This window comes from Sorex fumeus, unplaced genomic scaffold, assembly GCF_029834395.1.
Source record: "Sorex fumeus unplaced genomic scaffold, SorFum_2.1 ptg000051l, whole genome shotgun sequence".
Taxonomy (NCBI): Eukaryota; Metazoa; Chordata; class Mammalia; order Eulipotyphla; family Soricidae; genus Sorex; species Sorex fumeus.
The window spans coordinates 18714788-18786876 of NW_026606108.1; the positions used below are offsets into that span (position 1 = coordinate 18714788).

General features: G+C 40.7%; 1 pseudogene; it reads right to left on the reverse strand.

The window, feature by feature from the left end:
• Positions 1–15695: 15695 nt before the first annotated feature.
• Positions 15696–15819, reverse strand: LOC130033231 (uncharacterized; annotated as a pseudogene).
• Positions 15820–72089: the final 56270 nt, after the last annotated feature.

Sequence of the window (72089 nt, forward strand, 5' to 3'; positions counted from 1 at the left end):
ATATGTGTATATATATATGGAGCGATAGCACAGCGGTAGGGCATTTGCCTTGCATGCAGCCAACATGGCCGACCCGAGTTCAATTCCTCCACCGCTCTCGGAGAGCCCGGCAAGCTACAGAGAGTATCTCGCCCGCACGGCAGAGCCTGGCAAGCTCCCCATGATGTATTCGATATGCCAAACACAGTAACAACAAAATCTCCAATGGAGACATTATTGGGCCCGCTCGAGCAAATCAATGAACAACGGGAGGACAGTGACAGTGACAGTGACATATTTGCTAAGCATCTTTACCATTTCAGTGATTTTATTCATCATCAAAGTCTAACTTCAAATCTCAGCATTTAAGTACATTTTGTTGATTCCTTGCATGCCATGCTAGTATTTAAAACCCAATCCTATTAGCACTGGGATATGATCTTCTTCATGCCTTGCACACTATTTCTCTTTATGTATCCTGAATCACAGTGAAAGTCACCATTGTCATATCCAAAGCCACCTACCACCCAATAAAGAACTATCAAACATTTGAAAATCATAAAAATATACTGCTAAAAGAAATTAAATAGGGCACATATCTTAAAAAATAAGGAAAGAAACTAAAAGCTAATTTCAAAACAAAAATTATAAAAGTTGTTGAGAAAGACTAGAATGTTATCTGTCCTTAAAAGTAAGGGATGATCTTTAAAGCGTGCAGCATAAGAGAAGGAACACATGGAGGGTGCGGGAACCACAGATCCCGGAGGGAAAAAAAAAAAAAAAGAAAAAACAGGTTCCAAAAAGAGCCGAGATCACCGGCAAGTTCCAGATGGAGTAGGTGCCGCATCCCGCCTCCCCCAGATGGAACCCCGGTGACCAGAAGCCTCTACAAACACAGCTCGAGTATGCGGGAACGAGGACTTTTTCTCAAATCTGCCGGACTACACCTCCCAGGTAACCTCTGATTCCGGAAGTCACGCCCACAGCCCGCCCCCACAGCGCCATCTTTGAAGCGTGCAGCATAAGAGAAGGAACACATGGAGGGTGCGGGAACCACAGATCCCGGAGGGAAAAAAAAAAAAAAGAAAAAACAGGTTCCAAAAAGAGCCAAGATCACCGGCAAGTTCCAGATGGAGTAGGTGCCTCATCCCGCCTCCCCCAGATGGAACCCCGGTGACCAGAAGCCTCTACAAACACAGCTCGAGTATGCGGGAACGAGGACTTTTTCTCAAATCTGCCGGACTACACCTCCCAGGTAACCTCTGATTCCAGAAGTCACGCCCACAGCCCGCCCCCCAGCGCCATCTTTGAAGCGTGCAGCATAAGAGAAGGAACACATGGAGGGTGCGGGAACCACAGATCCCGGAGGGGAAAAAAAAAAAAAAGAAAAAACAGGTTCCAAAAAGAGCCGAGATCACCGGCAAGTTCCAGATGGAGTAGGTGCCGCATCCCGCCTCCCCCAGATGGAACCCCGGTGACCAGAAGCCTCTACAAACACAGCTCGAGTATGCGGGAACGAGGACTTTTTCTCAAAACCCCGCGGCCGTGTAAGCGGCCGTGCGACATCTCTCTATATACAAAGTGATCAATGAGAAGTAAACCACCCAATCTTTCTCCCTGAAAATCAGAGTTAAGTTTGGAGCACGGCCACAGCCCCAGAAACACAAGGACTTAATGCAGAACCCAGCAGCTTAGAGCAGAAAAGTGAACGGACGATGAGTTAACCCAGGCCGTCATTTCTGCCCAGAGGGGAAAGGGTGTTGCCCCATTCGCCCTCTCTTCTCTGGAAAGAAGGATGGCGGCCGCATGGGAGCCTTGTGGACAGCAGGTATGAGCCGGGGCTGTGGGGGGCGACTAAAACCTCACGAGAAGGGGGGCGTTCCGGTCCGTCCTTCACGCCCTACCGAGGTCAACAGTTTCCCCCCACGAGCGGCTCCCCAGCACGGCCACAGTCCCAGAAGCACAAGGACTTAATGCAGAACCCGGCAGCTTGGAGCAGAAAAGTGAAAGGACTATGCGTTAATCCAGGCCATCAAGTCTGCCGGAGGGGAAAGGGTGTTGCCCCATTCACCCTCTCTTCTCTGGAAAGAAGGATGGCGGCCGCATGGGAGCCTTGTGGACAGCAGGTATGAGCCGAGGGTGTGGGGGCAACTAAAACTTCATGGGAAGGGGGGCGTTCCGGTCCGTCCTTCACGCCCTACCGAGGTCACCAGTTGCCCCCCACGAGCGGCTCTCCAGCACGGCCACAGCCCCAGAAGCACAAGGGCTTAATGCAGAACCCAGCAGCTTGGAGCAGAAAAGTGAAAGGACTATGCGTTAATCCAGGCAATCATTTCTGCCCAGAGGGGAAAGGGTGTTGCTCCCTTCCGCCCTCCTCCCTCTGGAAAGAAAGATGGCGGCCACATGGGAGCCTTGTGGACAGCAGGTATGAGCCGGGGATGTGGGGGCGACTAAAACCTCATGGGAAGGGGGGCGTTCTGGTCCGTCCTTCACGCCCTACCGAGGTCACCAGTTGCCCCCCACGAGCGGCTCTCCAGCACAGCCACGGCCCCAGAAGCACAAGGACTTAATGCAGAACCCAGCAGCTTGGAGCAGAAAAGTGAACGGACTATGCATTGATTCAGGCCATCAAGTCTGCCGGAGGGGAAAGGGTGTTGCCCCATTCACCCTCTCCTCTCTGGAAAGAAAGATGGCGGCCACATGGGAGCCTTGTGGATAGCAGGTATGAGCCAGGAATGTGGGGGCGACTAAAACCTCATGGGAAGGGGGGCGTTTCGGTCCGCCCTTCACGCCCTACCGAGGCCACCGCTTGCCCCCCGCGAGCGGCTCTCCAGCACGGCCACGACTCCAGAACACAGAAACCAATTTCTTAACTATCTGACTTTCAGTAGAAATACTTCCAGGGTCAATAGGTAAAATAGCAGAAATCCAAAACCAACATTTAATTCTTGAACCCAGCTGTAGAAAGCAAATCACTTCACAATGCTTTTTCAGCATGTCTGATTTGGGGGGGGGGGGGGGTAAACTCTAAATAATAGTGGTGAATCTTTTATTGGAACAATGAATCTAATCAAAGCAGATAGAGTGTTAACTAGAATTCATCTGCCTCACAGGGACGGGGAGGGGTGGGGGGTGGGGTTTTATTGGGGTTCTTCATGGTAAAAAATAAGTATTGGTAAAGGGAAATGTGTTTGATATTTGCATGACTGAGACATAAACCTGAAAGCTTTGTAACCTTTCCCACAGTGATTCAATAAATAAATAAAATAAAAAAAAATAAAAAAAAAGTAAGGGATGACTGTTTTATCGGATTTGCAGATACAGTATATTATGCTCCAGAGAGTCAGTCCACTAGGAATGTGTTGATTCCACTCTGAAGTCAACCAGGCTGCAACCTGGTCTTTCTAAGATTGTTCTCTCCTGTCTTTTGCTCGTATAAACTGCGAAAAAAATGATCAGGCAGGCAAAATGGTTGTCTAGAATATGAAACCACCATTTTACCTGATGCTTAATAAAGCTATTTTTTGAAATGTCTTCTCACCTTGCAACTGATTTTGGCCCCGTGAGTGGCAGTGGAACCCAAACTGCACAGTCCCAATTCTATGTTCATATTCTGGAAGACTTATATTGTTAAGAAACACAGACTGCCTGAAATGATCTACTGTGTGAATGCAATCCCCATAAAGAGGAGTGGTCATAAAGGTGAACCTGAGAGGCCACATAATTGGAGCAGATGAGAGGAAACCAGAGAGGAAAACATATGTTCAACTCAGCACAGAAGTCTCTGTGTTGCTCACCGCTCACCTTCAGATATCTGAGTTTGGGGAGGGTTGAAGTGTGAGAAGAGATGAATGTATTTGGTTGTCGCATCTACTTTCTTAACCCATCCTCATTTAAATCCAGCCCCTTCTGGGGCCGGAAAAATAGCACAGGAGGTAGAGCTTTGCACACAGCCAACCCAGGTTTGATCCTCAGCATCCCAAATAGTTCCCCAAGCATGGCCAGGAATAATCCCTGAACACAGAACCAACAGTCACCCAACATGGCCCAAATACAAACAGAAAATTCAACCTCTTTAGCCATGATTATTGGTCTTTTTGTTAAGAATGAAATTGATGTTGCTACCTGTCATCAGTTCTGTCCAACTGAAAATGCAGCAATCAATTTTGTTCATAATTACTTATAAATATATTTTTAAAATACCACTCTCTGAATTACTAGTTTTAACATACACTTCCATTTTCACTTTAAACTGATACCAATCCGTTATCAGTAATCAACAAATGAGCCATTTAATACCCGAGGCTGCACCTACTGCAAGTAACAGAGAGAATGCCACAAAATTTCTTGAGAAGAAGTGTTCACTAAATTTCTTTAAGATAGAAATAGGAGAGCTGGAGCGACAACACAACAGGTGGGGCATTTGCCTTACATGCGGTCGACCCGGGTTTGATTCCCAGCATCCCATATAGTCTCCCCAGCACTGCCAGGAGTAATTCCTGAGTGCATGAGCCAGGAGTATCCCCTGTGCATAGCCGAGTGTGACCCAAAAATTTAAAAAAATAGATAGAAATAGGTAATAATTCTCCCACTCCAGGAAAAGAAGACATATAAGACTATGCTGTACTTCTTGTGGACAGGTTAGTAAAACTATAAAAGTGATTCTGCATCTGCCAAACGAGAATTGCCCAAAGGGAGAGAGAGAGATAGTACAGAGGGTAAGGTGCTTGCCTTGAACACAGTGGACCCACACTCAATCCCCAAAACCCTATAGGATCCACTGAGCCCCACCAGGAGTGATCCCTAACCACAGAACCAGGAGCAAAACCTGAGCACAGCTGGATGTGACCCAAAAACCCATAAAAGTGAACAAATAAGAGAAGTTGCCCGAGAAATCAGCCTGCCCAAGAAGCAGCAACAAGAGACAAGAGACATTTGAATTACAGCTTCACATACTTTATTTCTTGTAAGTGACCTCAGTGACTTTGGCTTCATGAATGAGCATTCATCCCTTACAAGCAAATACAACTGTGAGGTGTTTTCCTCCGGCATATTTGGATAATGAATGCTTCCTGTTCCAAAGTGACCTCAAAAGCCTGAGACCTCATTTCATTTCAATTTGTGCCAATGAAACACTTGACAAATTGCCCTTTTTAGAGTCATGTATAACTTTTGGGTCTCACAACTAATCACTGTTGCTCTACTGACAAGAACAAATTAAGATAAAGTATTTTTGTCCTCATCCTTAGCATTATCAGACTATAGGACCAACTGGATAGGATCTGCATCTCACATTTACTTTGTGAGTCATTACAATATAATTACTACAAAATTACAAAGTATTACAAAGTGCAGGGGCTGGAGTGATAGCACAGCGAGTAGGGCGTTTGCCTTGCAAGCAGCCAACATGGCCAACCCGAGTTCGATTCCTCTAGCCCTCTCGGAGAGCCAGGCAAGCTACCAATAGTGTGTCCCCTGAACGGCAAAGCCTGGCAAGCTACCCATGACATATTCGATATGCCAAACACAGTAGCAATTGTCACAATGGAGATGTTACTGGGCCTGCTCGAGCAAATCCATGAACAATGGGAGGACAGTGACAGTGACAGTACAAAGTGCACAATGAGTTAAAAATCACCAAATGGCAAACAAGTGTACCTCTTTTTGCAATGCTGGGGATTGGCTCCAGTTCCTGAGTCAAGTGTGAAGTAAGTGCTCTACCACATCCCTGAGCCACGTCCCTGGTTCTCTACTTTTAAATGTGTCAGCATACAAAGACTCAAATACATGTTGAATACAGCTGTAAGATTGCTTTTGGAATCTCATCTATCTCTTACTCTAATACAAATAATTTTACATTTCTAATCTAAGCTCTTATTCTAAAGGAGACCTAAGCAGAACAATGTGCTCTTGGCAAATTGTAAACCATTCCTGCAGGAATTCTCTCATCTCTCTTTTCTTTTTTTCTGAGTGGAGGCGATAAACCAATGTTGATTTAAATCCAAGTCTTCAAGATAAGCATAATGAAATCACATTCAGATACATGCCTGTTCAAACACCACAGTGAACTACGTGGAGTAGCTGCCTTTGTTCATTTCTCTTAAGCCTGAAAGTATATGAGCTTCCCCTGTTCTCATCCTATGTTATCCAATAACTAGTTGCCTTTTGTACTATAGTTATTTCAAAAGTGCAATTGTACCAGCTGGCATGTGGATATGAGTGACATAAAATTAGTTGTCCCTTTTCCTCAATTCACTTGTTCTAACCACTGTTAATAAACTTCCCTAAGAAAAAATAGTTTGTCTTAAGTCCAGAAATGTACTAAAGGAGTAACCAAAAATTATTCATCTAGTAATCAAAAAATAGACATCTACATTTTCCTCAACTGGCTGTGAATTCCTCCTATATTGGTCTCTAAATAAAAAAAAAAATATTGCCTAGCCTGTTTTATAATTAAAAGATTAGTCTGTGAGGACTTTTTTCAGATTGAAAAAAAGTGCTTACAATTTTACAGAAAATTATTTAGTTGTGTTTATAATGTGTATCCCTTTGTACAGGTGGTGGAGGACAAACAATCCTCCACATGTGTATCATATGATCTAAGGCAGACATTTGATACTGAACTTGAACTTCCTCATCTTTAAACACAGGGAGTAAATGAATTGCATTTCCAATAGAAAATAGAAAACTGGACCATATTCTCCAAATGGCAATAAGCAAAAATACTCACTACAAATGCTTTATTTTTTTTTCATCTTGAAAACTTCATCAATGAGCTGGCAAATTACAGAGCAGAAATACAGAAGTGAAAACACTAGAACCTAGAAAGTTAAGCACAGTTCTGAGAAAAATTTTCATCCTCGGTCATCAGACTAACCCAGTGACCAGAGGTTCTGTTTAGAATTGAGAAAGGTGGTCATTCTAGAATTGCCTAGAATCTAAGAGTGGGTACCTGCATGAAGTTAGACCTCAAAGGTCTACATGAGTGAAACAGAAATAAATGTTCCTTTCATAAAGGGAAAGAAAAAACTAGCAGTTCTCAAACTGGTCTCTGAAATTTATGATCATACTAGTCACTGCATATTCATTACATGTGCCGCTTCTTTTGTGTGGGGGGGTGGGGGTGGGTAGGGGAGACACTCTAAGTAAATGCTCACGAGAGCAAGAGTGAGTCTCAGAGATACTCACCAACCACACATGTACTTTTTTTCCATACATGTACTTTTAATTTGAGTTTGAATTCAAACACCACATTTGTGATACAAAAATTCATTTACCTAATAATTCGCTTCTGTAGGTCCGTAGTGTCATCAAGCATCCATCAAAAATAAACACAATTCCTATTTGGAGAAATGCTTTTCTTAGACTATAAAAAAAATCCTATTAAATAAATTTTGAAAGAATGGAACTGTCCATTGACTAATATCATAAATATGAAAAGAAACAAGAACCACAGGAAACAACAGACTACATAATCAGACATAAAGATTTTTAAAAAATTTTTTGAATCACTGTGAGATGGAGCATTAAAAATTGTTCATGATTGTGTTTCAGATACTTATAAAGATTTTATATGTTGAAGTTATCAAGCTCATATATAAATAGCATATTTCTAAGTTAATATTTAATTGTAAAGAATTGAGAATATTTAAGATACATCAGTAACTTAAATATATGAAAATTTTTAATTATGCACTGTAGCACTGGGCACCAGTAACATTTCCATTGTGAGATTTGTTGTTACTGTTTTTGGCATATCGAACACACCATGGTAGCTTGCTAGACTCTGCCATGTGGGCAGGATACTCTCGGTAGCTTGCCGGGTTCTCCGAGAGAGATGGAGGATTTGAACCTGGGTTGTCTGTGTGCAAGGCAAACACCCTACCTGCTGTGCTATTGCTCCAGCCCCAAAAGTACATAAAGGTTAAAAGGACATGGAAAATAGACTACAAAAGTCTACTACATACCCATTAGGAAATAGAGTAAGAGAGGAATATATATAAACAGAAAATGGCTAATAATCTCCTAGAATTAGAATAAGACAATAAATATCAAGTTCAGGAAGCCCCGTGACCAAGAGATGATTTTTAAATCTTTATTAAGTCATATCATAGAGAAATTTGAATGCAACAGAGAGAAAAGAAATACTAAAATTAGTGACAAAAGCTACTGAGTGAATTAAACTTCAAACCAAGACTGTTTAAATAGTAAAGCTTCTTTCGAAATTTTTACTGAAACACAAAGTTTCAAATGAATTTCTAAGAAATGCACTGTAGACACAAGGAAAAAAAATATCAGTAGAGAGGTCTGATATCTAAAATGGGATAGTGAAAAATAACAAGGCCTACAGGTAGACAAATCTAAATAAATTATATTTTTAAAAGCAGAGATATTTACTACATTGAATGTTTTAAATAAAATTAAAGTTCAGCCCAACAATGGAGTATAATTTAAATGAGAAATAACCAAAAATTACAGAAGCCTCAGTTTATATATTATTTTGGGAAAGAATAAAGATATTCTTTTGACTTTTAATTTTTTTTTTTTTTGCTTTTTGGGTCACACCCGGCGATGCACAGGGGTTACTCCTGGCTCTGCACTCAGGAGTTACTCCTGGTGGTGCTCAGGGGACCATATGGGATGATGGGTATCGAACCCAGGGCGGCCACGTGCAAGGAAAACGCCCTACCCACTGTGCTATCGCTCCAGCCCCTTGACTTTTAATTTTTAAGGCCCTAGTATTGATGACACTAGGGATCAACCCAAAATTTCATGCACATGAGACATGCACTCTGCCACTGGACTAAGCCCTAGCCCAAAATACGACTTAGACTATATTAATCATGTATATTTTGTATTACTACTTTTTCAAAAAGTGTAATTTTACTACAATATTAAGGGGTAAAATGAATAAATTTTTATCCAGAAGAGGAGGGAAGAAGACAGAAAAATATTAATCCAGGTTCAGTCTAAGAGAAGGACCACATGGAGGGTGCGGGAACCACAGATCCCGGAGGGGGAAAAAAAAAAAAAAAAAAAACCAGGTTCCAAAAAGAGCCGAGATCACCGGCAAGTTCCAGATGGAGTAGGTGCCGCATCCTGCCTCCCCCAGATGGAACCCCGGTGACCAGAAGCCTCTACAAACACAGCTCGAGTATGCGGGAACAAGGACTTTTTCTCAAAACCTCGCGGCCGCTTATGCGGCCGCGCGACATCTCTCTACATACAAAGTGATCAATGAGAAGTAAACCACCCAATCTTTCTCCCTGAAAATCAGAGTTAAGTTTGGAGCACGGCCACAGCCCCAGAAACACAAGGACTTAATGCAAAACCCAGCAGATTAGAGCAGAAAAGTGAATGGACGATGCGTTAACCCAGGCCATCATTTCTGCCCAGAGGGGAAAGGGTGTTGCCCCATTCGCCCTCTCTTCTCTGGAAAGAAGGATGGCGGCCGCATGGGAGCCTTGTGGACAGCAGGTATGAGCCGGGGGTGAGGGGGCGACTAAAACCTCATGGGAAGGGGGGCGTTCCGGTCCGTCCTTCACGCCCTACCGAGGTCACCAGTTGCCCCCCCACAAGCGGCTCTCCAGCACGGCCACGGCCCCAGAAGCACAAGGACTTAATGCAGAACCCGGCAGCTTGGAGCAGAAAAGTGAAAGGACTATGCGTTAATCCAGGCAATCATTTCTGCCCAGAGGGGAAAGGGTGTTGCTCCCTTCCGCCCTCCTCCCTCTGGAAAGAAAGATGGCGGCCACATGGGAGCCTTGTGGACAGCAGGTATGAGCCGGGGGAGTGGGGGCGACTAAAACCTCATGGGTCGGGGGGCGTTCCGGTCCGTCCTTCACGCCCTACCGAGGTCACCAGTCGCCCCCCGCAAGCGGCTCTCCAGCACGGCCATGGCCCCAGAAGCACAAGGACTTAATGCAGAACCCAGCAGCTTGGAGCAGAAAAGTGAACGGACTATGCGTTGATCCAGGCCATCAAGTCTGCCGGAGGGGAAAGGGTGTTGCCCCATTCGCCCTCTCCTCTCTGGAAAGAAAGATGGCGGCCACATGGGAGCCTTGTGGACAGCAGGTATGAGCCGGGAGTGTGGGGGCGACTAAAACCTCATGGGAAGGGGGGGTGGTCCGGTCCGTCCTTCACGCCCTACCGAGGTCACCAGTCGCCCCCCACGAGCGGCTCTCCAGCACAGCCACGGCCCCAGAAGCACAAGGACTTAATGCAGAACCCAGCAGCTTGGAGCAGAAAAGTGAACAGACTATGCGTTAATCCAGGCAATCATTTCTGCCCAGAGGGGAAAGGGTGTTGCTCCCTTCCGCCCTCCTCCCTCTGGAAAGAAAGATGGCGGCCGCATGGGAGCCTTGTGGACAGCAGGTATGAGCTGGTGGTGTGGGGGCGACTAGAACCTCATGGAAAGGGGGGCGTTCCGGTCCGTCCTTCACACCCTACCAAGGTCACCAGTTGCCCCCCACGAGCGGCTCTCCAGCACAGCCACGGCCCCAGAAGCACAAGGACTTAATGCAGAACCCAGCAGCTTGGAGCAGAAAAGTGAACGGACTATGCGTTGATCCAGGCCATCAAGTCTGCCGGAGGGGAAAGGGTGTTGCCCCATTCGCCCTCTCCTCTCTGGAAAGAAAGATGGCGGCCACATGGGAGCCTTGTGGACAGCAGGTATGAGCCGGGAGTGTGGGGGCGACTAAAACCTCATGGGAAGGGGGGCGTTCCGGTCCGTCCTTCACGCCCTACCGAGGTCACCAGTTGCCCCCCCACAAGCGGCTCTCCAGCACGGCCACGGCCCCAGAAGCACAAGGACTTAATGCAGAACCCGGCAGCTTGGAGCAGAAAAGTGAAAGGACTATGCGTTAATCCAGGCAATCATTTCTGCCCAGAGGGGAAAGGGTGTTGCTCCCTTCCGCGCTCCTCCCTCTGGAAAGAAAGATGGCGGCCACATGGGAGCCTTGTGGACAGCAGGTATGAGCCGGGGGAGTGGGGGCGACTAAAACCTCATGGGTCGGGGGGCGTTCCGGTCCGTCCTTCACGCCCTACCGAGGTCACCAGTCGCCCCCCGCAAGCGGCTCTCCAGCACGGCCATGGCCCCAGAAGCACAAGGACTTAATGCAGAACCCAGCAGCTTGGAGCAGAAAAGTGAACGGACTATGCGTTGATCCAGGCCATCAAGTCTGCCGGAGGGGAAAGGGTGTTGCCCCATTCGCCCTCTCCTCTCTGGAAAGAAAGATGGCGGCCACATGGGAGCCTTGTGGACAGCAGGTATGAGCCGGGAGTGTGGGGGCGACTAAAACCTCATGGGAAGGGGGGCGTTTCGCTCTGCCCTTCACGCCCTACCGAGGCCACCGTTGCCCCCCGCGAGCGGCTCTCCAGCACGGCCACGACTCCAGAACACAGAAACCAATTTCTTAACTATCTGACTTTCAGTAGAAATACCTCCAGGGTCAATAGGTAAAATAGCAGAAATCCAAAACCAACATTTAATTCTTGAACCCAGCTGTAGAAAGCAAATCACTTCACAATGCTTTTTCAGCATGTCTGATTTGGGGGGGGGGGTAAACTCTAAAAAAATAGTGGTGAATCTTTTATTGAAACAATGAATCTAATCAAAGCAGATAAAGTGTTAACTAGAATTCATCTGCCTCACAGGGATGGGGAGGGGTGGGGGGTGGGGTTTTATTGGGGTTCTTCATGGTAAAAAATAAGTATTGGTAAAGGGAAATGTGTTTGATATTTGCATGACTGAGACATAAACCTGAAAGCTTTGTAACCTTTCCCACAGTGATTCAATAAATTAAAAAAAAAATTAATCCAAATGAAAGGGCTGATAAAATTACTAGGGAAATGATAAACTTAACTTTAAAAAAATGCAACAAAAAAAGTTCATGTCATAGTGTGTGGAGATAGATAAAATTACCAAACTACTATAAAAAATATGAGTGGTAAAGCACATGCCTGGCATGTTTGGGGTCTGAGTTCTATTTTTATGGCTCCCCAAGCACCAGAAAGTATAGCTGTGGTAAGCCCCAAGAAATTGATGCTGTGAGCATCACTGGGCGTGACCCTATTTAAAAAATATAAAAATTTGAAGCAACAGAAATTATAGACCATTACGCACTGTTAGTGGGATTGTAAACTTGCACACTTGCTTTAGAAAAAATTTGACATTGATGCATTTATGTGTTTTTTACATGTGCATATTGTAGTATCCTAGATTTATACATGAAATTCCCTCCTAAGTAGCTATTTCAAGAGCCCTATACAGCAATTCACAATAACTATTCTAACACAAAATATATATATATACAAATCATGTGGAAAATATATTATAAAAATTGTTATCAATGAAATAATGTACAGCAATAAATTAATTACAGGTACCCCCATCAATAGGAACAAGGTCTCAGAAAACTAAAAATTCAGCAAAATACAAGTTAACGGGTCACATACAGCATGTCTCAAACATAAAATTTCAAACTTGCAACACAAGACAATAAATTATTACATATTCAAAGTAAAAAAATAATAAACACAAAATTAGGTAGATGGGTTCTCAAAAGTACTAGATACCATCATTTTTTAAACTTCGAATACACACATGTTGATTGTAAAGGTAAAGGCCCTCCCGTTGATCATCGATTTGCTCGAGCGGGCCCAGTAACGTCTCCATTGGAGACTTTGTTGTTACTGTGTCTGGCATATCAAATACTCTTGGTAGCTTGCCAGGCTCTCCGAGAGGGGCAAAGGAATCGAACTCAGGTCGGCCATGTTGGCTGCGTGCAAGGCAGACGCCCTACCCGCTGTGCTACAGTGAGTTAGGGTGATTGTAGTATTACTTTTAAAAACTTCTGCATACATTGTAGTTTTCTTTTGTAACAATACAGGGGCATTTTAGTTTTTATCTACCATTGGTTTGCAATAATATATAGTTTCACACCTTTATATGTGTAGATGTACTATTACCATGATTAGATTTAGGAATTTAATAAAATAATTCAGAACAGAACAAATAATACATTTCCAGCTACATGTGGTGATACCATGCCATTGCCTGATGATGCAACTAAGCTGTTACAACTTAGTCATCTGTTAAATATTGATTATATGTAAAAATATGAAACTATTAGATGCATATCTAGATTTAGAAGTTCCAAGAGTGATAAAGTCTCATTATAGTCAATGGATTGGGTCCCAAGAGAGCGGAGTCAAGAAATAAATAATGGATAAATAGGGAGGAGAGATTCCAGGCACAGCTAAGTTAGAGCAACAGGAGGATAGAGACAGTTGGAAATGCCCAAGAGTAGTTAACTGGAAGCTGGATTTGATGCCTTGGGGTGGACGGGAGAGAGAGACCTGCAGAGAGCGACCAAGGTGGCCTGGATAGACCAGGTGTGAAGCTGAAAGAATTGGAAAAGTCAAGTAGGCAACACACAGGGCAGAAAGCAAAGAGCATAAATCAAAAGGGCCAGAATGCCCTGCAGAGCCACATTCCTTAGGTGCAAGCATCTCTCTGTACTGTAAATTGGTGTTTATCAACCTTTAAAACACCTGCTGGGGTCAGAGCAATAGTACAAAGGGTAAAGCATTTGCCTTGCAAGCAGCCAACCGGGGTTTGATCCCTGACATCCCACATGGCCACTGAGAATGCCCAGGAGTAATTCCTGAGTGCAGAGCCAGAGTAGCCTCCGTGCATTGCTGGGTGTGAGCCCCCTCTCCCATCCTCCCACACACACACACACACACACACACACACACACACACACCAAAAAAAGCAAAACAAAAAAAACCCCTGCAGACCAGCCACCTGTCCTGCATATGAGCTGCCAGTTACTACAGCAGACCAGTGGCTTTCTGACCCTTTCATACCTGGAGACTGGCACAGGTCTGTGGATAGGTGACTGAAGACCACTGCTTAAAATTCATCTAACCTTAGTCCCAAGCAAGAAGCGAAAATACAGCAGTAACAAGAGTATACTCAGGCTAGAGTCTGAAGAAAAGCAAAATTCAGAAAGAGTACACCAGCCATCTGGGCACAGATGTACTATGATTGGTCTGCACTGAACATTTATTACTGCTGGCAGCAGTCAGCAACATTTAAAACCCAGATTTCTCATTTGAGTTAAAAATCAGAAGATATGGCAAACAAGTCTGGATTATAAAAACCAGCAGTCTGCTAGAACCAAGAACTGCTGCCCAAGTTTGAAAGGCCAGAGGCTCCCATCCAGGTAACCACACTTATGTTACCTGCAGCCCCCATTGTTATTTGACTTGGCAACTTCTGTGTTTCAGAGGACAAGACCAATCACCACAGATAAAATAAACGAGTCTCTCATTTTGTGCTGAAAGTAAATAAAGGACCAAATGTGATGGCCTCTCAGTATCTGTGTCGCAAATCATAATGCCCAAAAGTAGAGAGAGAGCAAGAAGGAAATTGTCTGCCACAGAGGCAGGGGGTGGGATGGAATGGGGGTGGTGAGAGAGATATTGGGGACATTGGTGGTGAAAAATGTACACTGGTGGAGGGATGGATGTTTGATCATTGCATGACTGAAACTCAATCATGAAAGTTTTGTAACTGTATCCCTCAGTGATTCAATAAAAAAATGTCACCAAAGGCAGTTGCTTGCAGGAGTAGGCAGCCTGTAAGTCTCCAAATAGCAGGGGGTGGCATGGGGGCAGTAGGGGGTTGGTGTTAAAATCAGACTCTATTCAATTTTCTCAGCAGGTCCTATGGTTTTAATTTTATATGCATACATTTATCATTTCCAGACAAATGAGAGCAATAAAACAAGGATCTTTGATTACATAACAGTTTTGTTTTTGAGTTCAGTGAACCTTTTAAATGTTCCATTTTTCTTTCTATTGCTTTTATTGACCTTACTAACATCTGACCAGAGCAGCTGCTCTTTGACAAGCTATCATGGATGACCACAAGCTGGTGGGCAGACAGAGACTTAGAGGAAAACACTAAATGCAGCTCTAGCCTAGATGGAAGAAAAAGGTATGGCCAATCCAATTTAGTTCACACATTCCTTGCCTTTATGGGGTTCTGGGTTCAGTCCCAAGCAGAAGGTAAATGAACCAATCAATCAAATTAAACTGAGGACAGATAGCGATCTGGAAAATGCTGGGGGGAAAAAAATCAAAGCACAGTCACAGGAAGTAATGTACAGTTGTTGGGATATTAAAGAAACCATGCTATACCTCTCCAGCTCTTCTTAGGCTAGAAGAATAATAAGAATAGGATTAGACAGGTTAGTAGCACTCTAGCACTGTCCTCCCACTGTTCATTGATTTGCTTAAGCAGGTCCAGTAACGTCTCCATTGTGAGACTTGTTGTTACTGTTTTTGGCATATTGAATATGCCACGAGGAGCTTGCCAGGCTTTGTCATGCGGGTGGAATACTCTTGGTAGTTTGCCGGCCTCTCTGAGAGTGGCAGAGGAATCGAACCCAATCAGCCGCATGCAAGGCAAAAGCCCTACCCACTATGCTATCGAAAAGTTAGTAAAATAAAAAAATTATTTAATAAATTTTCATGTGTATCGAGAATTTACATGGTTTTAAATATTAAAGGAAAATGGGGCAGAGCTACGATACTGGTCCTGGGCAGCAAGGAGAGAGCAGGGGAGGGTGGTGTCCATAAAAGGAGGGGATGACCTTATCTTAGCTCTGAGAGTGAAAAATAAATGAGCTTTTCAAAAAGAGAGGATATGTCCACTGATAAACTTATGTCTGGAATTCTTACTGCATTCTTACTCAATACTGTTCCTCTCCAAGGAAATCTTTAGTAAAAGGCAAAAGATTTATACGATTTGAAGAGAAACCAGAGTTTCTCTTGAGGATATAAAAGGGGAGGACTGTTATTTCCTAGATTAGGAAAAAGCCAAAGGACTAAGACAAGGACAAGAGCTTCTTGGCCTTCATACTCTTAAATTATAACCTGCTGTATGTTCCTGTGGCCCATGGGGAACTAATGACCTCACTGCAAGATGGTATTTACGGGAAGACTACTACTTTGAGCATACTAAGAATATATTCTATCTAAGAGGTTTGGTATCTGGGATACTTATAGTACTCACACAGACCAACAAAAACAACAAAAATCTAAAAACCCCATCAAAAAATGAGGAGAGAAAGTGAACAGACACTTACCTGAGGAAAGCCAAGGGATGGTTGACAGGCACATAAAAAGAAATGCTCATAGTCACTCATTATTAGAGGAAATGAAAATCAGATAACGAGATAACATCTTACACCAGTTAGAATGGCACATATCAAAAATACTGGGAACAATCTGTATTGGCAGGAATATGGTGTAAAAGGAACTCTCACCCACTGCTGGTGGGAAAGTTTCCTGATTCAAATCTTTAGAAAACAGTATAGAGGGTTCTCAGTAAACTCAGAATTGAGCTCCCATATGACCCAGCAATTCCACTTTGGGTATTTTTTCCCTAGGACATAAAAACATTCATTCAAAAGGACATATGCACACCATTATTCATTGCAGCGCTCAGAACAATAGCTAAGATTTGGAATCAACCAAGATGCCTAATGACTAGATAGCAGATCATGAAGATGTGGTATATGTACACAATGGAATACTACCACAGCTGTAAGAAATGATGAAATTATTGTATTCATGGCAACATAGATGGAACTGAACAATATTATGTTAAATGAAGAAATCCTGAAGAAGGATAAACACAGGAGATATCACTTATATGTGATATTTAGAACAACTGAATGAAGAAATATAATGGTTTAAAGATGGGATGCCCATATTACCCTGACCCCAGAATATAGGAAGGAGAAAGGAAAATAGAGTGGAGAGAAGATGGAGAAAAGACAGTTGAGAAGCAACAGGGCAGTGGTCAAGGGGATTCAGGCACATTGGTCAGTGGTGTTAAGGATGACAGAGTTAAATATCCAAACCCCAGAATCAACAACACTGAAATCATGTGACCCAAATTTCAACAATCAAACTTAAAAAGGTGCCTTGTCCAGAGGGAAGGCTGGGGAAGGGGTGGGGCTAGGGGGTGGCAAAAGTAGCAGTGTTTGGGATGGGGGGCTAGGAAAGGGAACCTGGGAACATCTGGGTGGAGGGAAGTTGACATTGGTGGTGGGATCAATACTGGTACATTGCGTATATAAAACTCAACTATTAGTAACTTTACAAATCACAATGCTTTAATAAATTATTTAAGAACAAATTAATCTATCTGACCTTTCTTGGGAGATTGAAGTCACAAACCTAGACCCACATTATGTGGCTCAGTAAGAAGCACCATCAAATAGAGACAACTCAACCAATTTCTCCATGGTTATCCATTTGGCATTTGTAAATACTAGCTGTCCTCACCAGGGCCCCTTGGAGGGGAGTGGGTTGAGTTTCCCTCCCCGCCCCGACCAGGGCTCCAGCAGCCGAAGACCTCCAAAACCAGCCACCACCATGCTGAGACCACTCTCCACACGCATGAAGGTACCGGCAGAGGAACAAAGGCATGCAGGTCCCAGGGCTGAGATCTCCAAGCCTGCTCAGATTGGGGCTGAGCATCCTTCACCCAGATCCTCCATCTTCCAGTAGGCAGGGGTCACACCCACCAACTGGCCCCCTGGCGCCATGTAATCCCATCAATGGCCAAGAGCCAGAGACTATCTTATTCTTACTTTGGACAAACTGGCAGGCTACCAAATATAACCTGCCCACACGGCAGAGTTTGGCAAACTCCCCGTGGCGTACCCAATATGCCAAATACCAGTAACAATGATGGGTCTCATTCTCCTAACCCTGAAAGAGCCTTGAATATGGCACTTTTTTAAAAATTCTCAGGGCTAGGACGAAAGAGACATTACTGGGGCCTGCTCGAGGCAATCGATGAACAACAGGATGGTCGTGATCATGATCTACTGTATACTAATACAACAAAGTACTTGTATTTTTCTTAGTCTAGGAAGCATTGAGATCATGTGGCATTTTCCGTTCCCCTACTTCTTTTTACTATTTGTTATTTATTAGCTTATTATTATTGTATTGCAGTGAAGGCTTTTGAACTCAAGATTTCACCCATGCAAGGCAAGTGCTCTACCACTGTCCCTTCTTCCCTAATTTTTTATCATTTTTATTAAAACACTATGATTTATAATACTATTACTGATAGTTAAATTTTTACAACATTCAAACATCACACCATCCACCCTCCACTTTCCCTGATTCCTTTCAGTAGCTGAAAAAAAAATGCAAAATTATAACAACAAGGGTCAAAGAAACCATCTAGACAACAGCATGATTTTATGGACACTACCAAGAAGAAAAAACAATATTATGAAGCAGAAGACTTATAATCTAGAATTAACTCTGCCATTTAACTGCCAAGTCATTTCACCTCTCTGAACCTCACTTAATCAATCATAGAATGAGAATAAGAAAAATGGAGACATCTCACGATTGGTGGAAGATCCAATAAGATAAAGCATAAGGACATACTGTAGGGGGCAGGGAGGTGGCTCATAAACCAGAGCTTGAATCCTGACACTGGCATGTGTAGAACTGGAGGCCCCTCGCCAAGCACTGGCCTGGAGGCCCTAAGCACAGTACAGCATAAGCAGCACCACATTGCTGAGCCTTAGCCTTGAACTGTCTGAACTGGTTGGCCAAGTATCGCCAGGAGTGGCCCCAGAGCCCCCTGGACACTCCTGAACACTGCTTGGCAACCTCCCCCCAAAAGAACACACATTAGCATGATGCAAAATAACCTCACAGTGCAGACAGTTTATACCTTGTGCCATGATGACTTCAGTTGCTTGACAGAAAAATGCATAGCTACAGAAAATTAGAAAATGGCCTGATATCAGCTGTCCTAAGGAAAGTTACAGAAAACTGTACTCATGACAAGGGTGTGGTGGTTACTTTCACCTGTCAACTTCACTCCCTGGATCAAACTTTCCTTCTGGGTTTGTTTGGAGCATGTTTCTGGAAATGATTAGCATTTTAATCTGGGGACTCTACAGCACAAAGCTCTCCCTTCTGAGAGTGGCCACATTCAATCCTGTCAGACTGAATTGAACAAAAGGCAAAAGGGGGAATTAATTCTTACTTTCCCTACCTCACTGCTTATAAGCTGGAGCTTTTCATCTCATCTGCTCCTTGTCCTTGGATGGGAATTTCCACCAATAGCTTTAGTAGTTCCAAGGCCTTAAATCTCAAACTGAATTACATCACTGGCTGTCATTCAGCAGTTTATAGATGACAGAGCATGGCATTTCTAGCCTTTTTAGTCTCATGAGTCAATTTCTCAAAATAGATGTCTTTATCAAACTACTTACCAGTATCCATACACAAATACACACATACCTCATACATAAAGGCCTATATTTGTGTGTACATACACATACATACACATAAGTAAACATGTAAAAAGACATGTGTATGACCTATTGTTTTGTTTTTCTGAAATATTTACAGAATGGGATAACACTCAAGCCCTAGGGTATCTACTCAAAACAGTTTAAGGAACTTAATTTCAACTGAGACACTTGAGGTTAACTGGCTGTGTGAATCACATCAGGAAGTCAGAGCAAAAAAGGCCTCCCCCCACTCCCCATTTCCTACCACGTGAAATCCTAGGACTGCTGAGCTAGATAACACACAAAGTGTTTCCACAGTGAATTATTAGTTTGAATCCTCTGGATTAGATTTTTCATACTGTGAAATATTTTCAACTTCAAGCTTAGATGTGACACTAACAACTATTCATATCCAGCCTGCTCTCAGAATGGAGCACTTCCACCATCCTCAGAACCACTGTGATTCATGTAATAAGTCAAACAATACAGAATAGCTAGCTGCAATAAGAATAATTTTTTTTTAATACATGACACCTAGATTCAATCCCTGGTCACCACAAACAGAAAACAAACAAATATATGTTATATGTGTATAATACATATGCATTATATATATCTAAAAATTATTTTTATTCTCAAGTTTCTGATACAATGACTTAATCTTTAAATGTTTTCTTTTTATAATATTGTATCTGCAAATAATTTATACAAAACATATATATTGTGAAGTACAATTATAAAAAGAGCATACAGAACTCATCATCCAATTTAAGAACCAGGATCACTATTTTTTTTTTAATGAAGGAGTATTGCTATTTATTCAGCCATTGATTAGGCTGATTGAATTCGGCATGAACTCCATCTTACTTTTTTTTCTTTTTTATAAATTTATTTATTGAATCACCGTGAGAGCAGTTACAAAGGTTTTGGGTTTAAGTCTCAGTCATACAATGATGAAAGACCTGTCCGTTCACGAGTGCCCATTTTCCACCACCAAAAACCCCAGTATACCTCCCATCCCACACCCTCCCCCTACCTGTGGAGCAGATTATTTCCACATTACTCTCTCTCTCTCTCTACTTTAATTTCATTCAATATTTCAACCCTAGACCCACCATTATTATTTGGGATTTTACCCCAACACTCAGATCTGCCAAAAAGCAACCGTAGACAATTTGTTTTCTATTGCTGGTTATGAATAGCATGTGTCACATGGCAGCAGTAGTGGCTGCTCAATTTTGAAATTCTGAAATTTTTAACAATTAAATCTGGAAGGATTTCTGCCAAAACCTTCTGGTTTCGAGATTTGTTCCTGAGTCTCTGGCATCATGGCCATTCAGCAGTTTGAACAGGATCCAGAGAGGCCGTTCATGGGCGGTGACTTAGGGTCTCATTGGGGCAGGGAAGAAAGGGCCGGTTCCACCCCCATCTTGTGAGACTCCGCATGTCTCATCACTGCGAGCCCAAACCTGACTTGTCTAGTGGCCTCTGGAGGATGGTGACACTGAGACGCCAGGAGGAACAGGCCAAGGCATGAAACCTATTCCCACCTGGGGTGGCCCATTGCTGGTAACCTACTGCGGGGACGGGACGCATTTCTGCCAAAAGTCACTGGGTTCCGAGATTTGTTTCTGAGTCTCTGGGATCATGGTTGTTAAGCAGTTTCATCAGGAACCAGAGAGGCCATGCCTCCAATTACATAGCTGAGCCGGAGATGGTTTGTAGGTGTGTCTCCCACATACCTAACTTTTGGCCGTTTACTTTCTTGGTAAACTTGGCCTCAAGTTGTTGGTATGGCCAAAGGCACAGTAGCAAGTTGGGGGTATCTAGAAGTCTGAAGGCACCATCAGGCTGCTGATGCACTCGCATTACAAGTACAGATTGACCTGCTGGCGGCACCATACCCCCAGAACTACGATCACCTTAAAAGAAGTAGAAAATTAAACAGTAAATCGGGATCTTGCAATGCCTGAAGTTCCAAATGCCCAAAGTTCTTGCAATGCCTTGCTATTCCAAATATGAGAACTGCATAGAAAATTTTCAAGGTGGTTAACATTGCTTTCTCGTCTTTCTTTCCCTTTTTTTATACCTTACAGGAGCAAAGGAACTTTAAAATAAAACTATCCAGCAAAGCTCAAATCATGGGAAAGGATCTGGGTATCAGCACTGGCTATGACTATAGCTTAACAATAGTAATAGACCTTCATTAGCATTATACTAGTAGCAATTGCAGTTAGTGAGATGTCTCTGGAAAAGAAACCCTCTCCTACAGGACCAACTATCACCTTTGTCCAGTAGGAAAAAAAAATCCTTTTTTCAATTAATTAATTATTTTTGCCTGAATCCTCCAGCCTTTCTCATCAAGCACATTCTGTGTCCTGGTGGCGAAGATGATGATTTCGGTTCTGGTGAGTGTAACCCGAACCTTGACTCCCAAGTACCCATCCTCAGCAAGTTCGTGGGTGAGAAACTCATTCAATTCCGCTTTGAAGATGCCATCAGCTACAAACTTCCTCTTCTTGGAAATCTGCACCGCCATCTTGCCGCCGCACGCTGCCAAAAAAATATATATTTTTTTTTTAATTTTTTTTTTATTGAATCACAGTGAGATACACAGTTACAAGGTTGCTCATGATTGGGTTTTGGTTACATATTGTTCCAACACCCATCCCTTCACCAGTGCACAAGAAAAGAAATTCTTAAAAACTGTGAAGATGATGATTCAAAAATTCAGGTATCTAGCCAACAAAGCATTGTCATTCAAAAACCTTGATTTATAAACCATTCTCCACAAAAAAACAGAAATACATGGCAATAAGATTTAGTATGTTCTAGTGAGATATAATGCAGGCCCTGACTCACTGTTATGTCTGCTCCACCAGTCTTACTTGGGCAGCAAATAATCTTTAGGTCTTGCCTTAAAGTGAAATCTTCCAGAGCATATGAGTTTCTCTGAAAAGATCTACAATCTGGCTGTTGTTTTGGGGCCACACCCAGGTCTGCTCAGAAGCCCTTCCTGGCTCTGTGCTCAGGACTAATCACTGGCAGTGCTTGGGGGGCCATATGTGGTGCTGGGGAATAAACCTGAATACTCTGTGTGCAAGGCAGCAATTTAACCCCATATTATCTCTCCATTTGTTCCCAGCTTTTCTACTCTTAACTATAAAGTAGATTCCTTGAAATTCCATTCTGACCTCCTGGTACATAGATCTCAGAGACTTTGAGGAAAGCCCTTACCCTTCTGTACTTCTTAACTTCCCAGAAACTTGAGGGAATAAGATTGGGTAAGTGCTATTGGGTAAGTCCGTTCCAATGCTAAAATTCTGAAGCCATCCTTGATTCTAACAGTCACTCTCTTTTGTGTTAAAAGATATTATTCTTTTTGTGCTATCCTCAAAATCTTAGAAGAAAGCCTCCCATCTAATTTCATCCTTTCCTGAATCCCTAGTGTTTATGGATTCTCTTTGGAACTGAAAAACAATGTCCGTATAACCTGTATAATCTGAGCCAGTATTCTAAATAAAAAAGGAGACAAAGTCAAGGAATCTAGGTCTTTATAATAAACTTCCTCAGAATGAATCTAAGTTCACCATGGTTTCACTGGGCACATTTATGAACAAGCAGTTGCTCCTCTGACACTTCTCTGGTGAGACCGCCTTTTACTCATTCCTGTATTAAAAATATAATTAACTCCACTCTCAAGATCATTAAGTCTCGGGAATTTTTATTTTACCAAGAAAAACTCTTTCTTGTGAATCTATTCTTACAGTGTCAAGACTTTTTCACACTGAATACTTTTAAACATACTTTGAATATAACAGGCTTTAGACAGTTTACTGAATAGTTTGATTACAAATAGTCTCTTATTAGTTATTAAGTTTTGAATAATATATAATATCCCAATGAAAATCAACTGTCCCCTTTCTCCTCCATCTCTTTGTCTCCCTCAAATTTCCAATAGTTTTATTCCCTGCCCCCAACCATGAAAATCTTAGTTCAGCTTACACAATTATTATGAATTGAGTCATCCATTAATAATAATTAGAAGGGACATAGCTCATTTATAAAGCACAATCTCACATGTTTGAGGCCCTAGGTTTGATACCCTCCCTCATAAAATGATGATGAAAACAATAGTCATAAAAATTGGAAACTGGAAAAATTCATAATAAAAGTTCCTTTTAAAATGGACCCAGGTTGGTTTCACACTTTAAAAAAAACAGGTTTGAAACTCTTAGTAAATTTAAAGAAACTTAAGTCATTTAGTCTATGATGTTAAAAGGCCAAGAGCATTAAGGAAATGGCATGCTTAGGTGTGATGCCCTTACCACACACCAGTGTGGAAGGTATATGGTGTTTGCCCCCGCATCCCCCCACCCCTGCCAACCTCACCCTTCACCACTCTCTTGATCTCTGCTTCTCTTTGATCCTCCCCCCAAATAATTCCTTAAGATCCAGGTCCATTTTTCAGAATTTTTTTTCCTTTGGGAAGAAAAAAAATTTCACTGAGGGTAGACACTATTCTAAAGAGAATGTGGAAATCTGAAGATTTCCCATTAAGAAGTTACAACACAGTTATAAAACACAGGCAACTCCAGAATAAACTGCTTCAGACTTTTCTGAATAAGTCTTTCTTCCACCAACTCTTCATTTTTTTTAACATAAATATAATGTACCATTAGCCTTTCTTGATTACTTTTAATTTGAAACTGCACCCATTATTATAGTTTGATTCAAAACCCAGCCCCTCTGCTGCCACTAATAGCAAAAAGATCCCTTCAATTCAGGAAATAAAAGGGAGAAGTGCTGCAAAACTTCACAAATTAATGTTCTGAATCAGGTCTTCAAGGAACCAATGGAGGATGGGTGTGGTCTCTGAGCATTTTAGCACCAATTCTCACTCCTTTTTTACAAATTTGTCTGGAGACAAGACTTGAACAGAAACTGTGTTTCTGGAAACATTAAATTACTCAAATGAGATATGCATGCAGAAGCTTTGTATCCACTGAGGAGGCGCCTGCTGCTGCTCTTGCTACTCACTAAAGATGCCAAAGAGACTAACGGATTTGTGACCGGGCTGAGCGTTCCAGGGTGGGAAGCAGGTTGTGGCAGTAGGAGCAGAAACCACAGCTAATTTCCTAATCACCTTACTAGCTGCATGTTTCAGATCCAAAGAGAGGCGCCTCCTGACTTTTGCTTCTATAATTCCTTTCAAGCATCTAAATCTCTATTGAATTCTTTCTGGGTGAAACACCTAATATGGTTTGCATGTCTGCACTGAACTGATCAATATTAGAGACAGTAAAGAAAGCCTTTGGGCTGAAGCGATAGCACAGCGGGTAGGGCATTTGCATTGCACTCGGCCGACCCACGTTCTATTCCTCTGCCCCTCTTGGAGAGCCTGCCAAGCCTCTTGGAGAGCCTGCCAGGGATACCGAGTCTCTTGGAGAGCCTTCCAAGGATACCAAGAGTATCCTGCCCGCACGGCAGGACCTGGCAAGCTCCCTGAGGCGTATTCAATATGCCAAAAACAGTAACAACAAGTCTCACAATGGAGCAATGGAGACATTACTGGTGCCCGCTCGAGCAAATCGATGAACAACAGGAGGACAGTGCTACAGTGGTACAATAGCCTTAATTGGGATGGTATTAGAGTTGCTGTGCCCATATTGGGGAACTAAATAGAGGACAACTGAGTAGGAATGTTTCAATTTGAATCAATGGAATATATTCACATGGTTCACAGACATCTCCATGTAACTCCTCTACCATCTACACACTTCCAGTTCTCATAGCTGAAAACTGCCTCCTCCAGCTTGTAGCTAGAGAAGCTACATTGCTAGCATTAGGTGCCAAATTGCCTAGTCTACGCTAGTCCCCGTGATTACCTGACCCCTTTCTTCTTCAAAGCTTTCCTTAAACAAAGCATGAGAGGGCAATGATGAAGTATCTTATTCTGTCTATAGAAAGCTAAATGGTATAATTGCTTTATAAACTGCAAGCAAATGGGTCACAAATGAAAGTATTATATAATTTTCTGGTTTGGGGTAAGTTAACAATATAGCTTTTCTTAATTGTGCTGTTCTTGTTAATTCTCTTATTCTAGCTAAGCATTCCTATTAAATCAGTGCCTAGTACTGTTTTTAATTTTAGGGGTAGGGCACCAGTGACATCTCCATTGTGAGACTTGTTATTACAATGTTTGGCATATCAAATACGTCACGGGTAGCTTATCAAGCTTTGCCGTGCTGGTGAGATACTCTCGGTAGCTTGCTGGGCTCTCCAAGAGGAGCGGAGGAATCAAACTTGGGTTGGCCGACCAGCCGTGTGCAAGGCAAATACCCTATAGCACAGCGGGTAGGGCATTTGCCTTGCACGCAGCCAACCCGGGTTCGATTCCCCCGCCCCTCTCTGAGAGACCGGCAAGCTACCAAGAGGATCCCCCTCGCATGGCAAAGCCTGGAAAGCTACCCGTGACATATTCAATATGCCAAAAACAGCAATAACAAGTCTCACAATGGAGACGTTACTGATGCCCGCTCGAACAAATCGATGAACAACAGGAGGACAGTGTTGCAGTGCTTTTATTAAATAGATGATCCTAAGTTGTTAAATCTTTAGGCCAAACAGAATCTGAATCCATCCCAGAGGAGAAATATTTCTTTCCTCTTTGACTCCACATTGTATAAAAGAAGAAAAATTTCTTACTCTTAAAATTATGAATCTCCAAAGAGCGGAGTTGCTGGGTTGTATGGAAGTTGAATTCCTAACTTTTCAGGGATTATCCTATTGATTTCCAAAATGCCTGGACCAGTCAACATTCCCAGCAGCAGTGGAGAAGGATAACTTTTTCCCAACACCCTCCATCAACTTTAGTTGATCTTTTTGATACATGTCATTTTCTCTGGAATGAGGTGATATCTCATTGTTGTTTGGATTTGCATTTCCCTGATAACTAGTGATGCAGAGCATTTTTCATGTGCCTTTGGTCATTTGTGCTTTTTCCTTGAGGAAGTTTCTTTTTATCTCTTCTCTCCATTTTTTGACAAGGTTGTACATTTTTTCTTGCACAGTTCTAATAGTGTTTTATACATTTTGGATATTAGCCGTTTATCGGCTGAATGATGGTCAATTAATTTCTCCCAGTCTGTCTTTGTATTCTAGTTATTGTTTCCTTTGGGGTGCAGAAGCATCTTAGTTTGTTGTAGTCCCATTTTTTTATTTTTGTTTCTACTTGCTTGGCCAATAGTGTTTGTTGACTCCTTAAAAATCCCTCAGTTTCAGTATTATAGAGTTTTACCTATGTTTTCTTCTACATATCTATGGTTTCAGGTCTGATTTAGGCCTTTTTTTTTTGTTGTGCATGGCATTAGAAAGAGATCTGAGTTGACTTTTTAAAGACATCTACACTCCTATGTTCATTGGAGCACTGTTCACAGTAACCAAAATTTGGAAATAGCCTGACTGCCCAAGAATAGACGGCTGCATAAAGAAACTATGTACATACTCACAGTGGAATACTACTCGGCAATAAGAACATATGAAGTCATACAATTTAATGCCATGTGGATAAAACTCAAAAGTATCATGTCAGAGTGAGAGAGACAGACACAGAATCATGCCTCTCATATGAGGAATATAAAGAAACATAGTAGGGCAATAACAAATGCCCAAAAGCAACAGAAACAAAGAGTGTGAGAAACGGTCTCCATTAGAACTTTGACACTGGTACAGAGGGGGAAGGTCAGGGAAGGGTACAATATGACATTGATGGATGGAAGTGCTCATTATGGAAAATAACAGAATCCTGAGAGAAGGTATAAAATGCCACAATAGGAGAAGGCTGGGGATGGGGTGGGGAGCATGAGGGTAACTGGGCACACTGGTAAGGGAAGTGGACACTGGTAAAAGGATTGGTATGCCTGAAACTGTATGCCTGAAACTCAATTATGAATAACTTGGTAACTTTGAACTTCATGGTGATTCAATTTTTTTAAAAAAATGTGAATCTCAGAAAAACCAGAAAAAAAGTTTCTGCCACAGGTTAAGGGACATAAATTTAAAATAATACAACATATATCCATGGTATTGAGAATAAAATGATGGGCCTGATCTTTATCTTTAATAGAAATTTACTTGTTTTGAACTGTCAAATGAACAAAACATTCCAAAGTGTTTTCACAAATTTAAAAGTCCTAAATATCACCAATGGGTTTCTAGAAACTGTGGCTTTAAGAAAAATTGTGCATAATGGGCTGGAGTGATAGCACCGCAGTAGGGAGTTTGCCTTGCAAGCGGCCGGCCCGGGCAGAGCAGGATTCAGTTCCTCCGTCCCTCTCGGAGTATCTCGCCCGCATGGCAAAGCCTGGCAAGCTACCCATGACATATTCAATATGCCAAACACAGTAACAAGTCTCACTATGGAGACATTACTGGGCCCGCTCGAACAAATCGATGAACAACGGGAGGACAGTGCTACAGTGCTAATGTAAACAAGTCCTCAGCAATGTTCTTTAGTTCAACAGCCTGAATTATTTCTCTTTTTTCTCATCAGCATTATAGCAAAGCAATATTAAAAGAACAACATGATTTGAGGACCTCCTATATTGAGACCTAGGCACATATTCCTATTTTTTAATAATATCTCATTCCTGGAATTGTAAAGAATATAGGTAGTTCTCACAGTTGGGTAAAAGATTTTCTATATATTTGCAATGTAACCTATCCTATAAAATTCCTGAATAGCTTAAATGAAAATGGTCTCAAGTATACTAAGCAAGCACAGGGTCATGAGTCTAACATTGTGGTATTTAATCCATTTTGGTTTGACTTGTGTGCATGGTGTTAGAAAGAGTTCTGAACTTATTCTTTGCACATGACCAACAAGTTTATTTATTGAAGTGGTTTTCCTTGGTCTACTTTATACTTTTTTGCTCTTTTATCAATGATTAACTGTCCATGTGTAAGCCCACTATTCTCTGAAAAGAAATTATATCCAAGATATATACAGCACTGATAGAACTTTACAAGAAAAAAAAAACAAATTCTATCAAAAAATTGGTCGAAGAGATCAACAAAAACTTCCTCAGAGAAGACATACAGGTGGACAAAAGACATATAAAAAAATAAAAGCTTTACATCAATTATCATAATAGTGGAAATGCATCTCATACCAGTATATCTGTACACATCACAAAAAACAAAAACAACCGGTGTTGACATGGATGTGGGATAAAGGTATGTTAGTTCACTGCTGTTGGAAACGTCCACTAGTCCAGCCCTCTTAGAATACAATAAAATACTCCTAAAATAACTAGGAATTGAGCTTTTATATGACCCAGCAATTCCACTTCTTGACATCAACCCAAAGGACCCAAAAACTCCATTCAGAAATGTATTTGCACTCCTATGTTCACTGCAGCATCGGTCACAATAGTCAGATTCTGGAAACAATACAAGTATCCAAGAACAGAGGACTGGATAAAGAAACTAAGGCATATTTACACAGTGGAATCTTAGTTGTAACGAAAGCATCAAATCATGTAATTTACTGCAACACAGATGGTTCTGTAGAGCATTGTGGTGAGTGAAGTTAGTCAGAAGGAGAGGGCCAAACACAGAAGAACCTCCCTCACAAGTGGTACAAAGACATAAAGTAGAAGTATAAGAAATGCCAATGGTGACAGAATCAGAAAAAGTCTTCAGGAGAAGGCTGAGGACAGGAAGGGATAAGAAGGGAAATATTGCAATAGCCTGCTTTAACTTAATATTTTACGACTACTTTATTCTTATAGCCCTATTTTATTTCTACTTCTCAAGGGACTAAAGGATTTAATTATTTGAGAAAGAGAGAGAGATAAGAGGGTAAGGAAGAGAGAAAAAGAGGAAAAGAGAGGAGGGAAGATGAGGTGAGACCACAGGAGAAGCTCACACTCATGAAAATGCTTTATCCTATAGGCTGCTAATACCCAGTGTTGGAAACAGATGAGTGTCATGCCCATACCTTTATAGAGGGTATAAAATGGTATATATTAAATTCTAACATTGTTTATAAGATTTTTGAATGTCAACAATCCAAAAATTCATATGAGATAAATTAATTAAACTATAATAGGCCTCATAATGGAACATAATGCATCCATAGGAAAACACACTATAAAAGATTTACTGATAGGAAGATATAGTTATATTATATTGCAAGGTGAAAAAAATACAAAAGTAGACAGCATTGTAGCATTGTCCTCTCGTTGTCCATCGATTTGCTCGAGCGTGCACCAGTAACATCTCCATTGTGAGATTTGTTGTTACTGTTTTTGCATATCGAAATTGCCACAGGAAAATGGGCACTGGTGGAGGGATGGGTATTTGATCATTGTGTAACTGAAACGCAAGCACAAAAATTTGTAAGTCTACAACTGTACCTCATGCTGTTTCACTAATAAAAATTTTTAAAAATATATATATATGTCATGGGGAGCTTGCCAGGCCCTGCCATGTGGGTGGGATACTCTCTGTAGCTTGCTGGGCTCTCCGAGAGGGGTGGAGAAATCAAACCCAGGTCATCCGCGGGCAAGGCAAACACTCTATTGCTCCAGCCCACAAACATAGATGAAAAAAATAATAATTCTAATAATTAGGTAACAATAAGCAATAGCTGTCATTATTAACTACCATCACACATTTGGCATTTCTAATTCCACTTCATGTATTATCTTATTTAGTTCTCTTAGCAATGCTAAGAATTAGCTACTAATGCTGTCATTTCATAAATAAATAAGAGCAATGAAGGAACAGTAAACAAGTAATTTGCTCCAGGTAGAATCAGAATTTGGGTCCCGGTGATTTAAATAAAGCTCCTGCACTCTTAACTTAAATGCTAATGTCTGACTTATAACATTATTGTATTAGAGAAATAGAGTATAGTAGCCCTTAGCTTTTTGTTTTGAGTAACAAGTCCTTCTCAGATATTACTTTTGACATCTGGAAATTAATTTATAAATGATTATCGTTTTGCTTCACTTTCTGTATTTTTGAAATTTTCAACAACAACAACAACAAAAAACCTGTAAACCTCCATAGAGAGAAAGCAGAATGTTAGCTTGTATAACCCAGTCTTTCCATTCCTTTCCTACCTGTAGGTAAAAAAAATAATTGCTCCTCAGTTACTCCTATTTTACATGACTAATAGAAGACCACCCAAAGAAAACCAAAGTATTTGAATTATTTAGTAGCTAACCATAAACACTAGTAAGCCCATCAATCTGGATGTCAGAGCTCTCTTTCACGATCAGGACAGACACGGTAAGGTGGGAAGGCGCCAATGGGAGGGGGCCTGAATTTCATCTTTCATGAGTTAGACATGACAAAGAAAAACTTTGCCTCATGCAGAAGTGGCTGCATTTATCTAGTCATTATAAAACTAAAATTCAGAAGTTTAGAAATTATATTAAAATCAAATTGGATCATAGGGCCAGATGTTGTAGGCAGAATGACTAATCAAACAGAGCCTGGGTAATGTGCTCCACGTCTTGCTCAATGGGAAGTAATTACTCTAACATTAGCTTTACGGTGTTTAAACAACCATTTCATTATATTTTTCCTACACTGATTAAATTTTCTCGGCATTTCTAATGCATCATTACATCTGCCTTGCATTTAGATAATGCACAGCATTGCTACCCATTAAAATGTCCCTATTCTCTTTCATCACCTTAATAAATCTAATTCGGCTTTATTTGCATAAAGTTTGAAAAGAATGATTAGTTCTCTTCTGAATAGTATACCTTGGACAGAAACATTCCATCTATCACTTGGCTAAGAAAGTTGTTTACCGAGTTATCAGTGGACCCTGCAATCAGAGCCACCTAAATATAATGAGATTAAAAAAATGTGTTGCACAGATGCCACTGCAGGACTACCATTGATACTTGCCAAGCCAGCTTAGGGAGAGGACATGATAACCCAGAGACCATCAAAGGCACTTTGCTTCTTGTTCCCTGACATATAGCCTGAGGAATTACAGTAAAGAACACTGCCACCAAGAATAATAAATGCTCATTTTTAGCCTTCTACTTTAATATTCACATTTACCCTCACTCATAGTTAGAGACTCGGGACATTGTAGCCCTTGCCCAAGTAAATGGACTGTAAAGTAATCTTAGGAAAATATGAGCTAAGATGAAAAGCTAGGGTATCAGATATGCCAGACAATCATTTACAGAAACTCAAACTGTGCAGAGTTCTCAAGGGAACTTTTTTAAGCATCACAAATAAATGGATCAGGCTGGAGGACTATTATGTGGTGACACTGATTCTCCCTTTTGAACTTAGGAGTTTGATAACTGAAACTCAAAACCACTAAACAAGTGCCCTTGGACATCAGATGAGGAGAGCATGAAATGCAAAAAGGGAAGACAATATCAGCTGAAGGCATGATATTCTGCATTTTCAGCAGATTGGTAGGAGCAAGACGGAAGGTTTAAGCTCTCATTGAATTCTTATGATAAAATGAAGCACTGCAAAAGTAGGTTCGAGGAAAAGAAAGATGGCGGCCGCACGGGAGCCTTGTGGACAGCAGGTTTGAGCCGGGGGCGGGGGGCGGCAGGGGCCTCATGGGAAGGGGGGCGTTCTGGGCCGTCCTTCACGCCCGACCGAGGTCACCAGCTGCCCCCCACGAGCGGCTCTCCGGCACGGCCACAACTCCAGAGCACAGAAACCAATCTCTTAACTATCTAACTTTTAATAGAAATTCTTCCAGGGTTAATAAGTAAAATAGCAGAAATCCAAAACCATCATTTTATTCTTAAACCAAGCTGTAGAAAGCAAATCATTTCACAACACTGCTTCAGCATATCTGATTGGGGGGGGGGGGGGGTCGTAAACGCTAAACAATAATTGTGCATCTTCTATCGAAACAAGGTCAAAGTAGATAGAGTATTAACTAGAACTCATCTGCCTCACAGGAATTGGGAGGGGTGGGAGGTGGGGTTCTATTGGGGTTCACGGTTAAAAATAAGTATTGGTAAAGGGAAATGTGTTTGATACTACATGACTGAGACCTAAACCCGAAAGCTCTGTAACTTTTCCCACAGTGATTCAATAAAGAAATAAACTATTAAAAAAAAAGAAATTAAGAAAAAATATAATTCACAATCACATACAAAATTTATTCTAACAATTTTGTAAATTAAAAAATCACATACATATATAATAATACTTGTATATTTTATTTTCAATTAATTTTGTGTACTAATAAGTAATACTGAAAAAGATTAAACAGCAAGATAATTCTTACTTTAAAAAAAAAAGTAGGTTCGATCAAGTGTTTATAGTAAATTGTTGGATATTAGCCCTAATTGTTTGAGGCTTCATCAGTAAATTGCCCCCTCTCCTCCCACCAGAGAAACTTACAGTGCTCTTGCGAACACCCCAAATCCCCTGAGTTTATCTTTAACCTATCTTTTGTACTTTACCTCTCTTTGTTATATTTCCTTGTCTAAGCCAAAATTTCTGGTGGTTCTTGTCTTTGTATTTTAAGGGAATTACTTCTCTTCTACAAGGGCCTAATGGCTCCAGGGTGCAGTACAACAGTCTTTACACATTTTCCTCTAGGAAAACATTTTTGAATCACTTTTAGCAGATTATTCATAACAAGCAATAGAAAAATAATAAATTATTTAGGTCCTGCTTTGGGGGTAGGCTTTGGGGGGACAGGGTGGAAACAATCAAAATGTGGTGGGAAGATGTCATAGTAGTGGGATTGGTGTTGGTATATTAAATGTAATAAATTATTGTGAACAACTAGCACTAGCACTATCCTCCTGTTGTTCATCGATTTTCTCGAGCGGGTTCAGTAATGTCTCCATTGTGAGACTTGTTTTTACTGTGTTTGGCATATCAAATACGTCATGGGTAGCTTGCCAGCCTTTGCCATGTGGGCGAGATTCTCTCGGTAGCATGCCGGGCTCTCTGAGAGGGGCGAAGTAATTGAACTCAGGTCAGCCAGGTCATTCGCGTGCAAGGCAAACTCCCTACCCACTGTGATATCACTCCAGACCACGAACAACTATAAAAACAAAAATTTTAAAAATAAAGTGGATTACTTGCTTTTCTATTTCATCTGTAGCCTGTTCATATTTTCCTATACAGTAATTTTCTTTGCTAAAACACAGAAAGACTATTAGTACTGTGTCCTAATATTTGAGAGTTAATTGACTCTGAAATATATCTATTCCTGGGCATCTGTCATAATTACTTGACTTAGGCTTCAGTTGCTATAGTTCCTAACACTCCACAAAAGAAGGTCCCACCGTGGGACTGGGATGGACCCACGGCAACCAGCAGGACCCAGGGCTAGCAGCAAAGCTACCCCAGAATAAAAATGAGAAAACTTGGAAAGCATAAAAGCATGGTCTTGATGCAAGCTGTTATGACTTAAGAGACAGGACCCCATGTGGAAGGACAAACTGGATCAGCCGGAGGATTTAGTCTGGGATTTACAGAAAAGCCTTGCTTGCCCTTGGAGCCCAGAGAACTAAGTTTTGGAACCTATCTCTCTCTTTTTTCCCTTTTTCTTTTTGGGTTACACCTGGAAATGCACAGGGGTCACTCCTGGCTCTACACTCAGGAATTACTCCTGGCAGTGCCCAGGGGACCATATGGGATGCTGGGAATCAAACCCAGGTTGGCTGCGTGCAAGGCAAATGCCCTATCTGCTGTGCTATCGCTCCAGCCCCAGAACGTATATCTCTTACTGTGTTTATCCAAATAACTGCAAATGTTAAGAAGTAAACTTAGGTGTTAATTTATGTACAAGTAAAGGGAAAGAGAGAAGAAAAATAGATGTCCTTGGGAGACAGAGAATCTCCTAGAGTTAATCCCACTCCCCAAGAGAATTGCCTGTGCTGAAATACTTTACCTCTTTAAATGATAATCACACCACATGCAGTTCTGTACCTTGAACCCCTTCAGATGTTCTATATAAGTATGCTAGCAGCTCTACATTAAATGGGCCATCTTTACCCCTTATCTGTGAGTCCTCTGTCTCTTTGTTCCTCTGCTGGAGAGGCCTGGGGAGGCTGCTCTTAGCCACCAAATGCACGCATCGCACACCCACATTATTTGAATTCATGAGATAGATAGATAGATAGATAGATAGATAGATAGATAGATAGATAGATAGATAGATAACAGATAGGTAGGTAGATAGTGTTCCATCACTTATCCCTTCATCAGTGTACATTTTACACTACCAATGTCCCCAGTTTTCCTCCAGCCACCCTTTCCACCTGCCTAGCTCTATGGCAGACACTTTTCTTCTTTCTCTCTCTCATTCTCTCTCTCTCTTTCTCTCTCTCTCTCCTTTCTTTTGGGCATTATGGTTTGCAATACAGACATCATGTTTGTTCCTTTACCTACTGCCAGCACTTAGCTCTTGTACAGAGTGATCATTTTCGACTATATTTGGCATAGTGGCCCCTTTCCTATCCTAACTACCCTCCCACGACCACCACTTGTGGCAAACTTCCAACCATGGACCATTCCTCCTGGCCCTTCATTCTACTATCCTTGGGTATTAGTCTCATACTATATTTTTTATATCCCACAAATGAGTCCAATCATTCTATGGCTGTCCCTCTCCCTGACTCATTTAACTCAGCATGGTACTCTCCAGGTCCATCCATTTATATGCAAATGTCAAGTGTTTAAATTCTCCCTGAGCCAATGTCTCACTGTCCACCTCTAGGTTGCTCTTTATTTCTCTAAACACACACACACACACATGCACACACAAACACACACACACACACACACACACACACACCATCACCACCACCCCCACCACCACCACCTATGTTTATACTGTAGGAAGAAAACACTGTGGGGGGGCAGGGGGGAATACTGTGTATTACAGGATTTGCTAAATCAGGGTTCCAAGCCCTTCCTACACATTTCTCTCCTCTGATTCCCCTAGTTTACTTAGAAACCCATTTTGCCTGCTCCACATTATCCCAAACTCACTCAACAATGAATAGACCCTAACAAGATTACAGATATTCCCACAGTTTTTTTTTGGAGGTCATTTTATTTTATTTTTTTATTTTTTTTTTATTGCCCTCCCATTGATCGTCGATTTGCTCGAGCGGGCCCAGTAACGTCTCCATTGGAGACTTTGTTGTTACTGTGTCTGGCATATCGAATACTCTTGGTAGCTTGCCGGGCTCTCCCCACAAATTTTGTGCTTGGGTTTCAGTTATACAATGATCAAGTGCCCATCCCTCCACCAGTGCCCGTCATCCATCCCCACGGGTCCCAGCACCCACCCATCCCCCCCCATCCCATCCTGCCTCTGTGGCAGGGTATTCCCCCTTGTTCTCTCTCTCTTCTTTTGGGTACTGTATTTTGCAAGAGAGGCATTGAGTGGCAATCATGTTTGGTCTATAGACTACTTTCAGCGTGATTCTCCCACCCTGGGAGGGTCCTCACAACACCCTTTATTTGGTGCTCTCTTCTCTATCTGAGCTTCCTTTTCACCTAGAGCCTGTGGCTGGCCTTCCATTCATGGAGCAAAATTCCTGGTACTAATCTCAGCCATTCCTGGGTGTTACTCTCCCTTTTTGTTGCTTTATGTTCCCCAGATGAATGCAATCTTTCTGTGTCTATCCCGCTCTTTCTGACTCATTTCGCTTAACATGATACTTTCCATGTAGTACCACTTGTATGTAAATTTCATAACTTCATCTTTTCTAACAGCTACATAGTACTCCATTGTGTAAATGTACCAAAGTTTCTTTAACCAGTCATCTGTTCTTGGGCACTCAGGTTTTTTCCAGATTCTGGCTATTGTAAAGAGTGCTGCAATGAACAAACAATTGCAGATGTCACTTCGACTATACCTTTTTGCCTCTCTGGGATATATTCCCAGGAGTGCTATAGCTGGGTCAAATGGCAGATCAAATTCTAATTTTTTGAGAGTCGTCCATACTGTTTTCCAAAAGGGTTGGACCAGCCGGCATTCCCACCAGCAGTGAAGGAGGGTCCCTTTCTCGCCACATCCACGCCAGCACCGGTTGCTTTTGTTCTTGTGGATGTGGGCCATTTTCACTCAATGTGGGAATTTAAATTCTAATAGACTGATGACCAATGACAGGTTGCATGTAATTAAATAATATATTTGCTTATATACTTCTGAAACTTTCCATCTAAGTAAAAAACTGTGGAATTTTTAAGCCTGAAAAAGCCTAAGAATTATGAGGGTGATTATTATTTTCTTTTCTCCAGGTAAGAATACCTAGGAAAACTACCTCTACCTAGCTAATCATCCCAATAGATCCAAATGCTGCTATATCTGTGATTATGGCCACGTATTAAAGATGTTATTCTCTCTTTCAACTTCTAGAGTTTTTATATTTTAAGAAAAACAGAGCCCCTCCCTCCCAGATGGGTCCCGGCAGCCTCCACACTGGATCTGTGCCATAGTAAGGGTCCACACCACAGTTCCTCCCTGACCTTCTGCATGCTGCTCCACCATTCCAGGTGAGGCTTGCCCCTGATGATGTCACTGTGCCTATTCCAGAAAAGGAGGTAGAGCCCTCTCCCTACACAGTAGCTCCCAACAGTCTCTAGACTGTGTAGTTTTAAGGGCCCACACCACAGCTCCTAAAGCATGTAGCTGCTTATACAGCCACACAAAGATCTACTCAATAAATTATATGCTTCTCACATTATTCTTCCTGTCATTCTGTAAGGACAGGGAGATAAGACAGAAGGCAACTTCTAGCTTAACCCTTCAGCATCTTGGGGGATGAAGGGGGTTATCTACAAAGTTTTAGCCCCAGCACAGCAAGAACACTAGAAAACCAATGGAGAAAATATGAAGAAACCCACCAAACTCAATGAATGAAAACAGCATCACCAAAGACAAAAAAACACCACCAGTAAATCCTCAGACAGTGTCTTAGTGACATTGTGATGAAGATGTACAATGAGTTCAAAGAAACGATAGCACAGGTAGTTAGAAAAGCATAGGAAAGTATAAGAGTTGAAATGAAAAACTACTCATCAGAAGTTACATAAATAAAGAACATGGTAGGTGATATAAAAGGTCAATAGAAACTCTGAATAGCAGGATAACAAAAACGGAGCAAAAGATTGAGAAGCCCCAAGATGAAAAGAAGGAAACCACTAAGAAAGAGATAAAGTGAAAAATAGTCTGAAAGGAAATTAACAAAATACCAGAGAACCATGGTATGAGTTCAAGAGGAACAATGTAAGAATCACTGGAGTCCCTGAAGAAGAGAAAGCCAAATAAAGACACATTAGTTAAAGAAATCATCACTAAGAACGTCCTAAAGTTGTGGAGTAGAGGCACAGAGATCCAAGAGACCCATAGGGGTCCTAGTGAAAATAGATTCAACTAGGAAAACCCAAGGTATATTATACTCAAAATGACAAAATTCAAAGATATAGACAGAATTATGCAGAGTTCACGGGTAGGGTGTTTGCCTTGCACGTGGCAGACCCAGATTCAATTTCTCCATCCCTCTCAGAGAGCCCAGCAAGCTACCGAGAGTATTCTGCCCACATGGCAGAGCATGGCAAGCTCCCCATGGCGTACTTGATATGCCAAAACCAGTAACAACGAGTCTCACAATGGAGATGTTACTGGTGCCTGCTCTAGCAAATCAATGATCAACGGAAAGACAGTGCTACACAGTGCTATAGACAGAATATTGAAAGAAGTAAGATCATAAAAGGAACTTATATATAAAGGAAAGCCCATTAGATATACAGCAGATCTATCATATGATACTCTAGAGGCCAGAAGAATATGAAAGGATGTTGTACAAAAACTCAACAAAATGAACACCTCACTAAGAATAGTCTATCCAGCTAGATTATCATTCAGTTTTGAAGGACCCACACAGAGTTTCATTCATGCAACAGCTAAAGGGAATCCATAGGGAAGAGGACATTAGTGGTGGGTTTGGTGTTAGAATACTGGGGTGGTTTTTTTTTTTTTGGTTTTGTTTGTTTGTTTGTTTGCTGTTTGGGTCATGCCCGGTGATTTACTCCTGGCTCTGCACTCAGGAATCACTCCTAATGGTGTTCGGGGGAACATATGGGATACTGGGAATCAAACCCCGGTTGGCTGTGTGCAAGGCAAATGCCCCACCCGCTGTATTATCGTTTCAGCCCTGAAACACCTCTATTATGAACAACTTTGTAAATCAAGATGTCTTGATAAAAATAAATAAATAAAGTTCAGGGGGATAATAATAAAACAAAACATGAATATTTTTCTTTCAATCTACTAAAGAAAGATGTACTCTTATTTGTTATTGCTCAAATTATCCAATAGGCAAATCACTCAGTACAACATAATTGATCTCATCTATCTGTGAAAAGGAAAAAAACTGACGGGAAATCTCCCCAGAGATGAGACTGACTGAAAAAGAAACTGACCCTCAGAGAAAGGCCAGCCCTCCCACCACTTGTAGGCCTGGAAGCTATTCACTATCTGCTTGAATATAGACTTTTCAGACACATTTCCAAACATGTTAAGATGCCAATCATAGCCCTTCATTCAATTTTATTTTGCTCCATTGATTCTAATTTCTGCTCCAGAGGATACCTAGATGATTAAAATAAAAGGCTGAAAGAGAGAGAACAGCAGGCCAGGGACAGAACTTGCCTCACATGTAGCCAACCCTGGTTCAATCCCCAGCACCACACAGGTTTGCCCAAGCATCACCAGGAGTGATCACTGAGCATACAGCAAGAAGTAAGCCTGAGCACTGCTGGTTGTGGCCTGACTCCCTTTCAAAAGTATTGATTTCCAAGAATATTATAACAGAAATTCCATTTATACTTAACTTGTCTAATAAACAAACTCTGTGACTGAGTCACAATTGAAATGCTGCTGTGATAGTATTTGCTGTTAAAAACACAATTGCAAAAGAGTCTTCAGCAAGTTGCAGTTGAGGTTTTAAAATTTTTTTCCCTGGGAATAGTCCAAAAAACTGATTCAACAGTTTCCTAGATCATTCTGAAACGAGCTAAAATCTGAGAGCACTATTTTAGAACAAAATTTCTCCAAAATGTTATTGAACTATTGAGGAGATCCTTAATCAACTAGTGATTATTAAAATGACACAAGCACAAATGCCAAGCCACATGAAATGATTAGCTTTAGTACCTACAAGTTCTTAAAAGAATGTGTAAATGCAGGTCCTGAGTAGGTTTCAGCCAATGAAAGGGTGTGATGCTGGGCTGGGCTCAAGTACCAGAGAGAAGGTCAGCAGAATCACAGCAGCAGGTCTGAAAATCAAGGGAAGCCGTACCCCTTGCTAGTCATACATCTGTACAGTCACTTGGAACCCTGACACTATGTGAACCTCAGAGAAAGAACACAGTGGTCAGTGGACTTGAAGGAGGTCAGTAATGCTAAGGGAAGAGCAAGGTCACCTACCACTATTTCAGCATGGCAGATAGCAAGGCCTGGAATAGAGAGATTTACATTCAAATTCTTCTTTTCCAAATTCATAAAAGGAGAGACTGGGAGGAGAATGCATAGAGACAGACAGAGAAGAAAAGAGAGAGACAGGGACAGAGAGAGAAATGCCTGTTAGCCAAGTACCTGGGAGCTGAGCACAATTATTACTACAATCTTACTGCATATTAGGTGCAACTCTCTGACTGATCAGAATAGTCAGATATCATCAAGGGTATGTATCAGTATTTACCCAGGATATATGAGGAGGGCACAGTGGCAGGGCACAGAGGTGGAGAACAGCCAGACGTGAAAAGAATACCAGGTTTATGCTCTTCAGAGTAACGTTGATGCTGGAGTCCCGATATCTAACTTCAGACTCCTAGCATATCTATTGGAAATGCTGGTGGAACTTCAACTGCCCCTCTGATCTCACTGTGTTATCTGTTACCCTGAGTCTCTGCTCTACAGTTTATCTGTTCTGACTTCCTCATTCTTTCTGCTCCTAGGATCTTTCCAGTTGAATTCCCCTGTTTTGGTGCTCATCCATGTTTCAATCACAGAGCATGAGGCTGTGCTGAAGGTCTGTCAACAACCAAACTCTTTCCTGTACCTCTTTAGAAAAAGAAACAGGTCTCTGATCCAAGAACAAAAAGACCGAAAAAGAAGGAAGACATGAAGACACAAGCAAAATTTGATCCTACCGGATATAGTTTCATAAAGAAGAGTGAATATCCAGGAACTGTAAAAAAAGAAAAAAGAACAAAGAAATAGATAAGAAGCCAGACGCCAGACAATGATAATGAATCAACACTATGACACTTCGCTGACTTCCCAGTACCCAGAAAAGATGTAATAAATATTAGGTGACAAATTAAATAGAATAGATTTGAGTTCTGACTGGATGAGACTTGTATTTGTACAGTCATACTCATAGTCATAATCGTCCCACTGAGATTCTTGGGGATTTTTCTTTTAATTTTTATTAAGACACTGTGATTTACAAAGTAGTTCATAAAAGAGTTGTTTCAGGCATACAAATTTCGAACACAAATACCACCAACAGTGTCTGTCACCCTCCACCAATGTATCCAAGTTCCCTCTCACCCACCGCCTACCTACATGACATGCATAGAACAAATTTATTTCACATTACTTGCTCCAACAAAATTTAAAGGAAAGGCAAATGGAATTATCAGAAAATAAATCAATAAAAAAAGAAATCAATAAAAGTCAATTTGTTATGATTTATTGCTAAGTTATTTGACCATCATAAATAATACATAAATAATACTTTAACTCATTATTAAAAATGTATATAACTTTCAGTATCTGTATTGCAAACCACAATGCTCAAAGAGGAGAGAATGACAGTGAGAGAAAGAAAGAGAGAAAGAGAGAGAGAGAGAGAGAGAGAGAGAGAGAGAGAAGCACCTGACATAAAGGCAAGCTGGCTGCGGGGTTGGTGATAGGAGGGAAACTAGGATACTGGTGCTGGGAAATATACACTGGTGGAGGGATGGGTTTTGGAACATTGTATGATTGAAACTTGATCAAGAAAAGCTTTGTATGGATCTATCTCATTGTTATTCAATAAAAGAAGAAGAAATGGCAAATAATTAAAATAAATTAAAAATGTATCAAAACCCTTAGCAAGCTAGGAATAAACATACTTTTCTTAATCTGGTATCGAGCAATCATCTTACCATGAGTGCCATACTCAGCACCATATACTGGGAAGTTTGTCCTGTCCTTCAGAGAAACTCTTATTGCTTCTTGCAAAACCGGTTTTAAGGCTATTAATTCCTTAAGCTGATGCCTGTCCATGAAGCTCTGTATCATTCCTTCAAATATAAATGATAATCTAGCTGGATACAATATTCTTGGTCAAGTGTTCATTTTCTTGAGTATTTAATACTATATCCCTCCATACTCTTCTGACTCCCAGAGTTTCACTTGATAGATTTGCTGTACATCTTACAGGTTTTCCTTTGAAAGTTTCTTTTTTGATCTTGCTGCTTTCAGTGTTCTGTTTCTGTCTTTGGACTTTGTCATTTTGAGTACAGTGTGTCCTGAATTTTTTTTTAGTTGAGTCTACTTTTGATAGGACACTTCAGGCCTCTTAAATTTCAGTGCCTGTAATCCTCAACTTCCGGAAATTCTCCCCCCCCCCCGCCCCCCGCCACTTTATTCAAACACTGTGGTTCACAACATTGTTCATGATGATTTCTTACAGGCATTCAGTATTCCAACACTGATCCCTCCACTGCCATCACCTTCCCTCTGCCATTGTCTCCATTTTCCCAACCACCCTTCAAGCCTGCCCCCATAGCAGGCCCACAATAATTTATTTTATATTGCTTGTTCCCACTAAATGGCTAATGAAATGATAAAAAAAATATTTCCATAGAAGAAAATTTGTGCCAATTGTTTTATCTCATCTTGGGGGACATTAAGTCTTTGTCTGAAGGGACTAAGCTGATTTTGCCAGTTAAACCTTCTGTGTTAATCTTTTATTAATCGATATTGGCTGGCTTCTACATTACATTCCCATTCAATCTAGTATGCACCTACTGGGAGGTCAGTAATGTAGAGTTTAGAGATTGCCAGGGAGGACTCAGCCAGGATTGGACATTCAAGAAATTTTGTGGCTAGTTGGTCTCTTTTGAGATTTATTTACGAGTCACTGTAATATGGCCAATAGATAAGCTTACATGGTGGGGTGTGGGTGTGGCTGTCAGGGCTTACACACAACCAAGCTAGAGAAAGCCTGGAGTTTTCAGCCAAATAGACCATGTGCCTAAAACTTTCAGCAGATTAGGATCTCTGTGGAGTTCATTCTGAGGTGGTGGAGTCAGGCCCTAGGCATGGTGGAGGCTTTGGAGCATTACTGTGACTGCTGACCAACTTTGGAAAATTCTTATTAATGATTTCTTTAATTCATGTTTCTTCATCACATTTACCTTCCTGTTCTTCAGGGACTCTGGTGATTATGATATTGCTCCTCTTGAACACATCCCACGGTCCTCTGGTATGCTATTCATTTCTTTTCAAATTATTTTCCACTTCCAGCTGTTTCCTAGAAGTTACCTCCTCATCTTGGAGCTGCTGAATATTTTCCTCAGCTTCTGCTATTCTGCTATTCAGAGCTTCCACTGTCTTTTTTTTTAATCACCTATCATATTCTCCATTTCTGTCATTTCTGAGTGCAGCAATTTTTTCATCTTGACTCCTATTTTTTCTATGCTATCTTTTCTTTGAACTTATTGAAAATCCTCATCATAATGTCACTAAAGACACTCTCTGAAGATTTGCTGGTGTTTTTTATGTCTTTGGTGATTTTGTTCTCATTCTTTGAGCTTGGTGGGCTCCTATATGTTTTCCTCACTGGTTTTCTAGGACTCTTGCTGTGCTGAGGGTGAATCTTTGTAGTCAGATGTGAGGGACAGGCCCAAAATGGACCACCAGAATTAATTTGGCTTAGCTTAACAGGAACCCACATTACAAAATAACTGGTTTTTTTGCCCCTGAGCAAGGAATTAAGATACAGGTGCCCCGAGTTGCAAGTCACGAGAAGGGTGGGGGTTAGACCAGATAACCAGATGTCCTCACAAGGCCCAGTACTGCCCTAAAAACCAGAAGGTTCCTAAGCACTGACGCAAATGCTGATCTTTAAACTATAGGCTAAGGAGTGATGTTCTTTAAAATGGATTGGTCAGGAAAGTATAAGTTATTACAAATCTACTGGCTATGAAATGCGCGGGCTCTCCTGTAACAGCCAAGGAAGGCCTATATAAGTTCTCCTTTGAAGAAGCTCGGGGTCTTGCCTATCCTGCCAGACCTGCGTGTCTGTGTAGGTGGCTCGACCCTGGCTAGCCAGTCTTACAATAAACCCTGCATGCAGTTTGCAGTCTCTGGAGTCTCTTTGTCGTTAAAGGGAGATCACAATCAGCATCCTAACATCAGAGTAAAGTAAAGTAAAGGCCCTCCCATTGATCATCGATTTGCTCGAGCGGGCCCAGTAACGTCTCCATTGGAGACTTAGTTGTTACTGTGTCTGGCATATCGAATACTCTCGGTAGCTTGCTGGGCTCAGAAACCCCATAAAATGCTAAGGGATTAAACTGAAGTTGCTCTCTTTCTTCTCTGCCCATTTTCAACAAATGACTGGAAGAATAACTATGATCAGCATGTAATTTGTTAAGTAGATCTGTTCCACTATGGTATAACAATGAAATATTACTCAGGTATAAGAAATGATAAAGTAATGAAATTTACTGCACATAGAGGGACCTGGAGAATATCGTGCTGAGTGAAGTTAGTCAGAGGGAAAGACACAGAATGATCTCTCATATGCAGAACATAAACATAATGCTTGACTAACAAATACATAAAGGCAAAGGAAACAAAAACCACGAAACTAGTAACCAATAGGAAACATGTCACTTGAGGGGCCTGTGGGATAGGACAGGAACGGGCAATGTCTATGGTGGAGGGAAGCGTTTAACCTGGAGGAGGTGGTGCTGATAGGTAGTAAAGTACAGAGAACCCTATCACCGACAGTATTGTAAATTATACCACAAAAATGTATGTTTTTTTAAAACCACCTTTGGCAAAAGCAGGGAGGAAGTAAATCCCCAATCCGATTGGTAGAGGGAAGTAGACACTAATAAAGGAATCCGTATTGAAACACTGTATGCCTGAAACCCAATCGTGAATAACTGTAATATTTCACAGTGACAGAATTTTTTTGAAAAAGAGCTGTGGTGTGAGCCAGTTTCTCTGGAGCAGGTCGCATGTGGAGGCTGCTGGGAGCTGACCGGAAGAGAGGGGCTCTGCCTCCCATTCAGAAATAGGCCCAGTGATGTCAGCTGGCGACCAGCCTCACATGAGACGGTGTAGCCACAGGCAGAAGTGTAAAAAACTAAACACGCTGAAGGTTGTGTGTTCACGGGCTCTCTGACGGCTGTCTCACCATCCATGTTCGGTGCCCTTCAGCTACTGTATGTCACCTGGATCAGGGCAGCTGTTGGCCAAGGGCAGATAAGAGATGAGGGCCAGGCTGGTTGGTCTAGTAGCAGTTTATTACAAGGAAGTTTATCCCATAGAAGAAATTTATGTTGTGAAGGGCCTAGGTTCTCTCAAACACGCATTCCCCTTGCTAGTCTCTCCAAACTCCATTTTGCAGCCTCTCTCTCTTTCTCTCTCTCTCTCTCTCTCTCTCTCTCTCTCTCTCTCTCTCTCTCCTGCTCTCCTCTCTCTCCAACTCCCCTGCTGTCTGGGCTGACACTCCAACCAGCAAGGTAGCCAAATCAACATAAGAAAGCCCTTCCTGATGACCCACCAAGTTCAAAGGGAACACCACCTAAGAGGCATTTTAAAGCCCTTCCTGATTGCCCAAGGGCAAAATACCTCCTAAGGTGTTTTTCTCTTTTCCTCAGTCCAATAACTATCACCATATCAATACTAGCTATTTTTGTATGAACACAGTACAAGATAACATTGAGACTTGTAAGGCAATTCTCCTTGCCACAGACTCAGACTGCAGTGCTCAGGCCAGATTAATCATTCCTACCCTAGCAGGGTCCAAATCTAGTTATTACTTTTTGGATCTGATAGCATTTGTCCATGACCAAGCTCTTAACCTATAGTTAAGCATTATGGTGCTTTGGCCAGGCCCATCTTGATGCCAGGGGTAGCACATAGCTTACCGCTTTCCCTGGTTCCATCCAGTCCCTCGTTGGGACCTGCTTTGGGGGGCGCTAGGAAGTAAAGGCAGCTGAGGCTTAGGTGAGAGAACAGATGCTCAGGAGGGAAATATTACTGAGAGTCATATAACAAAAGCATGTCTTCTTGTGTCCATACAAAAAGGACATTTCTCTGAATAAGCCATGCAAAGGACTTAGGAAGAAGAGAAAAACAATATTTACAAGTCAACAGAGCACAAAGAAAGAAGTTACAAATAAACACAGAGGAATGGGAGCACTATGATGGGAGCAATCCAATAAACCTGAACTACCTGAGGCTATGAAGGAAGAACAGTGTTATCCTACACAGAAGGTCAGAATTATTGGCTTTTTTTATCTGAAATTTTAAAATTCAGCTGTCATTTTAGTAGATGTAAGCAGACAAATAATTATTTGCTACCTGGCTTTGTTTTGGCTTCACTTGTTTTGGAAATGTACAAGAAGATCCCATTCACTGCAGTGAGCCTGTCAATGGCTATAATTGATTTCACCAAGAAAACACAGTCACTCCAGCAAAGCTGGAAACACAAACCACTAAGCCTAGAAAAACATTCCTTTTTTCCCAGGATTTCTCAACCACTGTGTTTCACATCTCAGAATAACAAGCAATTGGTCTCTCGGGCTCAACAGCCAAGTTTAAATTCTAAGCTAAAACCATTATCCTTAGGTTCACCAACTATAGTTAAAGTGAGTTTTATAGTTGCTGTACCTGATTTCATGTTGTTTGTGTAGATTTTTAAATTGTAATTCCAGAAGCAAGCTTTATTTGAAGTGTAAGAAACAGAATACTTTTATTAAAATTAATTTTTTTCAAGCCACAAATAATCCTTCTAAAAAGAAAGGGAAGGAAGGAAGACAAAAGAAGAAAAAATGGAAGGAAAATAAAAAAAAAGAGGAAGGAAGGAAGGAAGGAAGGAAGGGAGGGAGGGAGGGAGGGAGGGAGGGAAGAAGGAAGGGAAGCAGGAAAAAAGGAAGAAAGGGAGGGAGGGAGGGAAAGAGGGAGGGAGGGAGGGAGGGGGGAGGGAAGGAGGGAAAGGGAGGGAAAGGGAGGGGAGAGAGGGAGAAAAATGGAATAAAAGGAGAGAGAGAGAAAGAAAGGGAGGAAGGGCAGATTTCATAAGATACTGCCTATACACTTTAAAATCTTTTCCATCTTTAAAAGTGCTTATTACCCCATGATTCTGCCCCCTTTCCCATTTTTTCACATATTAAAATACTGCAATGTTGGAACTAAAACATTTCAACAATCTCTTTCACAAGATCTCTCCTGCATCTCACAACTTTGTACTCGGGTTAATGTTAATTGTCTACCATCTCTACTAGTTAGTAAGCTCCAGAAAGTCAGTTAGCACACACATGATGAGGTGGGTACTCAAAACATAATAGTTAATTAATTAAGGGCTAAAAAAGAAAATGGCGAAGGACCTGAACAATAATACAGCAAGTAAGGCACTTGCCTTGTACATCACCAACCAGCAAAAGTGAATTCTAAGTGCAGAGCCAGGGATAAGCCCTGAGCAGTACCAGGTGTGGTCCAAAAAACAAACAACAATAAAAAAAAAAGGGAAGGGAGCGAGGGATGGCTGAGTTATGAAGCAAATGAACTACAATAATACACATGCATCTTCTAGGTTCCCCAAGCCCCAGATATTGGCAACCAAATGTGATAGTGGAAGAGAAGGAGGCAGGCACCTCTAGATATTCCACTTGGGTGATGTGTGTCAGAGGTGATCTGACTGATCTTTATCTAAGTAATCTGATTGGTTGTTGTGTGTAAGAAATAAGATGGTTTTCACATCATCATGAACATCAGGCATAACTAATTGGACAGCAGGTATGAAAACACATAAAATATCTCAGAATAGGTCATGGGTTGAAGGAATTGTGGTCCTGGAAGAGAAAGAAGCTGGTGCATGAAGCTGCTGCTGGAAGGAGGCTATGGAGGAGGAGATATAGGGAGCTACTATGCCACCCGAAAAGGAGCCATTGGGTGCTTGTCCCAGAGAGACGCTGCTGCAGTGATCTCTGAGAGCTGCAAAGAGCTGACAGTGAAGAAAACCAGGGGGTAGTGTGCTAGTCTGACTCACCATCCCCAAGAACCCAGAAGCCAGAAGCTCCCCACTCCAGCCCACTGTGCTGTAACACTTTTTCATATTCTCACTAAAAATATCTTCGTGACAAAATTTCACATGGCAATAGTACACACAAAACCAGTTGCAGCTGACATGAATAAGCAGTGTCTATGATAACAAATACAATCAATGTTCTATTTCTTGACTTAGATGATTACAAGATTAATTTCTTATATTTATATCAGTTTTTCTTAAGATAGAATCCACATACCACACTATATACTCATATAAAGCATAAAAATCAATGGTCTTTAGTCTTCCAAGATCTGCCTCTTCTGTATTTAAAGGCTCCGCAATCCAGAACTGAGATTGGTTTGCTGTTTGAGTCTAGTAATCATAAACATGATTCTTCACTTAAGATAAAATTTAGATGAAAAACTATTTGTAAATCTACTCTACTGAAGTGTGAGTCTCTTTTTCAATCAAAAGTAGATCTTTACAGACTATAATAGTAAATACTGGACTGAGAAGAAGAAAGCCTCCTCCCATTTCAGAACCAGAGGTGAGTGACAGACCCACAGCATCACAGACTACCTGAACATTAGCCCCCTGTGTGACCCAGGGTAGAGAGTATCTCTGTCCCTCCTAGACTGCAGTTGATACAATCCAGGCCTTCTTCCTTCAAGTGTGTCTCAAACATGGAGGAGCTAGAGTTCACATGCCAAGGATTACACATTCACTCACTGAAAATATCAAGCCCATTCACAGAACTGGGGGTTGTTTGCTAGCAGCAGGCTTTCTGCCATAGTTATTATGAAAACTGGCAAAGAAGTAGGTGAAAAAAATCCTTCTTCACCTAACAGATGAGTCTTTCCTCACAAAATGGATGAATTTAGAATACCTTAGCTTCATAAAGGCAAAGATCCAGAAGATTTAATTCTAAAAGTTGCTGGCTTCCTATAACTTTGTTTTTAAACTGGATTTCCCACTTTTGAGATATTTGATAACCTCTTGTCTCTCCCACTAAAGACTATGCCAAAATATAACATGTACATTTACTCACATTGATCACCTACCTGTGGCATGGTTAACTCAAGCCAAGTTAGTATCTAAATTTCAACTCAACATAAAAATGTTTTATCTTGTAAAATTACCAGTAAATCAGTGTATTCTAGTTTAAGAGTCTAAAAGACTCACCATTGTATCATGGAAACCACTGTGATGTCTCCTCCTTCCAATAAAAATCCAGGCTTGGGAATTGCATCCTCGTGACAGGTCTTATCTCTAGTTTTCAAGTCATTCTCCTTCTTCCCTGAATTAGAAGATATTCCCTGAAATGAGAAAAAGAGTAACTGCTAATAAGCAATCTAGCCTAGGAATTCCACTAAGTACACAAATGAGTTTTGATAATACAACTCATACCTAAGACGTGAGTATATTTGTTTATAAATTGCAATAAATGAATTTATTGTGGTGCAGTTGTGTTTTAGATATGAGCAACACAGAGAATCAGAGGTACAATAGAAAATTTAAATATACTGAGATTCAAAAACTTATATAAATTAATTTAGTATAATAAAAAAGGAAGATAATGAAAATCTATTCACTTAAGTTAAAGAAGAAATAATGAGATTTTTCACCCACAGTTAATGTTCATTTTAAGACGTAGCATAATGATGGTAAGTCAGTCATGAGTATTCTGGGTACCTACTTGGGAATCTAGAAGTATCTGGGTTCCAGATAACCTGGACTTCACATTTTGTGCAATTTGTGATTCCGACTTAATTTATTATTCTAACATTTGAGCTACTGTGGTAAAGCCATAGCAGTTTTCATCACAAGAGGCTAGATTCCTTGGGGATGTTGGTCTCTGAAGAGGCAGACTCAGCCCTCACCATGTTAATGTGCGTGCCCTCAACAATTATAATGTATTTGTACAAGATCATTCCAACAGAAGTGTTGGTCCAGGATCAAAGCAAAGTCATAACTAAAGACCCACATCTTTAAGTTTCACAACAAGTCTTGTTAAGAAATTAAAATGATTTTTTATGAGAGAAAATATTCATGAGAGAATACTCAATTTCTATGAAAGTATTCATGACAGAATACTCGATTTCCATGAGAGAAAGTATTCATTAGACAACACAACATGGAATGATACAAAGTGTCAGGGGAAGGGCATCCAGAAAGCTTGAGGAAGCAAAACCAAAACACAGGGAAAGTGCCAGTAAGAAGCAGGAAAAACCTCCCTGTGACCTTATGTGGTCCTTTGACCCAGTTCTGAAGGAAGAACATCAACAGCTCTCACTGGTACACTGAGAATTTTGTATACTCAGCTGGCAATATTCAAGTCTTTAAAAAGGCCAATTTGCTTATAAATTAATGGACATGGAGAGTATCATGCTAAGTGAAATGAGTCAGAAGAAGAGGTAAAGGTAAAGGTAAAGGTAAAGGCCCTCCCGTTGATCGTCGATTTGCTCGAGCGGGCCCAGTAACGTCTCCATTAGAGACTTTGTTGTTACTGTGTCTGGCATATCGAATACTCTCGGTAGCTTGCCGGGCTCTCCGAGAGGGGCGGAGGAATCGAACTCGGGTCGGCCATGCTGGCCGCTTGTAAGGCGAACGCCCTACCCGCTGTGCTATCGCTCCAGCCGAGATATAGAATGACTGCACTCATTTGTGGGATATAAAAAAACTCAGTATGAGACTATTACCCATGGACAACAAAAATGAGGACTGGCCCATGGTTGGAAGCTTGTCACAAGGGTGGGGGAGGGAGGGAGGGAAGTTAGGATAGCGAAAGGACACCACTCTGACTATGACAGTTGGAAATGATCACTCCGGACAAGAATTAAGTGCTAAAAGTAGGTAAAGTAATATGCATGATACCCTTATAGTACCTACACTTTCAAATCATAATGACAAAAAGCATTATGAGAGAACACTCAATTTCTATGAACGTATTCATGACAGAATACTCAATTTCCATGATAGAAAGTATTCATTATTCAGTATTCAAAAAGCAGGGTGTGTTTGTGTGTGTGTGAGAGAGAGAGAGAGAGAGAGAGAGAGAGAGAGCGTGAGGGTGGGGTGATATGGGGGGTGGAAGGAGGGAACGCAGGAATATTGGTGGTGGGAAATGTACACAGGTGAAGAGCAGGGTATTGGAAGATTGGAACTGAAACCCAATCATGTATAACTTTGTACTGTGTATCTCATGGTGATTTAATTTAAAAATTTTTTAAAAGAAAAAAGCCCACTTTCAGGGACTCTAAAGAAAATATCCCTAACTCTTGGATTCTTAGTCCAAAAATAAATACTATCTAGACAACTTTGGAGTCATATACAGCACTGTATATAAGGACATATGGACACTGTAGCACTGTGCTCCCATTGTTCATCGATTTGCTCGAGTGGGCACCAGTAACATCTCCATTGTGAGACTTGTTGTTACTGTTTTTTTTTTTGGCATATTGAATACATCATGGGAAGCTTGCCAGGTTTTGCCATGCGGGCGCTATACTCTCGGTAGCTTGCCGGGCTCTCCAAGAGGGACAGAGGAATCGAACCCAGGTTCCTGGGTTGACCGTGTGCAAGGCAAATGCCCCACCCGCTGTGCTATCACTCCAATATATATATATGTATATATATACACATATATATACACACATACACACACACATACACAACACACACACACACACACACACACACACACACATATATATATAAATACCACACCAAAGCAAACATCTTTTTTTTTACACTAAAGCAAGGTAGATTTTTTATTGAATGAACTGGCTTAGAAAGATGTGAGAGGAGAAAAGGTGGGGAAATGTGCTCAAGAAAAAACACAAGCTTCTCCAGAGTGGAAATAAGCAAAGAAACAAAGATACAAGCAAGCAAGATCTTTAAGAGAGAACATGGATTTGAAGAACAAACTAATAATAATAATAATAATAAATGAACATTTTAAAAGCACTTTCTAGATGTAAATTGGGTAGAAATGTAAGTCTGTCCACTATAGAAAAAGCATGAAAAAACTTGCATATTTGCATACCATCTCTGGAACTGGGTCTATCTATAAACCTCACCCATGATGAGCGTGTCTACACTGCTGTAGTCTACAGACATAAACTTTCCCAGAAGTTACTTCATACCAGATACTCTAGCCAAAGTATAAAAATTGTAATTAGCTATAACAATTGAAGGTAGTTAAAAACCTTGCAAATTGAATTCACAGTGCCAATTATCAGTGAATTCTATACATTAGCCATCTGAAGAGATACAGCTTTCTCTTCACTGGCATCTTCATCTCACAAGCAGTGAAGCTTGTCTTGATGGATACAGAATTCCCTAATTGCCATCTACTCTCTCCACAGTTTCTGCTACCTCTCAGGAGAGCGCCCCCACCAGCAGGGTGGAAGGAGAACATAACAAGAGGCAGAATTAAGCTCTCAGGAATAGAGCTAGATAGTTTTCAGCACTTCATGAGGCTCACTGTCCTCATGGACAGAGCTGTACTAGAAAAAAGTGGACAGCAACCTCAAGATGAAGACAATGAACCAAAATCCAGATTTGTGGCCACAGAAAGTCAAAACCTCTGTGAACCTGAAAGCCTTGATCCAAAAATACGTCAGCGTCTGAGAAACTCTTCAAGGATGCCCGCGCCAGAACAACACCAACCAAAGGCTGCAGGTGGAGGGAACGGGCACTACGCAGGACAAGATATCAGCTTTCCTGGAAAGACTGGCTGAAAACAGCCTGGCCAGTCTGGGCTCTACACATAAGAGAGGGCTGGCCACTGGAAGAGAGCTGAGAATGACCAGGGAGGAAATACTCATGCCCTGATACTAAAGAAGCCCAAGGGCTGGCGGTGAAGAGAGGGGGTGGGGATGTTTCTAGAAAGGTAGTACAGTAGATCGGTTGCATGCTGCTGATCTGGATTTAATCCCCAGCACCCAACATGGTTCCAGAGCCCCAACTGGGGTAATTCCTGAGCATAGAGCCAGAAGTAAACCCTGAGTACCACTGGGTGTGGTCCAAAAACAAAAAACAAAACAATAAAAAATGAACCCCAGTGCCTGAAAATAAGAAAGGGTGCCAACCAAAAATGACAACAGAGGACTGGAGCAAGACTAAGTGTGGCCTTTTGGAGACAAATATTAGATAGACGAGAACTCTGGCCTTTAGCCATGGACCTTACATTCCTTGATGACAAAGACTGAACAAAAAGGATCTATTCCAAACCTTCTTCTCCATTACCTCATCACCTTTGTTAGTTCATCCTCTCAAATGCTTTTCTAATCTCTAATTGACAGAAGGGAAACTCCACATCATCCTACCTCAAATTGCCTCTCCTCCCCTTCCCTCTCTCATCTCTCCTCTACCCCTTCTCTTTTTGCTTTCACTCTTCATTGCTATTTATAAAATACTGAAACTGAGCAAAGTATTTTGATTAGTAGGAGTTAGGGTGACAGAGAAATGAGAAATTTAAGGTATGGAATATAATTTCTGCTGCTCTAGTTTATGATTTCTAAAATCAACAGATTTAAAACACACTCTAAAACTGTCAGCAAGCCTTTTCCAGCTCACATTCCAGGGTGGCCTCATTATCTTTATTTAGTCCACCTGCAATGGAGTTGAGAATCACACTTGAAAACTGTAAGAGTAACTCATCCACAACCCAGAAAGTAAGCAGAACTCACATTGGTTAAAGGCCATCCTCACACAGTTCCAATGCAGGCTAAATGTTAATGTTACCAAAAAAAAAGTTTTTTACGCATTTCTTCTATTGGAATCTGCCCTTAGGGCCTGAATTTTTATGTGTTTCTTCTTCCTAAAATTTTTATGTTGAAACCACAGTCCCCAGTGTGATGGTGTGAGAAAAGACCTTCAGGAGAAGATTAGACCTTGAGGGTAGAGCCTCACACATAAATCAGTATCCTTGACAAAAAGACCCAAAAGAATCCCCTTTTACCTCTGGCATGTGAAGATGCAGGGAAAAGATGGTGGGCTGGGAAGCCGGGTACCAGCTTTCCCTATACACTGAACCTACTAGTATCCCAAGCTTGGCCTTCTCAGCCCCCCTAACTGTGACAAATAAATGTCTGTTGTTTAAACTACCCATTTGAGTCTATTTTTGTAATAGCAGCCTGAACAAAATAAGATAAATTGTCACCTGTATTTTATTCTGTGTGTTTGTGTTCATATTTTACACCTAATGTTTCAACCTTTCTGGTATTTATTTTGATAGATGAGGTGGGAAGGAGACTAACTTTAACTGACTTCCCAGTAGGGGTGAAAAAAAAAACCATGTTTTTTCTTCGTCTAAATAACTGTTTGGCAAAAAAAGTTATTTTCAGGGGAAGGACCCTAAAAACAGTAAAAGATTACCTTTGAAAAAGATGTTTATATGTAAATATCCCTAAATAACCTCTTTACCTCATCTTGTTATTGTGGGGAGTGTGTTGAAATGGACATCACAAGCAGTGTTCAGGGGCCAGCAGTTTAATGGCCCGAGGATGTGCTGTTCCTCAGACCTACAGACTTGAGGACCATTAGGGTCATTCCTGCAGCACTTGAGGCTTCCAAAGCCAAACCTGCCCTGAGTGCCAGACACTGAATTTGTTTAGGTCACAAAAGGCGTGTACCCTAACCACTATATATCTGCAGGTGTATTTGTCTCTTTTTAGTGGAATAAGCTAAACTTCTCATATGTTGGTTCTACTGTGCCTTCTTTGCTAACCTCCCTACATGACATTTCGTTTCTTCTTCCTAGTGACCTCTGTTTTACCCAAGCTTAAAGTGGGCTTCTGAAGTCACGTGTGTGAGTTCTTCCACTTTTCTTGGTCTGTCCTAGATGTACATCATTAAAAAGTGTTTTTTCCTCTTGCCAGTCTGCCTGATGCTTATTTGATTATCAGTCCAACCTCTGAAGAATCCAGAGGATATAGGATGGTTTCTTTTGCACTCATATTCCAAATACTGCTTGTCAGTGAGTCTACTGCTCTCCCACTGGCTTATAATATTATATTACCACGTTTTAATGTTTAATGGCAAATAATAATATCCTTTTAAAGCACTGTAGCACTGTCCTCCCGTTGTTCATCGATTTTCTCAAGCAGGCACCAGTAAAGTCTCCATTGTGAGACTTGTTGTTACTGTGTTTGGCATATCGAATACGTCATGGGTAGCTTGCCAGTCTCTGCCGTGTGGGCTAGATACTCTCGGTAGTTTGTCATACTCTCTGAGAGGGGCAGAGGAATCCAACCCAGATTGTCCGTGTGCAAGGCAAATGCCCTACCCATGAAGAAAAATAAAAAAAATTCTCTTCCCCAGTTACTTCGGAACAATGAGGATTTTAGGAAACCTACTGTTTCACTCTATAACTGTGATCACATTATTTACATTATTTATCATGCATACCTGGCAGAATTTGTAAAAGACAGTATTCCCATAAGAAATTTTAGTTCTCATAAGCCCTGGATTGCCACAAAATGGAATCTAGAACATATTTAGACGTTATCATTAATCTATAGGTTTTATGCCTTCATAAAAAACTCAAATCCAAGGCCGGGGAGATATTACAAGAGGGAAGCATTTACCTTGCATGTGGCTGCATCAACTGCAACCCTGGTTCAAACCCTCAGTATCACATCTGGTCCCTGAGTACCAACATGGATCACTCCTGAGCATAGAGTCAGTAATAATTCCTGAGCACCATCACTTGTGGCCCAAAATTGTCACCAAAAGAGAAAGAAAAAACCTCAAACCCAGAGAAAATTCAGAGAGCATACTTTTACTTCTGCAGCAGTCTTGTTCTTTGCAGTAGACATGCTTTATGCCTTTTGTTTATGTTTTATTTCATTGTTCTGTGTCTCAGTTGTCTACAGACTTAAAAGAGATAAATCAAATTGTCTCCTTAATGCAGTATTAAGTTCATTTAGCTGGACACTAACTATCCCTGAAGGTCTTCCCACAGAAATCACTGACTTAAACACCAGGTATACTCAGTAGGACGTCTAGGTACTTAGAAAATAAACCTTCACCCATACCAATTTCTTCAACAGTCTGGGCAACCAGGACTTAAAGACAACAAAGTGAATATTAAAAGAGAAAAGGAACTTCATAATAGGGAGAGATTCAATAAGTTTGCCCATACACTTTCTTAATAGAAATATCCTCACACTCTGACAGAGAGACCAGTCAGAGAAAATGAGCTCTGACTTCCTGACACATTCCCCTGGGTAGAGGAAATGTAGGTTACCAAGCACGGTATAATAGCGCCAACTGTGCTAAGAGAATCTTAGATCATTAAGGTTTAAAAATGAAATTCACATTTCACACACATATGATATCAAGCTAGCTGAGATAAAATAATCCCTGGAGAAAATTCTTATCAAGATCTGCAAATCATGTTGTCAATTACAACATTCACTCTTCAATTGCTTCAAGTTTCTGTCTTCTTCAGTACTCAGAATTAAATAGTCCTTACACTGTTCAAATGTAAAGTACTTTATAGGTATATTTATGTGACAAGTGTATGCGTGTGTTTGTGTGTAAGAGAGAGAGGAAGAATGAGAAGGGGGTAAAAAGGGATGGAGGTTGATTTTTTAAGTTATTTTATATTTATATTATGTACCATTACTTTACAACATAAAAATGATCCCATAACAGTGTACTGTGAACACACTCCCGATTTCTGTACAACAAAATACATCAAGTATTCTTATCATTTTTTTTTTTGGTAGTGGGTGGTGGCATAGAGTTGGGCAACATCTGGCAGTGCTCAGCGCTTAGTTCTGACTCTGCACTCAGCAATCACTCCTGGAAAGCTTGGGAGGCCATATGGGGTGCCAGGTATCAAACCCAGATCAACCATGTGCAAGGCAAGCATCTTACCCACTGTACCACAGCTTTGCCTCCATAAATGTAACACTCATAAAGACTAAAAACAGAGACCTTTTATGACAACTGTGACAAACAGTGGTTACTTGAGCTTACACCATAAAAAGGAAAGATTACTTATAAGAAGTCTCCCTACTGGATTTTATTGTTTTTCCTTAGAGAATATATATTGCAAAAATCTCAAGTGAAAAATAACTTTTCACATAAACACTATTGTTGCATAGGAAAAGGAAACTTCCATGAACCACATCATTTCTGCCTGAATGTGCTAAGATTCAGAGAGATCATTTTCCCCCAAAGGATGGTAAATCTTGCAGGAAGGGTTAGCTAAACATTTACCATAGAGAGGAAAGGCATAAGGGAGTGGAGAGTGATGGGACATGGCATCCTCTCACATGCTTCAGATGGCTACAAAAAGAAGCTTACCTACCTTTCATGCAGAGGTGTGTGACATTTTAATGTCTGACCATGCACATACAGCAAACTGTTGGAGGGAAAACCCAGATCACCAACCACCCAAAAACATCATACAGCAGTAGCTTGAGGTCATCAACCCTCATGGTCAGGGTAAGAAGACACTAAAGCGGACACATTCTTAAGGCTAATGTGTTACCAATTTAGGAGGTGAAGGAGACACTATTTGAACTCAACAGCTTTATAGATAGTATTTTTAATTCACACACAAAACCTATTATGTTGCAATCTAGCCTCATTGTTGGTATGAGGAGAAGTGAGAAGTGAGAAGGCAGAGAAAAGAGAGCCATACACAAAACAAGAAGTGAGCACTTACCACATACCAAAGTGTACATACCTTGATTTGTTTCCCATTTCCAGAACAGTGAGGAATATGTTTCTGTTACAAATAAAGCCCTCCATCTGTGGTATTGGTTAAAGCAACCCAAAACCAAGTAGAAGAGATAAATATCTTCAGTGATGGAATATAATGACCTATTAGATAATCTAGAAACCTAGACTGGGAGATTATGCCAGATACATAACCAACAAACCATGACTAATTTTAAGTTAAGAGATAAATGAATGAGTTCGGGGGGAGAGGGCGAAAGATATGAGATGAAATCTGTTTCTCTGAACTATTCCTAGATGTTGTAGTGAAGATGAGTTGGGGCAGCAGTTCATATCATGACTATTTAAGCATGTAGGTAAAAGACTAACAGTAAACAAATCCTGATACTAACACAATGCAAGTTTGTCTCCTTGCACAAAGCCCAAGAGACAATATTTTAAATTTCCAGCTCTCAAACCAAAGAGTAACTGGTCTTGGTTAAGGAAATTATGTTACATCTACACAGTGGAATACAATGCAACCACCAAGAAAAATGAAGTCATGAAATTCGCTTATAAATGGATGGACATAGAGAGTACCATGCTGCATGAAGTGAGTCAGAAGGAGATGGAGAGACGTAGAATGCTTGCTCTCACCTGTGGGATACAAAAAAAAAAATAATATGAGACCAAAACCCAAGGACAGTAGAAACAAGGGCCGAGAGGATTAGCCCACAGTGTTGCCCCAACTATGAACAGCTTAATAACTGTATGTCATGGTGATTCAATTAAAAAACAAAAAACCTTGTTCTCTTTGGGAAAGACAGCAGCTAATAAATTAAGAAAAAGCACTTAGTCTGATACTGTGAGGACCCAGATAAAGATCTTCTATTCAACAGGTAACTTCTGAAAGCTCTAAATGCTATCCACTACAATTCGTTTATCAAACACAACACAGCATCTGTTTTTAAAGTTAAAACCACAATGTATAAGCTCACTGTTAGCATGAGCTTTACTTCCCAGTGAGGACAAAAAGCTTAGGACCTCTGAGCTTATGGGTAACACAGGGTGATGACCTGTGTCCCACACATTTTCTCAGACTTGGGAGACAGACTTCATGGAGAGCCAGGATTCATGGAGCAAGGTCATTGAAAAAATTAATTACAGGCTCAGGCATGAGATGTGACTTTTGTTTTCTTTTATGTGGGGCATCACCCTGTACTCTCGGGAGTTTCTCCCAGTGGAGCTATAGGGTCTATCCGGTGCCTCAGATGGGTCCCGGCCTTCAGAATATAAAGCATGTGCTTCTGCCCTTTAAGCTCTTTCCCAGGCCCAAGGCATGAAGTTCTTAAGTCAACATTCTGTTTCATAACCAGGAGGCCGTGAAGAAACAACTAGGCGTGAAAAAATAAACAATTTTACAGTGATGGGTTGGAAACCAGTTTCTGAAGAAGAAAATGTCAGTTTTTAAGAGCAAACAAGATCAGTCTAGTTCAAGCACTGAGACCAAGTATGAAAGAAGACCGGCAGCAGCCGGTAGCAGGAGCAAAGCACGAGTCTCCAACCACTGGTGTTTCTCGTGCCTAGGACAGCAGCGCCAGCCACAGCCACAAGGTTTTGTCTGGCAGGCTCTGTGGGCCTTTCCTGTGAATACCCAAGAAGCACCTGAAATTAAATTTCATACTGAAACTTCAAAAGAAACACCTGACCAATGGAATAATGTTGGCAAATACTATACTCTTCCTATTCAAATTGGAAAGAGTTGAAACAAACAAGTGAATTTTTCATTACTCTCAGTATATAGAGCAAGCCTTGAAAAACAGTATCTGACAAAACAGGAAACCTTAAATCCAGTTAGCTGTAGAATACCTCTATTTTTTAAAAAAATTTTATTAGTGAAGCACTATGATGTACAGTTGTAGACTTACAAATTTTTGTGCTAGGGTTTCAATTATACAATGTTTGAGTACCCATCCCTCCACCAGTGCACATTTTCCACCACCACAGGTCCCAGTATCCCTCCCACCCAACTTCCTCTGTGGCAGGGCATTCCCTTTTGTTCTCTCTCTCCTTTTGGGTACTGTGGTTTGCAAAAGAGGCATTGAGTGTCAATCATGTTCAGTCTATGGTCTACTTTCAGCATGCATCTCCCATCCTGGGAGGATCCTCCCAACACCCTTTACTTGGTGCTCCTTTCTTTATCTGAGCTGCCTTTTCCCCTAGCATGTGTAGCTGGCCTCCAAGCCATGGAGTGAACCTCCTGGTACTTATGTCAGCTATTCTTGGGTGTTAGTCTCCTATTTTGTTACTTTATGTTCCCCAGATGAATGCAATCTTTCTATGTCTGTCCTCTCTTTCTGACTCATCACTTAGAATACTTTCCATGTGGTACCACTTGTATGTAAATTTCATGACTTCATTTTTTTCTAACAGCTACATAGTACTCCATTGTGTAGATGTACCAAAGTTTCTTTAACCAGTCATCTGTTCTCGGGCACTCAGGTTTTTTCCAGATTCTGGCTATTGTAAAGAGTGCTGCAATGAACTAACAAGTGCAGGTGTCACTTCGACTATACTTTTTTGCCTGTCTGGGATATATTCCCGAAGTGGTATTCCTGGGTCAAATGGGAACTCAGTTTCTAATTTTTTGAGTATTGTCCATACTGTTTTCCAAAAGGGCTGAACCAGTCTGCATTCCCACCAACAGTGAAGGAGGGTCCCTTTCTCGGCACATCTGCGCCAACACCGGTTGCTTTTGTTCTTTTGGATGTGGGGCAGTCTCTGTGGTGTGAGATGATATCTCATTGTTGTTTTGATCTGCATGTCCCTGATGAATAATGGTGTAGAGCATTTTCTCATGTGTCTTTTTGCCATTCAGATTTTTTCTTTGAGAAAGTTTCTGTTCATTTTGTTGCCCCATTTTTTGATGGGGTTGGATGTTTTCTTCTTGTGGAGTTCAACCAGTACTTTGTATATCCTTGATATCAACCCCTTGTCTGATGGGTATTGGGCAAATATCCTTTCCCATTCTGTAGACTGTCTTTGTATTTTGGTCACTGTTTCTTTTGAGGGGCAGAAGCTTCTTAGTTTAAGATAGTCCCATTTGTCTATCTCTGTTTTCACTTGCTTGGCCAGTGGTGTGACATCTTTGAAGATACCATTAGCTTCAATGTCATGGAGGGTTTTGCCAACTTTGTCTTCAATGGATTTTATGGATTCTGGTCTGATGTTGAGGTCTCTAATCCATTTTGATCTTACTTTTGTACATGGCGGTAGGCAGAGGTCTGAGCCCATTTTTTTTTTTTTTGCATGTAGCCGTCCAGTTTTGCCAGCACAATTTGTTAAAGAGTTTTTCTTTGTTCCATTTCACATTTCTTGCTCCCTTGTCAAAGATTAGATGATCATATGTTTGGGGGGAGGTGTCAGTATTTTCAACCCTGTTCCAACCCAGGTCTGCAGCCCTGCCTTTGTTCCAGTACCATGCCATTTTAATTATTACTGCTTTGTACTAGAGTTTGAAGTTAGGGAGGTTGATTCCTCCCATTTTCTTTTTCCCAAGAACTGCTTTAGCTATTCGTGGGGGCTTACTGTTCCATATGAATTACAAGAGTGTTTGCTCTATTTCTTTGAAGAATGTTATGGGTATCGTTATAGGGATCGCATTGAATTTGTACAATGCTTTAGGAAGTATTGCCATTTTGACAACGTTAAGTCTCCCCATCCATGAGCAGGGGATATCTTTCCATTTTCTCGTGTCCTCTTTTATTTCCTGAAGTAGCGTTTTGTAGTTTTCTTTGTACAGGTCCTTTACTTCCTTAGTTAAGCTGATTCCTAGGTACTTGATTTTCTAGGGCACAATTGTGAATGGAATTGTTTTTTTCATGTCGCTTTCTTCTCTCTCACTGTTTGTGTATAGGAAAGCCATGGACTTTTGGGTAATGATTTTATAGCCTGCAACTTTACTATACAAGTCTATTGTTTCTAGGAGTTTCTTGGTGGAGGTTATAGGGTTCTCTAAGTAGAGTATCATATCATCTGTGAACAGTGAGAACTTGATTTCTTCCTTTCCTATCTGAATGCCCTTAATATTTTTTTCTTGCCTAACTGCTATTGCAAGTACTTCCAGTACTATATTAAACAGCAGTGGAGAGAGTGGGCATCCTTGTCTCGTCCCTGATCTTAGAGGGAAGGCTCTCAGTTTTTCCCCATTGAGGATGATGCTTGCTGTAGGCTTGTGGTAGATGGCTTGAACTATATTGAGGGAAGTCCCCTCTATACCCATTTTGGCAAGGGTTTTCATCATAAAGGGGTGCTGGATCTTGTCAAATGCTTTCTCTGCATCTACTGATATGATCATATGGTTTTTATCTTTTCTTTTGTTTATATGATGGATTATGTTGATTGATTTCCAAATGTTAAACTATCCTTGCATCCTCGGGATGAATCCCACTTGGTCATGGTGTATGATCTTTTTGGTGAATTGTTGGATTCTATTTGCTAATAGTTTGTTGAGGATCTTTGTATCTGTGTTCATCAGGGATATCAGCCTGTAATTCTCTTTCTTTGTGATATATTTGCTTTTGGTATCAGGATGATATTTGCTACATAGAAACTGTTCAGAAGTGTTTTTGATATTACAATTTCATGGAAAAGCCTAAAGAGGATTGGCAGTAAGTCCTCTTTAAATATTTGGAAGAATTCACTAGTGAATCCATCTGGGCCAGGACTTTTTGCTTGGGGAGACTTTTTATTACCGTTTCAATTTCCTTGCTGGTGATAGGTCTGTTCAGGTATTCTAGGTCTTCGTGGTTCAGCCTTGGGAGGCTATAGGAATCTAGGAATTTATCTATTTCCTCGAGGTTTTTGAGTTTAATGGCATAAATCTTCTCAAAGTACTCCCTGAGGATCCTTTGAATTTCTGTAGTTTCTGTTGTAATGACCCCCTTTTCATTTCTGATTTGGTTTATTAAGGTTTTCTCTCTCCCTTTCTTTGTGAGCCTCCATCACATGACCAAGTATTCAAACATATGCTTTCAAATATTCGCATGCTGTCCCTGTGCAACATTTGCCCAACAAAATTCCATCTTTAGTTAGTTGCTCATCCACATTTTTTCAACCAAATCAAGGCTCATAACTATTTCCAGAGAAAATCATGGAATCAGCAGATCAGTGTCTCAATAAATTCAGTTTGCATCCTCAGGGAATAGCTAACAATCCTATCTGCCTCTCTACTTAGTTTCTTTCCCAGTGACTATTTCAAGTCTTCCCAACTCTTCCCTCCATATTCATCTCACTTTCTGATTTACAGGATTCCTGAAATATCTCAGCAGCCACTTTCAGGGTTACCTGAATTTGCATTCATGCCCACCATTTTCTTTATTTGTCATAGTTATTAGATTGCTTTCCAAATACTGTAACTATTCATCTTTTCAACACTTGGTAAGATCACATTATTTCCTGGTACCTGAAAGACAGTTAACAAGTATTACCAATTATTCATAAGAGGAAATGACAAGTATTGCCTTGGAGCCAGAACGTTTAGTTGGTAATGGCAAACCTTTCCACTGCTCTCCTCCCATCCAGCATGGAAAATAGCAATACCTGAAATCAACAAGAGGACTATAATGAGTAAAACCAAAGTAGACATACAGCATGAGCAAGAAGTAAGTCTTTCTTTAAAAACCACTAGGAACAAAACTGGGTCATCCCAGGCAACACAGGGTTGGGGAAGAGGGCGGGTGAGCCCCTACACCAACAAAACAGCCACAGCAGCTGAAAACCTCCACACTCCACAATCATCCTTTACCAAGTTTCTATACTTTTGTTAGCTTCTGTCTTTCCCTCATATTCCATGTTCAATTTCCCTGTCTGCACCACCTACACAGACAGCTTCCACTTCTATGCCTCCTATTCACACCTGGTCCCATGAAACCACCTAACACCTTTCTACTGAAATATTCTTTCCAAAATTATATGCAACTTGGCAGCAACAATGAATGAATCCTGTACTGAATCTTTTACCTCCTGAAAAAACTCTTCCTCATATAAAGTACGTAGTGCAAATCCCTTTTGAATGAACCTGTGTGTCAAGGCTCACTGGGGATAGGGGTGGGGGGTTCTGACATGTAAACCACATGTACTATGAGACCCCTACCATACCAATAACTACCAAAGTCCAGCCAAAAGATACCTAACCTATAGACAATCCCAAGAGTAGACCAAATTGTACAATTATGATTTGCACAGAAAGACTGAAGAAAAAAAAAAAAAAGCTTGGCTAGGTTTTCTCTTTCATGTATTTGGACTAAGATCAAAGGAAATGCAGCAGTTGGTAATGAGGTGATGGACCTGAGAGGACACAGTGGCCAATTGCAAGAAACCACAGAGAAAGATATTGGCTGAGAACAGATAACCAAGCAGCTGCTCAGAGAGAGATCTTGGGAAAGGGGTGGAAGGAAAAGCTTTGACTCCTGGTGGCTTTCCAACTCCTAGCCACCAGTCCTTTTGTGATCCAATGTATTTTGTTTCTGTTCTTAGATTTAATCTGGAATTATAGAATCTTTCTTTTATTCTCCAGTTTTAATTTAGGTATCATAATTTTAATACTGTTAATGATTGAGTTTTCAGCATGCAGTGTTTCAACTCCATACCCACCACCTGAGTCAACATCTCTCCACCAATGTCTCAAACTACCTTCCCATCCCCCCACCCCACTCCCTTATTCCACCCCCTTGATAAATTTTTTTATTTAACTATAATATATCAAGTCAAATGCTTACAATAGTGTTTTTAGAATTTTGATATACACAATTACCTCATCTCACCTCAGCAAAGTGTTCAAGACTAATGATCTTATGTTACATATTCTTACAAATAAATCCCAATAACTATAATTGAAATTGATTTCTTCCATGCCAAAGGTTCTTTTGAATCCTTACTCTATCTCTGATAATATTGTGTACTATTGACCATTTTTTCTCCTTTTTGGATTTGTTTTTTGATCACAACCAGCAATGCAGGAGTTACTCCTGGAGAAGCACCCAGGATTTATTCCTGTGATGCCCAGAGACTATATAGGATGCCAGAGATCAAAATCACATGTAAAACAAGATCCCTGCCCACTGTACTATGTCTCCAGCCCCTCATTTTTTCCTTTTTGAAAGTTTCTCCCCTCCTTGCTTCCTGGGCTTGTGATTCCTCTGCGTTGTCTTCAAACGCTAGCTTTTTCTTAGTCTCTGAAAGCTCATCTTCCTGAACCAATACTTCAAATGTTAAGGATACCTAGGCTATCTCCATTGGCCCCAAATGACTTTCCCCAGAAACCCTTACCCACTCTCATGATCTCAAGCCAACTTCAGCTGGAAGCTCTCAGTATTTTTTATTCTATCCATGATATAATAAACAGGCCCCAAAATAATCACACTTACATCCATTAAAATAATAACTCTATTAATCATGTGACTGTTTTCTTTGTTTTATTGAAGAGTGAGGGTGGGAGCTATACTCATGGTGTTTAGATATCAGCACCTATAACTGTGCTCAAGGATCACCCCTGACAAGGCTCAGGATGTGATGTTAGGGAAGAATACAAGGCAAGTGCCTTACTGGCTGTCTTATCTCTCCAGCCCCAAAGTAACTTTGTTTTCATTCCAAAATGCAGCTTTCAACACTGTAGTGAAAGTCTATGATCAAGTTTTCTACATGATTGTACATTATTATAATAACAAAGAATCTACAGCAAGAAACAAATTTTAATCAAATAAAATCTGGCTGAATCATCTGCTTATATTTTTCTCCAAGAGATTTATTTTGTCAAATGCAGTAATTAAATATTTTGATTTTTATAAAGAAAATTTATAAATCAAGTAATCATTAGGACTGAAGTAGCTGAATTAGGGGAAATATCATTACATATGTATAATATCAATATAAGAAGTGTGTCAGGAATTGATTAGTACCAAATAATTGTAAAGAATTTTGAAGTCATAATATGCCAAGTTATGCATATAAAATGACTACTTTTAGAAATCAAGAAAGAGAGAGGGAGGGAGGAGGGAAGAGGGAGAGAGAGAGAGAGAGAGAGAGAAGGAAAAACGTGCCTACAGGTGGTGAGGGGTGGAGGATTGGGGGTTGATGGGAAGGAAACTGGGGATATTGGTGCTTGGCAATGTATACTGGTGGAGGGATTGGTGTTGGAACTCTGTATGACTGAAACCCAATCATGAACAGTTTCATAAAGGGCTATCTCATAGTTATTCAATTAAAAAAAATTTAATAAAATTAAAACAAATAAATGACTCCTTTTATAGACAAAAGAAAAAACTGAATTAGAAAAGTCATGATGGATCCAGCATGATGCAGCTGACCATGTCAAAACTGGACAGTCTCTTAAGGCTCCTTGTCAGCCCCATGACTTATCAACTGTTCTCACTCTTACCAAAAGCAAAATGGCAAGACCTGTGAGGACTGAGAAGACCTAGTCAGAAGACCATTTCTCCTCTCAACAGACTCACTCTCTCAACAACACTTTCCCCTATTTGGATCGCCATATATGGAGTAGGGAAGCAGATGTTCTGAGAGGAGGGGTGTGAGAATGCAAACTAACACCTTCTCTTTGATGAGCTGGGAAGGACTCAAACTGCTCTCTGTAGAGTAGTTAAGACAGCTGCTGAGACAGAAAGAAGCTTAGATCCAAGAACTTTAAGTCACAGAGTCATGAAATTACCCCAGGGAGAGAAACAGGGTGAGCTTTAAATCAGAGTTGGTAATCCACATCTGTGTATGAAATGGCAACAGGTAGAAGGCTCGTGGAAAATGTGCCAAATTACTTCATTAGAAAATTGCTCCAAGGTGCTATATTTAAATATAATGAAGCTAGCTTCTCCAATGCTTTCAATGTCCAACGGTATTTCAAGGTATATAAGTGAAAATACATATTATTTTTATATACATATATAAATATATGTATATATTTATGTGTGTGTATGTTTATTGAGGGAGAGTGGGCTGGGGGGCAGGGAGGGAGAGAGAAAAGGAAATTGGATCGTCTGGAACTTGAACAGAGAACCTCGTATGAATTAGAGAAAATTTGCATCCTATTGTTCAAACAGCAGGCATCTGCCACTTAGTGATAGTTTTCCAAATTGTAAGCTTAGGGGGTTTTTTTTAAGACTATAATGAATCTTTTTAAAAGTACACAACATGTTTTATGGTTATCCTGTTATATATGTGTATATCTTATATGTAACACATACACTTACATAAATAATACATAATTATGTCATTTTCATCATTTTGAGTTATTTATGCTAGTTACATAGAGTCACAACTACATACACAAACATTATAGAGTACATACTCATATAAACTATAACTATGTATATGCATATACAAGCAGCTATACACATACACAACGTGATAAGAAAACAACATCTGTGGGTTACAGTTGAGTTTTCACATATTATAGGAAGAGAAAACACCCTGGTTTCTCAGCGGAAAACAAAATGACTTCAAGGTGAGGGTGCCATTGCACTGCAGGTTTTACAGTATAGCTGGGTTGTAGCCCAAATCCCAGAAACTGTGAGGGTCTACACTGTGAGAGCCCATGTGAGATAGTTTCCATCAAGAGATTGTTCTTTCTTGAACACATACTTCTCTTTTTCTCTCCGCTCACCTCTTTCCAAATAAGTCTTAGTAAAATCTATCTTGCTTCAAAAAAAGATATTCTTCGTTTTCACATCTCCAGGAAATTTACTATAACATTTAAAGAAAATCCAAGGTCAACAGAAATGACTTTTTTTTCCTCGAAGAGTAACAGTAACACAGCAAATCCACCACAGTCCTTTGCCATGGAAAAACAAGAAACGGATTTGCTGTACTTTTATGCCTTTTCTTCTTCTTCTAGTTGTACTGTTCTGTTTATAAGCTGCAGTGTGCTTGAGATCAGACGGCTGCTCCTCAACTCTCTACTTTTGGCAGAGTTTTCACAGCACCTAAGTTAAGGGCACCATTTCTTGACAACCTCAAGGACTCTCAATATAAGTATAAAGTGAAAATAAGAAGGAAATAAGCAGAAAATGAAATCAGGAAACAAATATGTTGTGTTTCTTTACTCTGAGATACCAACTCAATCTTCCTCTAGCAAAGTCTTATTAGTAACATATTGTGTTCATTGTCTGCTCAGCAATTAGAAGGTAAGTTCCAAAGAGGGGACAGATTCTCTTTGCTCTCTGATAAATCCCAAAGATCTTAAATTCCACCTGGCACAAAGTCTAAGTGCAAGTTACTCGTTGTGTTTATTAAATAATTAAACTCCTGCTGTAAAAGTCTAACCAAAATGCTTTGGCTCTTGGCATGTTGGAACACGTACATTTTGAATGGTGAAATACCTCATGGACTTTGAGTGGAAAGTGAAAGGAAAGCTTGAACATCACGTCAGATGCTTTTATCTGTGAAAGCATAAAACAGAAAATTTCTTTGTGCTCCAAAATGAATCAAGTCTGCTCAACACCCATGCCCACCCAGAAAAAAAGTTATTTGAAAACCCCAATAAAATCATCTTGGATTCCCTTTCATTCTGATCTTTCATATAAGAAATTTAAGTTGTAGGGTTCAGGACAAATGGAACAAGGTCTGGAATTCCAGAGTGCCTGCTTCCCTCCAAGAGTCCTTGGGACACTGGTGAAGGGAAGCAGGCACAATGGAGTGATGAATGCATGAGAAATATAATTGGCAGTACTGTGAACCACAGTCACTGAAGTTCTCAACTAAGGGGAATAAAATGGCTCCATCTCTGTCTCCCTCAATCCCAAATTCAGTCACTGAAGCTCCCACGACTCAGGACTTAGAACCCAGGGTAAAGGGCACCCACACACCATTCATGTGAGATTCTAACACCCACAAAGTGCTATCTTCTCTTCAGGTATCATATTTGCAACATTAATTGAAACTATTAAACCTGATACCACTCCAAGTCCCAAGCATCTATCCTATATCTCAAAGTTCCTTTCATTTCCTCAAGTCCTTTTCTCTTCTCACTCTCAAAAAACTTTATATCTACATTACTACTTATAATCATCATCTTTTATGTTTTGTTCCTATAGTGGAACCCTAAAATATCTGGTTTGTCTTTCTGAAAAAATGAATACTAAGAACTGCAATGATGATAAAGTAGGGGAATTCAGTGAAGAATGTTAAATAGATTCCAAGACAATTATGGCCTAAAGAATATATTTTATCTCCTACAAAAGAAGTCCTGAGCTGGAGGCTGATGCCTCCCTTCCATCTGTGTCTCTCCCTTCAGCCTCCATACCCAAACTCTATCAACTCAGCAGACCAACCTCTACACCCATATTATTAACTTAAAATTTTGTGTCATTTCAGGAGTTGAGCTTTATTCATCTATGTGTGTGTATGTGTCACCACCTCTAAAATATATATACAAAAACGCCTATCTTATTCATCATATAAAACAAACATAGTAAAGGAGAAAATGACCAAAGGCATCAGAACTAATTTCTGGAGCTGGAAATTTCGTCTATAGAACCAAGCTTACCTGATGGTGGGTGGTGTCTGGAAGGAGTCCTTGGGACACTGGTGGAGGGAAGTGGGCACTCTGGAATGATGCATGCTTGAGAAATATAATTGCCAATACTGTGTGAATCACAGTTCCTCAAGTTACTACTTTCCTCAATTTACTACGCTCCTCAGTTACTACTTTTAAGTAATAAAAATATGTAAAAGATTTTAATTTTCACAAACATATTTAATAAAGTAATAATTTTATTAAAATAATGATAAAGTTTTAAAAATAAATAAATAAAATGATAATAAATGAATAAGATCCTAAGAAAGCCCCAGAGCTGATATGGAGGCTTTAGTACTAGTAAACTATCAGCTTTAGCATGCTGTCTTGTGACCTGACATGATCACTTGGGTACTGATCGTAAGTCAATTAGCAGAAGCAAGAAAGTAAAGGGTTATCTCTTAAGATCCTTGAGCTGCCATTGCCTTTCATGAGATCTCAGGGTAAGCTCAAAAAATTAAGTCCTTATTCCATATGACCAGACTGGATATTGGGAACTACTCCCAGTAGTCAATGCTACAGAGGATGAACATTTGCTCTGTTATTTTTCATGACAAGCTACAGCACTGTAATGAAAAAATAAATGGGTTTAACCAGTGCTAGCATGAATGTGGTGAGAAAGGGACACTCCTTCACTGTTGGTGGGAATGCCGACTGGTTCAGTCCTTTTGGAAAACAGTATGGACGATTCTCAAAAAATTAAAAATTGAGTTCCCATTTGACCCAGCAATACCACTTCGGGAATATATCCCAGACAGGCAAAGAAGTATAGTCGAAGTGACATCTGCACTTGTTAGTTCATTGCAGCACTCTTTACAATAGCCAGAATCTGGAAAAAACCTGAGTGCCCGAGAACAGATGACTGGTTAAAGAAACTTTGGTACATCTACACAATGGAGTACTATGTAGCTGTTAGAAAAGATGAAGTCACAAAATTTACATACAAGTGGTACTACATGGAAAGTATTATGTTAAGCAAAATGACTCAGAAAGAAAGGGATAGACATAGAAAAATTGCATTCATCTGGGGAACATAAATTAAAAAAATAGGAGACTTAACACCCAAGAATGGCCAATAGCACCAGGAATTTTACTCCATGGCTTGGAGGCCAACCACACATACTAGGGGAAAAGGGAGCTCAGATAAAGAAGGGAACACCAAATAAAGGTGTTGGGAGGATCCTCCCAGGATGGGAGAAGCATGCAGAAAGTAGACTATAGACTAAACATGATTGTCACCCATTGCCTCTTTTGCAAACCACAACACCCAATAAGAGAGAGAGAACAAAAGGGAATGCCCTGCCACAGAGGCAGGGTGGGATGGGGGGGATGAGGGGTGGGAGGGATACTGGGATCCGTGGTGGTGGGAATTGGGCACCGGTGGAGGGATGGGTATTTGATCATTGTATAATTGAAACCCAAGCACAAAAATGTGTAAGTCTGCAACTGTACCTCATGATGTCTCACTATTAAAAAATATTTTAATAAAAAAATGGGTTTCAATATAGGCCATCAAGATATATGCCAGACACAGTAACAACAAAGTCTCCAATGGAGACGTTACTGGGCCCGCTCAAGCAAATCGATGATCAACGGGAGGGCCTTTACTTTTAATTAAAATATTAAAGGTAAAAGGTAAAGGCCCTCCCGTTGATCGTCGATTTGCTCGAGCGGGCCCAGTAATGTCTCCATTGGAGACTTTGTTGTTACTGTGTCTGGCATATCGAATACTCTCGGTAGCTTGCCGGGCTCTCCGAGAGGGGCGGAGGAATCGAACTCGGGTCGGCCATGTTGGCCGCTTGTAAGGCGAACGCCCTACTGCTGTGCTATCGCTGTGCTATCAATTAAAATATTAATTAATAATTATTTGTTTATTCCAAGTGCAAGACCGCCTCATTTCAACAGTTCCTCCACTCACTTTGGATCAAGATTAAGAAAGACAAAGTCAGGAGAGAAGATAGATGTAATAGAGAAGGAATCACTAAGAAAATGATGGCTGGAGAACTCAGTCCAGATGGGAGATGTGTGTTGAAAGTAGATAATGGACCAAAAATGATGACTTCTCAGTGTCTGTATTGTAAACCATAATGCCCAAAAGTAGAGATGTGGAATATTGTCTGCCATGGAGGCAGGGTGAGGGTGAGGAAGGGGGTTACACTGGGGAGATTGGTGGTGGGGAATGTGCACTGGTGGAGGGATGAGTGTTTGATCATTGTGTGATTGTAATCCAAACATGAAAGCTTGTAACTATCTCATGGTGATTCAATAAAATTTTTAAGAAAAGAAAAGAAAGGAAAGACAAAGTCCTCTGTTAGCAAGCTCTTCTCAAACAATTGTTTATCTATATGGTCTGAGATGAATAATATATAAGAATTAAATAAAGATATAAGAAAAGAAAAATCTAAAATCCTGCTTAATTTCAAATTTATAAAATTTGGGTATAAGACAGTAAAGAAGATGATCTTATTGTTTCCCTACTTTTACTCTCCCTGTATTAAAAACATAAGGAAACTTCATTTGCTTGATATCTTCCAGAACGTTATATATAGTAAGCACTCCTTGCAGCATTAAGCTGAGAACATTCAATGCCATAAACATACAGAAGAGCTCAAGAGAGAATAAAAACTTTAAAATATTTTAAATTAATCGTATTACAATGAAGAGTACCATACTTAAAATTGGCAGAATAGGTTCTATATGCCTTCACCATTTATTGCTAACTGACCTCTGTTTCCTTGTGTGGAGAATGATGAGTATAACTCTGTCTCTGGCCTACTACTACTCCTCCTCCTCCTCTGGGATATGGAGACAAATTAACTTCCAATACTGTACAGGATATTACTTTCTTGTATTTCTCTTCCTATCCCTATCCAGTAAGAACACTGGATAAAAGAATCTTTACATCTCAAGGGATATTCAAACCAGAAGGAGATAAAAGAACTATGTGTTGAGATGAAGAGCCAGACTCAAAGGCATTGGATGAGCTGCCAGTAAAGCTCCTGCTGTAATAAAATGTTAGCTAGAAGCAACAATCCAGGAAAAGAACTTCCAAGGGTCTCTCTGTCTTGAATCAGGGCATCTAACCTAGCTCATGTTCCTTTTCTGCAATTGTTTTGATCATAATGAAGAAAATAAGAACATAATAAAGACAAAACCTCTCTGGTAGACCTA